The 66,829-nt window shown below is 33.4% G+C and overlaps 1 protein-coding gene and 1 long non-coding RNA gene across 8 annotated transcripts; both read right to left on the bottom strand.

Annotated features, from left to right (window-relative positions):
• Positions 1 to 24,165: 24,165 nt before the first annotated feature.
• On the bottom strand, positions 24,166 to 47,648 carry LOC128221970 (uncharacterized). Of its 7 annotated transcripts, XM_052930698.1 has the most exons (8): positions 47,587 to 47,642; positions 47,198 to 47,288; positions 35,868 to 35,969; positions 34,979 to 35,071; positions 33,466 to 33,529; positions 32,638 to 33,081; positions 30,556 to 30,721; positions 24,166 to 26,845 (listed from the first exon to the last, which is right to left on the bottom strand). In XM_052930698.1, the coding sequence occupies exons 3-8, from the start codon at positions 35,943 to 35,945 to the stop codon at positions 25,918 to 25,920; spliced, it is 1,773 nt and encodes a 590-aa protein (XP_052786658.1). In that variant the 5' UTR covers positions 35,946 to 35,969; positions 47,198 to 47,288; positions 47,587 to 47,642; the 3' UTR covers positions 24,166 to 25,917. The 7 variants fall into 7 exon arrangements, with proteins under 7 accessions (XP_052786658.1, XP_052786656.1, XP_052786657.1 ...); XM_052930696.1 differs by having other exon boundaries at positions 47,198 to 47,648; XM_052930697.1 differs by lacking the exons at positions 47,198 to 47,288; positions 47,587 to 47,642 and adding an exon at positions 46,996 to 47,179.
• Positions 47,649 to 53,688: 6,040 nt separating this feature from the next.
• LOC128222000 (uncharacterized) lies at positions 53,689 to 57,097 on the bottom strand. Its single transcript, XR_008259043.1, has 4 exons — positions 57,025 to 57,097; positions 56,664 to 56,726; positions 56,295 to 56,379; positions 53,689 to 53,868 (listed from the first exon to the last, which is right to left on the bottom strand). It is a non-coding gene; the product is annotated as an uncharacterized LOC128222000 (long non-coding RNA).
• Positions 57,098 to 66,829: the final 9,732 nt, after the last annotated feature.

Genomic DNA, 66,829 nt, shown 5'->3' with positions numbered 1-66,829 from the left:
ACTGGAGAAAGTGGTACAAAGTCGGCAAAGTAATTTAATTAGGTAATGGAGTTTAAAACAATGATGATGAAATTATACTCGTGATGTTTGAATTCTATATCAATATTTCACAGAAGGATTTATTTTTAATTAAAATAGAGACTTCAACAAAGTGTCTCCCAATCATGTAGTTGGTCACTTGACAACGATGACAATTGTTTTCCTTGGCTTACATCTTGCTTTGTCCAGTCAAAGAGGACTTTTGACATTTATAGCGAGTCTTTTGTCCAATGTTTTGAATATCTTGGCCAGATAGCTTTGCAGGTTTGTTGCGATACATCTATCTGGATTGATATAAGCACCGTGTATACATACTTGCGTTTCTTACAAGAATGCCATATATTTTAGTAATTAAACATGTACTTTCTGTACAGTCTACATGTTTCAGACAGATCAGGAACCAGTGTTTTGTAAATACAATTTATTATTGTAAGCTGTGAAATAATTATATGCTTGGTATAATCAAAACATGAAGAAATATTGTAAATAAAAAGTAAAGTATTTTTAAATAGGAAATCGCCTATCGGCCTTAATTCAACAAGTACCACGCCAAGTCGTTAAGATTGACGTTAAACAGCTTAACAGACATCAAGTGAAAATTATGTTCCCCGTCGGATGAAAATATGTTATAATCGCTGTTAACTGGAAGATGATGTGTAACATATTTGTTAGGACCCCGCCTCCTAATCATTAAGGCTTTATATTGCAGTCAAACCTGGTTGAACGGTCACCTCCTTTAAATGGCCACCTGCCTTAACGGGCCACTCCAAATCCCCCCGTACGTTTTTACTATATATTGTACGTGCATTAAGCGGCCAACTGTCTAACGCGGCCACGGCCACTAGTTTTTGTCCCCATGAAACCATTTTACGTGTTTTTGCTATTCCCAAACATGTCAGTTTCAACGGCTAATATTGTTGAAATGAATCTTGTTGAGGTCCACTGGGCCGGGTACTGATGTTTTAATTGGTGTTGTAACGTTCTATTCCATTCGGAGCAAATGCCACTAGAGAATAATATGTTTACTTACTGTGTAACCTAATACAACGAAAAACAACAGCAACGATCACATCAAATTAATAGATCTGAACGTATATTTGAACAGATAATTAGTGTCCGGAAATACGTTCCAGATAACGGACATGTCATATTTATTATAAAATAAGATAAATATTGGATTGTTATCGAAATAAGTAGAAGGTTAGTTGAGATTAAAATCTACCAAAAAAATATGCAAAAAATTGTGACTTCCTTAAATGAGGACGTTTTAGTAAACGAGGTCTTTAAATTACTCTTTTACTTGTTTATGTACTTTTACATATACATATTAAAACTAAAACACATGTTTAGTGATAACAACTGTGACAAGAAGAAAAGATGTGTTTTATTACGGATTTAATGCCGACAATTCTAGTTCTAATTGTCATACAACTTGTTCCGTCCATTGGTTTAGCTGTTCATTCATATTCATTAGTGATTGTCATATTTAAGTATTCATCTGACGTCGCATTAACGCGATTTTTATGTTAATTTCATATTCGTTTGTAATTTCCATATTTTGAGATACCATTGATTTCACGTTTATGCTTACGTTTTTCGCTTTCCATGTCATATATTTTGTGCTATCTGTATAATAAGATTGCCTTGAATTTGCATTAATGTTATTTCGCACTAAAGGTCATATTCGTTTGAGATTTCCGTATTTTAAGATTTCCGTGATTTCGCAAATTTGTGTGATTTCACTTGCTTGACAAGTCAATAACTGTTGATGAGATTGCTTCCACTTAAAGAAAGATATTTGCATTTTTGTGACCAGGCAGTGAATGTAACTAATAATTTTCACGATTTTAAAGAATGTCCTTTTTTTTGGAAAATGTCATCAAAATGCCGCCACTCATTGTTGATTGGAAAATGTGAATAATGTTGATGTAAAAAAGTATTCAAATTGACTGGTGACTCCTCCAGCAATATGCACGGAATTTCAACAGTTATCTGAAATAGTTTAAAATTGAATAGCAGGATACTATGTAAATATCTTTTATACATCATCTAGCTAAAATAGGTATATGCGGTATATATACCATATATACCATATACACCGTTTATAAAATAAATAACTTAAAGAGTATAATTTCTCCCCTTACGAAATCCTTGCTAATGGATTTACGTGCAATATATTTCATTGTATAATGAATAATTTAACATTTAATGAAAGGAAATTTGAAATGTCGAATGCGCAAACAAAACTTTTGTGGATTGACTTTGTATCCAAGTTTTAAAGTTAAGAGTGTTTCATGAAACATGAAATTTAAATCATTTTTACTCCAGAGATCAGTTTCATTCGCTTGTATATATATATTTTTTTATAAAACATCACATCTTGTTTTCAAGATATACTTTTTCTCCTTCAAAAGCATGAACGAAATAATTTAAAAAAAGTATTTTCTTAATAGACACCAAGCAATTCCTTTGTAACTGCATATTTTAAAGAATTAATATTATTTAAATTTCTCTATAATTGTAACTTGATTTTTTGTTAATTCCATTTCTTATATTTGTTCATCTAGATGTGTATCATATCAAACGTGGACCGATTAAAACACAGTCATAACAGTAAGTAATTCAGGGTAGCCGATTAGTCGGATTTCAGGAAATAATATTGAAATTAAAGTATTTACACAAATAAAAACCATTGCCGATTAAAGAGATTATTTAAGGTAATTTGAGATTTAAGCACCATTAGATCAGTTGAACACAAAATTTGATTTGGAACTTAACAAGTCCATCATTTAATTATTTATTTTTTATGCTGACTTTGCAGTTTTCTTATGCTTTTGCTTGAGTATTTTAGTTTGTGTATTTTTGAATTAGAAACTATTTGTATACAACTATGACACTTGTTAACATACTGTTTTTTTTTTGTTTCAACCTATTATCTAGTCCATATATTTTTAACAATTGACAATGAAAATAAGTAGATGTAGTTTTTAAACTCATTCAAGATGAGCATACCCTTTTATTGATTTATAGAACTCCCATCTGCCAGATGGCCTTCCAGTTATGGATATATTGTTTATCAATACCATACTATAATATGAATTATTAAGCAAGTTATTAAGTATCTGGTTTGTTGTAAACAATTCACACTCTGTTTAGTATATCTATATTATATAAACATTAATATATGTACCTTTTTAGTTTTAATAGACATGGCATGATGCCTCTCACTTACGAAAATAACGAACTGTGTGTAAAACAACACCTAGCCACCATCCCTTATTTAGGTATAAGTTAATCTTGGAGTGTTATGTTTTTATATGTGTATATAACTTGCTTTTAGTATTCCCTGCCGAAAAGCAAAGGCACATGAAAGCGTTTATGTGTGTGCCTGTGTGTGTGAGAGAGAGTGTATATGAGTATATGAGCGTCTTTGTGTGTCTATGTGTGTGTATGTATGTGTTTGTTTGCTCCGGCAATCTTATCCGGAGCATAAATCGAAAGGTATCTGAGGTATTGACTTCAAACTTCATTAACGTTGTTATTAATTAATATTTGCATTCATTCGTATTATTTCCCGGAATTTAGGGAGGTATTTAATTTTAATTTCTTATACATATATAATGTATATATGAAATGTGCAATGCACACGAATGGTAACTGTGTGTACAGTATTTCTTTATGTATTTTCGTTGTAAATGTTCATACTTACTTTTTGTCAAAGCATAACTTTAAAAGTCTTTGAGGTATTGTCTTCAAACTTCATATATAGATAAATTTTATTGAGGAAAAGTGCATTACAGAAGAAGCGTAACTCTGACTACAGTCCTTTTCTGAGTTATTGTCGATTGTTTAATTGTAATATTTAGTCGTAAGGTGAAGTCGAAACTGTTCTTAATTCAGCGAAGACTTTTGAAGTCCGTGACTGCTGTTGTGTTTAACCACGTTTAATTTTATTTCGCACTACGTAAAATTCCAAATGACATTGAGTAGTTTGGATGATTTTATTTAGCCTATTCCGAAACACGCGATTGCGAATGACTTACAACGTGTTTCAATTTTGTGATTCTAACATTGGAAAAAAAGTTATTTTCACTATATAAATTAAATGGGCGTAAGACGGAACATATTTCCAACATTATTGTTTTCACTTGTTAGTAACAAGACTGATAATAAAGAGTATAACATACATGTTATTTATTTTCAAATTACATGGAATTACACACAGGAGAAATGTCATACACTAGTGTGGTCTGTGGAGCCTTTTTCGCTCCAAAATATTGTTTAAAGCGTCACATGAATACATACAGGAGAGAAGCCATACAAATGTGGGATACATCTGGCTGATTATACTCATAGAACTGGGTTACAACGTAATACGGCCATACACACAAGGCAGACGTCATTCAAGTGTGACATATATAATGCTGCTTTCATTAGGAAAATAAATTTACTGACACATAAACGAATACACACAAGCGAAAAGCCATACAAGTGTGAGATATGTAATGCTGTCTTTACTTTAAGAAATATTGTACGTACACATATACTAATACACACTGGAGTGAAGCTGTACAAGTTTGAGACATGCGATGCTGATTTCTATACGAAAGGTAATTTACAAATACATATACGAATTCAAACTGGTGAGAAGCCTTATAGGCGTGAAGTATGTGATGCTGATTTTTCTCAGAAAAGTAGTTTAAAATCACATATAAGAAAACACACAGGAGAGAAACCGTACAATTGTTAAGTTTGTGATGCTGGTTTTTCACAAAAATGTCATTTAAAATCCCATATAAGAATACACTCAGGAGAAAGGCCGTACAAGTGTAAGACATGTGATGCTGATTTCGTTGTGAAAAGCAGTCTACAAACACATACAGTTATTCAAACAGGAGAGAAGGCGTTCAAATGTGAGACATGCGATGCTCAATTCTCTATGAAAAGCAGTTTTAAGGCGCATATACAAATACACAGAGGATAGAAGCTGTACAAGTGTGAGATATGCGATGCTCAATTCTCTATGAAAAACAGTTTTAAGGCACATATACAAATACACACAGGAGAGAAGCTGTACAAGTGTGAGAGATGTGATGCTGACTTTCTCGGAAACATTGTTTACAGACACATGTAAGATTGCACACAGTAGATAAGCCATACACGTGTGATACTTGTGGGGCTGACTTAAAGATATATCTAACTCTAAACGCCACATGAGACAATACAGTGGAGAGAAGCCGCACAGGTGTGACATGTAATAGCATAAACATCAAAGAATACACACACTGTCTCTCAGAAAAGTAGTTTACATAAGCATAGAAGAATACACACAGGAGAGAAACCATACAAGTGTATGATATGTAATGATTCTTTCTCTTATAAAAGTAGTTTACATGTACACGTAAGAATACACACAGGGGATAGGCAATACAATGGTGCGATATGTGATGTTGCTTTCTCTCTCAAAAGTGATTAACGGAGGTATATACGAATACACACAGGATAAAAGCCATTTATGTGTTAAGTGTATTTTCTACTACTACTGCTGCTGCTGTTACTATGCTTCTACTACTACCAGTACCACTACCACTATCACTACTGCTGCTACTACTACTACTAATAATAATAATTAATTCAATTTTAAGCAAAGAAAATTATCATCGGATATAATCTTCAACATTAACTCGTACATAAGAAGATCATTTATAACAATTACTTAAGTGTACTGATTTAATACACATATAATATTTAGGTACAGAATATTTTAGAATTTAACAAACTTGCCAAATATTTTGTTACTTAAGTACTAAAACAATTAATTTACCTACGTTTTTAAATGGAAAATGTAAACAAATAAGTTTTTCAAAGAAATAGCATGTAGGATATGACGGCGTGTACAATTTCGAGTTTCTTCATTTGAAAAAGTGTTCAGCATTTGTCGTTTTCTAACGTACTGTTTCATAGTCAACTTGCAAGTGTTTTCTGTAAATTGGGTATTGTTAAAATATAGAAAAACAGTCTTTGGAACTTTAAGGCAAGTACGAGAGACATTCACTATATATTAAACATAGCAAAAAAAAAATATTTGATGCCATAGGTGAGCTTGACGCCGCCATCCCGCCGGAACAAAGGCTTACGTCATTTTAATAGTCTTGTTAAAAATATAAATGTGCCGGTCAAAAGCAATAGAAAAGTAAAAAAAAAGTTACAAAGGTCAATGAAGGTTCATAATTTGTATTTAGGGTTTATATGGAGTTATTGATTGATGCCTACTGTGTAAAGTATGAAGGCCATTGAATAAACAGTGTTTTTAAAACTTTAGTTGCCCAAACACTTAAAATAAAAGCATTACGTCGATCAAGGGTCAAATTTTGTATTTAGGATATTATGCAAATAGGTAACTTTATTGTGTAAAGGCTGTTAACAACTGTGTGAAGTCTTAAGTCAATTGAACGAAGGCTATAGACGTAATTAGTAAAATCCTTAGTGAGCCCATAAACTTTAACCTAAGTTCCTTAGTCAATTTGTGGCCATACGTTTTATATAGGATAATTAGGTATAGGTATGTAACATAAAAGTATGTAACCTTATTGTGTGATGGTCCTCAACAGCTGTGTGAATTATAACTTTAAATGAATAAAAGGTATTTAAGCTATATTGGAAAATGTCAACTTACCCTTGAACTTTAACCAGACACCGACGCAGACTCCAACGATGAGTAGTAATGCCTCCTTATCAAACGAATAGTCGAGCCGAAATCAAATAATGTGCAACTTAATCTTTGTACTTCTATTTAATAATAATGGCTGCGGTTGATTTAAATTGAATTTGTCTGACCATCATCATGCTAAATAATTGCGTTCATGATAACAGTTATGCATATGTGTATGTAAATTATAACCTACATTTCAGACAACGAAATCGACCGTAGGACTTCAATAAGTACCATGCTTAGTCGTAAAGAATTAAAGTTAAACAACTTAACTGAAACGACGTCATAATTTGGTTCTGCCTATTTGATATCGTGACTGTTGTTTTCAGAATATGTTGAAAAGAGTGACGTCAACTGGCAAGGGTTTTTATTGTTATTGTATCGTGTTATGCCATTCGAAACTCATGTCACTTTTATAAACTATTAGCTTACTTAGTTACTGGAAACAATGAAAAACAACAGCAACAATCATTGCAATCTCAGAGATCTGAACTTATAATTGAGAAGATAATTATTCTCCGGTAATACGCTTCAGGTAACGAGACATGTCATTTTAATTTTTAAATAAGATTAATATTAGACAATAATCAAAATTAGTTAATTGAGATTAAAATCTACAAAATAATCGATGAAAAGAAAATGACTTCCTGAAATGAGATCTGAATTTCGAAATTACCACTGGAATTGTTTCCGTTGTTTTTCATATAAATATTGAAATTATAACATTTTGTTTTCAAAACAATTTAGCGCCGTTAACGGTGATAAGACAGAAAATATGTGTTTTTATTAAGGACTGTCGACTTGACGAACAAGTGATTTTTAAGGATATTTTGTCTTTAACTACGTAAGTTCCTATTGTTATACCAGTTCATCTCTCCAATTATTCCACTGTTCATATAACATTTGTTTACGATTTCCATATTTCAAGATTCCCGTGATTCGCATTAGCGTGATTCCGCTGTTCATATCACACTGTATGTGATTTCAATATTGCAAGATTCCCCTGATTTCCTATTAAAGGAAGTTCGCTGGGCATGTCATATTTGTTTTTACTTCCATATTTAAAGATTCCTCTAACTGCGCATTTATATTATTTCTCTGTACATTTCATATTCGTTTTGATTTCGAATGTGCTCGATTTCTCTCTTCATGTCGTATTCGTTTGTAAATTGCGCATTCTCAGATTCCCCTGATTCCGCTATTATATGATTACGCCGTTGATGGTATAAACGTATATGAAAAAAATATAATAGTTCCAGGTCAACACAAATTTGACATCAAGCCAATAACATTTATGTCTTGTGGTGATAGCTTCCACATCTAAATCTATATTTGCATTTGTGTGACAGGGCAGTGAATTTAAATCACTATTTTCCATTACTTTATATAAGTCTGATCAGCAAGGATGTCATCAAGATGCCACAAAAATGAGTGAGTGAGTGAGTGAGTGAGTGAGTGAGTGAGTGAGTGAGTGAGTGAGTGAGTGAGTGAGTGAGTGAGTGAGTGAGTGAGTGAGTGAGTGAGTGAGTGAGTGAGTGAGTGAGTGAGTGAGTGAGTGAGTGAGTGAGTGAGTGAGTGAGTGAGTGAGTGAGTGAGTGAGTGAGTGAGTGAGTGAGTGAGTGAGTGAGTGATTTAATTAATTAATGAACGAACGGACGAACGAACAAACCAATGAACGAAAAAACGAAAGAAGGAACAGAAGAACGAACGAACGAACATGCATGTTGTGATGCATTTCTTACGAACGAAATTTGTGTAAGAAAACCACAAATCTACCTTACCTCATTTCTGTATTTTAAGTTATTCAGGGAAGAACATGTTTTTGCATGTGTATATGACTTGCATACACACATATTGTGGCCCTTAACAGGTTTTTTTTATTTGAATGTTCGACTACTGGGCTTGTCCCTGTATTTTTTATTGTATAATTGCTTTTATTATCCTATGCCGAAAGGCGAAGGGGATATAGTAATTGTAGGCGTAGTTGCGAGTGTATCTGCGTGTGTGCGCTCGGGCACTCATGTCAGGAGCATGACTTGAAATGTATTTGAGGTATTTACTTTAGATAACACAGATGATAATCATTGAGGAGATGGAATGCACTGGAACCAGACATCTGGTGCAGTATCTTTTCAGTTATTGTTCATACTTATTTGTTGCTTGGAGCATTACTTGAAAGGTCTTTGAGTATTGTCTTCAACCTTTATAAAAAGATATACATATGTCAAAAAGGAGAAATGGAGTGCGCACGAAAGATTACTCTAGCTGCTGTATGCTTATAGATACATATATAGCCCTTTGCTAATTTTAATAATTATTTGTTGTCCGGCACATCAGTTAAAACGTCTTTGATGTATTTATCCCAAACTTTTTTAACAGATAAATCTCATTTAGGAGAAGTGCAGTGCGCAATAGCCAAAACATCTGCTGTTATTTCAGTTTTTGTCCTTTGCTAAGTATCATACATGTATTTTGTCCATAGCATAACTTAGTGTATTGACTTCCAACTTTATGTACATATATTGTCGCTGTAAGTATATTAATATAAACTCGTCCTCATCTCAGTGGTTCCTAACTTAGAAGAACAAATTAGAAGCGCATAAAGTCATCCAAACCATGTCATTACGAAATTTTGTTTGCTCGAAATCAAATTGAAAGCGGTTGAACATAACAGCCGTCACAGACTGCCATATATCCCGTCAGATTAAGAAAAATTCAAATCCGCTTACGACAGAGAATAACATTTGAACAATGGACAAAAATATATATGCAACATATTTTGATCAGTTTGATGTGCCGCCTACTGCCATTCAGGAAGTTGTTGCTATTGCCGGTTAGCATGCGATCTCTTCAGTCCACGCTTAAAACCCGTCCCTGAGGCAAACTTCTTACATATTCATTTCTGTGTCTTTCGCGTGTGCTAAGTTTTGATTTACTTCTGAGCATTAAAACTTTCTGATCAAAGCTTTCAACACTGAACTTCAGAATTAGTAATGTGTCTGTCATCTTAGCCTGTGGTCGAACTGCGGGAGTCACAGTGACCGTATGTTACAAAGTATAACATATTTGTATTTTATTTCCAGATTAACATGGATTCGCACACAGGACAGAAGCCTTACTCATGTGTGGTCTGTGCAGCTAGTTTCGCACAGAAACCTAATTTAAAGCGTCACATGAAAATACATACAGGCGAGAAGCCATACAGATGCGACGTATGTGATTCTGCTTTCTCTGAAAAAACTTCCTTACAAGCACATATTAGTAAATACGCTGGCGAGACACCGTACAAGTGTGAAATATGTGATGCTGCTTTCTTTCTCAGAAGCTCATTATATCAACATCGACGAATACACACAGGGCAAAAGCCGTACAGGTGTGAGACATGTAATGCCTCTTTCTCTGCGAAACGGCATTTACAGAGGCATATAAGAATACACACAGGAGAAAAGCCGTACAGGTGTGAGACATGTGATGCTGCTTTCGCCGGAATAGGGGGTTTACAGAGGCATATAATAATGCACACAGGGGAAAGACATGTGATGCTGCTTTTCCTCAGAAAGGTTCTTTGCAAGCGCATATAAGAATACACAGAGGAGAGAAGCCGTACAAGTGTGAGATATGTGATGCAGCTTTCTCACAGAAAGGGAATTTACAGAACCATTTAAAGATTCACACAGAAGAGAAGCCGTTCAAGTGTGAGACATGTAATTCTACTTTCTCTCAAGAACGTTATTTACAATCACACATAAAAATACACACCGGACAGAAGCCTTATAAGTGTATGACATGTGATGCTACATTTGCTCTGATAAAGTATTTACAGAGACATCTAAAAACACACACAGGAGAGAAACCATACAAGTGTGACACATGTGATGCTGCTTTCTCTGAGAAACATACTTTAAATAAACATGTACGAATACACACAGGAGTGAAGCCATACAATTGTGAGGTATGTTATGCTGCGTTCTCTAGAAAATTTGTTTTACAAATGCATAGAAGAACACACACGGGAGAAAAGCCATACAAATGTGAGATATGCGATGCAGCTTTCGCACGGAAAAGTTATTTAGTGATACATATTAGAATACACACAGGAGATAAGCCGTACACTTGTGAAAATTGTTGGGCTGACTTTAAAGACGTATCTAGTCTGAAACGTCATATGAGGAAACACACTGGGAAGAAGCCAGACGCGTCTGAAGCAGTAATTGGACTTCACTTAACCTGAAAAATACCCTGCGACATCCATTGCTTAACATTATTTAGAGATCTCAGTTCAGGTATTATCCATGTAATACTGACTTTAATAAAAGCTTAATACATATGTTAGTATATATAGTTTCCGCGAGTATTTACATGTCTCAGCGATTATCGGTTTTGCGGCCAGGGCCGATTATCGAATATCGTTTTGCGGCCCGCCTGTGAGATGTTCGCACGTGAATTAAACTTTCACTTTCAATTACACTTGGGACCGGCGAACTCATGGAGTGCAGTAGTAACTGCTAATCACAAATAACTGATCTGTTCAAATAGAATAACCATCAAAAATTTAAAGGGAGGCAAACGTGAAGGCACTTTAGGAAAGTATGCTTGTTAGTGTTAACCAGTGTAGACTAATAGGGTGGTGTTTTTTATTCAGCATCAAGAATATTTGTTAACATGTTCTACTTGTTGCCAGGTCACTTTCATTAAACTGAAGTTCGTGATTCAAGACATGAAAAGAAAGAGTATCAGTAATTCGTACAGAACAAATTCGGATAGACTGAAATTTTCCAGCTTACAGTAAACTTGTTATTGTTCATAAAGGAATGAAATTGATGAAAAAAAACACGTGAGCATTACAATTGTGTTTGCTTTTTTCGACTAGCCTTACTCTACATTATTTGATTTGAAAACTTAGCAAAAAGATAGCAAATTTGTACTTTCAAAATTCTGCAAATACGGACAAATGAGTAGTTCGGAAATGCCGAAAATACAGATACAAATACTTCGGAGAAGTATAAAAAATATACAGGTTAAACATTTCATGCATGATTTTCATTTACGACAGCATTTAAATATGTGTATATTAACTTGATGATGTTTACTTTGTTCTTTAAAATAATCCTATTTTTTAGGCACCGAATGCTTGTTTTCGGATGTCGTTTATGTCCACTTTTCATACAAAAAATTGTATAATAATTAATTGTATTTTCTTTTATACTTTGTCCACATCGGATAATATAGCACCCAACATTGCTCTGTCAAAAATTCATGTATCTATGTTCAGTAATTCCGACAATATTTTAAGAAAACTTCAAAATTGATCCGGAATTAGGCAACTGCCCAGTAGCAGATATTCGACATCCAGCAATGTTATTTAAATCTTTACGGCTATGTTCCGTACGTATCCTAGTTTTTTTTTATATCATCAAGCATACCAGTTTCATAAGACGTTACTGAAAAGAAATGAATTTAATTGTGTCTGTGGTTTATTTTGATATATGTATCGAATTAATAAGTTATGTACATGTTTTGGCATACCTGTATGCTAGCCGTAGTAAAACTGCCATGTTTAGGTGTTAGAACGCGTCGGTATGAACACAAACTTTATAGTGCAATTTTAAAAAAACAAAAACATTTATTTCCCAGAGCTAAATTCTCATTCTATGCTAAGGTATTTCCCTTTTCCAGACATTAGAATGCCGGAGATATAATTTATAATTAGGAATTGCACTTTAAAGACATAGACCACCTGGATTTATGAGGGGTAAGGATGCAGTCATTTAGGTAGTTTAAAAAAACACACTTATCTTCAAAAAAGTCATGTCGGGTGTTTATGAATCCATGAAGCAGTTCAGCAAAAACATATTCAATCTGTTTTCAATTCCCTTTGCCCAACTCCATGAAGTCATGACATTCCTTTCAATTATTCTAAGTATTGAGAATGAGCGGTTGATGCTTTGGTATTTATCATGCTACATGTAAAACATAGTCATATTTTTCATGCCCTATATCCACATGATAAAGCCATGAAAACAATATGGCAGATTTTTAGGTAAATCCTGACTATCTGCTATTACATGTATGTCGAGTTATAACTGATTGAGTTCATATGCGTATATTCTCTCATTGAACTGGATTTTTCAATAATAAAGCCATTCAAAACGTGGGTGTTTTGCTTTAAATGCGTATATACGTATATTTATACATACTATGATAGCATGGTAGGTAGAGGAAGTAACAGCTTCAATTAGTTTCTCAAACATAGCTAATAAAGTGTTAAATGCGTAATGTTTGTATGTTATTGGTGTCTATTAGCCTGCAATGGTGGACTTTACCGATACATTATTTCACCTTGCAAAAGCTGTTCTTGCCTTTATTAGATAAACACAATATTTCATATGTATATTCAAGCTATTGGTTTGTCATGCTTAGACCCTTAATTATGTTGAGTTATATTGATGATGATAATGATGATGATGATGATGATGATGATGATGGTGTTGGTGCTGGTGGTGATGGTGGTGGTGGTGGTGATGATGATGATGATAATGATGATGATGATGATGATGATGATGAGTTTTTCATTTCACTTATATTTTTGTCACAATATTGTTTGCAATTAGGGTAGTAAGTGTAATTAGGTTGTAATTAGTGTCATATCAAATGATGATGCAAAGGTATTTCGATATCTAGGTGAGAAAAAATGTCAAAGAGCAGAACTTGAGATATCAAACTTGTAGGTGTGAAAACACGACACTGAGCAATTATTGAATACTAATCAATTTGCAATGTTCTCAGCGTTTTAAGTTAATTATCAGGGAATTCATAATAGGCATGATATAAAGCATTTTGTGTGTTTATATTTTACATTCAACGGACAATATATAACGAACTTAACTATAAGGGATGTAACTGGGCATTCAGAGTTAAACAGATTCTCTATGAACACGGACTTGGCTATTTCTGGGAGAACCAGTTTAATATGTTTATCGATTTTAGTGTTATAAAACAGCGTATACTAGATAATTATCACCAAAGCTGGTATTCATTAATAATTAACTCAGGACGTGTTTAATCATATTGTCTTTTCAAACATACATTTCGGATAGAAAATTACCTTTATGATGTAAAAGATTCAAAACTTGGAAAGTCAATGTCAAAATTTAGAGTTTCATCACATGATCTACAAATTGAACGTGGTAGATACGTTAATACACCTAGATCTCAAAGATTATGCATCTACTGCAACCAAAGAATGATTGAAAATCAAAGGCTCTGAAAACCCACTATTTTATACAGTATTATGGACGATAAGTGTTTTATTATTTTATTTCCGAGTGCATGGATCTATCCGGGATTTAACTGCTTGTTGTTACTTTATCTTTAAATTTTATTGGTTTTCACTAACTCTGAAATTATTATTCTATTATTTTAAAGTTATTTCAATTTTTTTATATTATATTAATTTTCTACATATGTACTATGCATAAACACTTTGTTTTAATTGACTAGCGTTAATATTGTTATAAGCATTTTAGTTTGTCTATTGTTTTATATTACATTGTAAAGCACTTTTGAACATACTTTATGTATGAAAAGAGTGCTATAGAAATATGGTATATAATAATAATAATTGAAAATGAGTATCACTTTTTACTAATATGTCCGAAATACGCAGACTTAAGAGCCAAATATATTAATAGATATTACTACACGTGGCCAACAAAGCAAAAGTTTTTTAATTTTCAAACAAATCTCTAATTAACCTATCAAAATTTATTTACTATGCAAACATCTTAAGAAACTAATAAGTATGTTGTTGTTTGTATCCATAAACAAATGTTTTGCTCTTCTGTTAAAACAATTTGTGTCTAAATCCATGCCTTGCACATGTATGTATTTTGTATTTGCTATAAACATGTCTGATATGTTTAATGCAATAAAATGTTGAATTGAATTGAATATCAATTAGAGATAGGCGGAGGATTTGTTCGAGGTATGAGCATAATTGTTCGTTTAACCACGAGTGTTATATACAACAACTACATTTAAGTAATGTGTCAGTTGTCGGTGTAAAAATGAAAAATAATGAAATTCGACAATTTTACACTGTTTCACAAAGAGTGTTTCATTCTGATAGTTCCTGCTTTTAAATTATTGCTATGAAAATGATTAGTTATTTGAAGTTTTTCTCCGTTTTTGATTGAATTGTGTTTGTTGTTTTTCAGTGATGTTAGCGTGTATATATGTAAATTAAAATAATGTCCATTACTCACAAATACATTTACATGAATGTTAAGATCAATGGTGTTTGTGAAAAAATATACCATTGTAATTTACTTCAATATTCAATGGATAACCACACAGGAAATAATGTATTCACGTCTTAAGTCTGTGGGCTGATCTGTCCCGAACATTTGATTTAAAACGTCACATGAAAAAACATACAGAAGATAAGCCATACAAGTGTGAGATATATAATGCTGCTTTCTTTCAGAAAGGTGGTTTAAAGAGACATGCAAGAATACACTCAGGAGAGAAGACATACAAGTGTGAGATATATGATTCTGCTTTCTCACATAAAAGTATGTTAAAGAAACGAAACATTTAAGTATACACACATGAGAGAAGCCATACAATTGTGAGATAAGCGATGCTGCTTTCTCTCAGAAAGTTTTTTTCACAGGCACATTTAAGAATACACATGGGAAAGAAGCCATACAAGTGTACGATATTAGAGGCTGCTTTCGCTCAATACAGTCACATGACTTGGCCTGTGAACACACGCACAGGGGAGAAACCATTTAAGTGAGAGGTTTGTAATATTGCTTTCTATCGGAAACTTGATTTGCAGAGACATATGACAATACACACAGGCGAGAAGCCATTCAAGTGCGATAAAAATTGGGCTATTTTTTTTAAAGGATCTAAGTTAAAATGTCGCATGAGAGTACATGTCCTGCTGCTTTTGCTTGGAAAAGTAGCCAATGGAGTCATATGAGAGGTCTAACATGTGTGAGACTTGCAGTGATGCATTCCCTAGCTAATAATTTTTACAACCTCATATAAGTGCATACAGAGAATATTTACTTATGTAACACGTGTGCTGAAGCATCCCCTCAAAAAGACTATTGTCTTACAGTAAACTCCGGATATAACGAACTCCTCGGGACCTTTCTGATGTGGTCGTTATATATGGAGTTCATTTTATCTGTATAACGAACTATGCTCTTATTTTCGGAGTGTGTATAACGAACTTTATTATATAACAAACAAGGATTGTAAGCACACGTCGCATAACCACACCTCATTGCTTATTTTGTTCCTCAAATTAATTTCATGTATTAAACTTGGCAATTATAGTTCGTCTTTTTTATGTATTAACATTTGTATGATTTTGTTGTAACCACCTTTTAGAACGTTTTAAGAAGCAGTTACTGCAAAATATTGTATTAAGAATCAGTATGCATCACATAGTATTGATTACAAAATGTGTCAATGACCGCTGTGATATAAATGCATTTAGCGCTTTGTTTAAACATCGATTTATTAACGAGTGTGTGCTAAACATTTTTGAACACCAGTGCGATGGTTCTATGCATACTGTTATATTTTTCATTATCAAATCTCTGATTAAGGAGAATAGTGTTAAAGGATAAATTGCTTTCCCTAACCTCTTAAGCATAATCATGAGATAGGATGTCATTGTTTTGTGCACGAATGAACAAACACTAGCACGATTATCGCCAATATTTTAACAAAACTATTCATTTAAGTATACGATTTGGCAATTTGTGTCAATAAATGATAAAACCAACATTAAGCATTCCCATCCAAATTTGTCGGAAATCGTTTTTCAAAATAGTCACAATGAAAGAAACAAATGCAATAATATGTCGTTGTCTGTATTCAATTATTTAATACTAAATTTGGTAACGTAAATCTGTGAAATATCGAAACAGCAAAATCACAAAATATTTTTACAGTCAAATGTTGGCATCACTTTTCTCTATAAACATTTATTTAGCTTTGCTGCACATTTTTTCTTTGAGGCCCGAAAAAAGTCGTTCCATATATCTGAAGTTTCGTTGTATCTGAATTACGTCATATGCGTATTTTTTACATTGAAAACTGAAGGACAAAGACTGGGACAAAATTATTTGTTCGTGGTATCCCGATGTTCGTTATATCCGGTTTCGTTAGATCCGGGGTTTAATGAATTCGTATTGCGGGAAAGGATAGGATATTTGGGAACCGGGAGGATTCACATAAGAAAATTCATAGGGGAAGTTCTTATTAGTGGTTTCCTGACGGGAATCTACAAGATGTAGTTTGTCCTGTCTACTCGGATATTATACATACGGCAGACACTCCCTACACGCTGTAGTTTATTCTACCTACTCGGATATTATACATGATGCAGACATTCGCTACAAACTGTAGTTTGTCCTGTTTAATCGGATATTATTCATGATGCAAACATTCTCACATGTGACCTTCAATTAACCAGGAAACAAACCTGCCAGGCGGAGGCCCCAATTCGCCGCGTGAGCTGCTCAATCGTGCCGTCGGGACAGTCTCCACCATAATAACGGAACAAAGAGGGCACGACAGCAGAGAAGAAGGCCACCCAAAACATCTTATTCCTCTTCACCTTTCGGTCTCCAAGATAAAGAGGCTAATCGAGATTTAGTTTTGAATTTTACTCACCATTCGTGTGGCTGTGTATAGTACAAGTGCTACTTATTCACAACATTCGTGCAATTCCAAAGAACAGTTTAAGCACCGGATCATTACTGAACATTACATACTACAAACACTAGTTCTTAATTGTATTTATCTTGCTATTATATTTCATATTCACACTTAACGTATTTTTTACCTCAAATTTCAAATTTATCAAGGTATTTGGTATGGACAAGCCGATCATTTAGTAACACGCTCTGAGTTTGATGCAAATGTTACTTGTATATCAAACTTCCGTTTCTGGAATACCGACGATTTTGAAATGCGTGACTGTATATATTGCATATTCTTAACAAGAAGTAACACAATGGTTATTGAATCTGCATTTTACAAAGTTTTGGTAAATGTTCTTTAATAACTTTGCCTTGCAAATAACCTGTCTGAACTAAGAAACTTAAGCCATCAACTCAATGCATAACAATAATGGCCGTTCATCTTTCGGAACTCCTCGGCCATTTTTTTAAAAAACAACCTCGGAAATACATTGTTTCGTTTCCCGTCTTATATATATAATATAATATAATTTAATATATAATGGATAAAATCATTGTGTCCTTATTACCAGCATACCTTTCTTTACGGAGTCGCTTTTTACAAGTAACTAATATATAATATATATCCACCTAATATTTTTTCGTTGTTTAAACATGCATGCAACTGCTCAGATGTATCCAAAATCGTATGTGCGGTTTAGACTAATTATAAGTTATTGCTATATCATACGCATTCCAAATGTATGGTTATTAAATCAGTCTGCCAAACGAAGGAAGGACTTCACGGAATTATCGATTTTTTTATTTTTTATTTACTGAGACATCTTACTTCGTCCCATCCTCAAAGCACATAGGTTTTGATTAAAATGCCGTATAAAAAGATCCCAAACAAACCCTTCCAATGGTTTATATCTAAAAGTACACGTCTCAATTATCAGGAGATCACTTTACAGAAACTTTGTTCCGTATAACAAGTGCAGGCCCCGAACCAACAGACTGAAGACATTCCAGCGGTTAAAGTTATGCCAGTGGTCGAAGTAATGCCAGCAGGATAACCAGTCGAACGTGGGCCAAGGATACCATTGGACCAACCGTCTAGCAGTACACCGTTTTAGTGCCTTCGCAGCTTTAAATCCGTCACTGTAGAAGTTGAACGTAAGCTTTTTCATGTTTTTGACATACTATTCGGGCATTGAAATGATAATAATGCAATAGCTATTTCATTTCCATGAGGGTATTTGACTTTTGTTTAGGAACCCAGTAGCCAGTATATCCGAGCATATCCTTGGCTTACAGCTTTAGTCAAGATGTGGAATAAATGGAAGTTACATAAATGAATACAAATGCATAAGTTCGTTTTTAAATTTGGACATTTTCATTACACCGTCAACTCACAAATGGGCATTTACTAGGATTATGAGTCTGAAACTGGAATTCATAATACACTGCATATGTTCAGACCATACACTATCAGATAACTGTAAAATTAAATACATGAAAAAAATATTGTTTCTTGACAGATTCCTTTTTTATGCAAAAACATTAGAAACATACCTTTTGTGTATTTGGTTGTCGGACACGCTGTCAAGCCGCGATCTTTTTCTGGAAGGCTCTGTGACAGCTCACAACTTTGGCGGCCGTCTTGAAGAGAAGTGTAATCTTACGGCAATGCTGGTAGAGGATCAGGGTTTTCCGTTGTAGGTTGGCCATCAACAAAGTGCTGAGGTATAATAAAGATATAAACTAAGGAGAAAGAAGTGCTGACCAAAATATTTCGCAGAACAAATTAGGTCACACCAATTTCTTGAACTGGTAATGTTAATAACAGATACGAACTCCTTCAGTCACTGTCATATCTTTAGTAAAAAAGGTGACCAGTATCATAAATGAGTTATGTTTAGCATATTGGTTAACTGTCATTGTACACTTTCTTAAATTAAAGTCAATGCATGCATTCTTATGAGTGTGTCGAAGCCCGATCAACGCAAAAAGGTTTACGCATGTCAACTTGTTTGTTTTACTTCCGTGTTCAAAGTTTACAGAACAGTAACAAAACAACATTAATCAAAATACATTTGAACACACGTAAACGTGCTTAGCTTTCCCGTGATGTTTCATTTTTTTCCAAATGCAGCTGATCATTGGGCCGCCCACATGTTCGAAGCCATCTAATACACTTTTCAAAGTTTCTGCCTGGTTATGGATATGAATAGAACTTAATATTGTTCTCAGGTCTTTCGAGGTATCTGCTGTCTGTGTTGCAGTTACCATAACTGCACCTTTTCACCATTTTTGCAGCGGAAATAACATTGACGGATATTGACGGATGTAACTTGTTTGTCGGACAAAATGGCGGATAGTAACAAAGCCGATGCGGGCTTATCAGCGCGGCTATCTGATTGGTCAATTGACCAGTCAATCAAACTCCAGGCGTAAGGTCAATTGTGACAAACGCTACATGGTTCCTAACTTTTGTAACTTGGCTGTGCTTAACCCTTGTGAATGAATGAAGCTTGGTTGCTCGTAAGGTTTATTTCTGGATTCATTTAAATTAAATTTTGAAGTATTTAAAACGTTTCTTTAACATTTTCCTTTTTCAGGTGTTAGCGAGATGGAAGTCAAAGTTAGGAGTATAGGGAGCAGACTGCTAAATCCACCAATGCAGTTAAGGATGCACCGAAATAACTTTGTAGCATATCAGAACCACATTGAGATAGACTGTTTGATGCATAATGTCCTTTTGTTGGGGAGTTACACGAGAAGTTTGTTATGGGTTTTTTTACCACTTCGGTGACTTCTTCAGCTTTCTCCGGGGATGCAGAGGTTGTCCCCCAGCTTGGCCATAGAATTTTGTTCAACAATTTCTATCAGACAGTTGGACGGATTATATGCCATGCCATATGTCGTGAATGTAGGATGTTTTCCACTGCGAATATTCAGAGCTTCATTTCTGTATATGACCAGTGGGAGAGTTTCCCAAGACTATGTACATCCAGTTTTTTAAGGCTTATGTGTGCCAGATGGAGAGACATTGTCCAGAGCTATCTGAATGGACGAAATCTCTCTGCTCTTTAACCTGTCTAAGTAGGCACGGATGCATGCGCACTCCATCTTCACGAAATAGACTTAATTCATCATCAAAGACATTGTCGTTACTTCTTTGACATACAGACCAATGTGTTTATACTTACAGATGGCCGACGGACTTTGTGCGTTCTCTCATTGGAAAGGTATGACAGCAGAGGTTCTTGATTAGCTGGTGATTTAATCGGTGCCTTTGCCATAGTTAAAAATTTGATTCAATATAAAAATATTTGGCAGTGGAAAGTCGGTCATAGAAAATAAAATATAAATGAAACCTACTTACAGGATAAAGCTTGTATCATAAACAGAATGTTCATAGCTTAGCGTGCTTATCATTTACATTTTGGTTATTTCTTTTGTACAATTATTCGGCTTGTTTATAAATAGAAATACATATTCATTGGTCAAATCTGTTTGAGTGAAAACCTTGTTAGTTTTAATTATATGTGTGTTGCATTTGTTTATTTTCCTTTACGTCACATAAGCCAAATAATAGGTTATAAAGTTCACAAAACATTTACAGGTTTGGCTTCTATATGAGTTCGATGAGTTTGCTATTCAATTTCATGCTAACATTTCATTCAAGTAATATAATTAGAACTGTGAAACAATAAACCAAAATTACTTGAAAAGCAACGGGAGATGTATTACTGAAAGTCCCGGTACCAGTCGGTTTATGCAAGGAATGTGATTGGTTAAAAAATGTATGAAAATGAAGTTAAATATTGTGCCAAAAGTCATAAGAACCATGGGACATAATAAGTGGGTGTTTTCTGGTATTTATTGATATTTAAAAATATTACATTAATTAAGTATATTTTTGCTAAATCATGTGAAAAGAACTAAAAGAAAACATGTAATATTCATGCGTTTTCACTTTATATTGCATTATCTTACAATATTAGAATTTGATTTATGTAAAGACGCCTTAAAATATCGCCTAAAATAGCAACGTTAGAACATGTTTAATGGTAAATTGTGAATTGTTAAAATAAGAAACAAAACTTGTATTGAGTCATGCATGAAGGAGGGTCATACACTAATGTAAGCCACTTTTTTATTTCCGGTATGAAAACGTTTGGAGATCACATCGTGAAATTTGATATAGCGTAGTGTGCGCCGTTTCTTTTCATTCGTAAGTGTTTCGATTAAAAACTGTAAACAGACGTTTACTAGGACTAAAATTTGAACGTTTTTAACTGAATAATTTCATATTGGTCCTTTTGAAGTGGCGTACTCTTTTGGGCTCATAGCTTATTGAAGTGGCGTGCTCTGTTGGGTTCAGGGATATTCTCGAACGTATGTAGTCCATAAAATGTAAAAAGCACACTGTGAATACGAACTTGTTTTGAATAATTAATGTGTCTTGGTATTACGTCTATGTTTATATTAATTATAATATAGGTAGAATCTGCGGCCTTAATTTTGATTTTCTCATATCGAGTAGTTTGGATTATTACATAAAAAGTAACCATGTAGCGTTTGTTTTGTCCGGCGTCACACGTTCGCTTCAGGTCAACTTTTGAACGACATGGTGCATAGTTTTGGAAACTTGGAATTCACAACTTCAAAGCGTTGTGTATATGGGCTTTCAGTTTATATCCGACTGCACACATCGATTGACGATACAATGAACATTTTGTAACATGTTTTCTTTGTTAGAATTTATAATGTTTCCCACGTCATTGGCTGTTTTATGTATTGACCCCGCCGTAACGCCATCACGACTTAAACTATGTTTACGTGTTTTAAATGCCTTTAGATAGAAGTGAATGTAATGCCCTATCAAAATCAGATGAAAAGAAACAGTAAGATGCAAGGAAGGCCGGGCGATATACTCTTTGTGAATAAACCTCTTAGTTCTTAAAAGTGCTCGATGTAGAGCACCGATACACGAGATACAACATTCGTGGTTGCTGGTAACATCTTTCGGAAAGACGCGGCCGGAAAGACGTGCAAAGAAAATCCCTTTATACAAACTGTTTGCTACCTAATATCGGACTTTTACCTTTAATATTCTAGAAACTGCCAAAAATGTACCCATAAAGCGGAACAATTAACACTATGTAAACAATTTCCGTTGACAATAAAAATAGTGTGAGGCGGTTCCAATTGGGATGTTTAATTTGTATTTATAAGGAAACTATCTAAGCATAGATTAAAACTTTCTGGTAGAGAACATTATTGATTTTCAGTGTCATATTTTGATATTGTTCGTGGAATATATATTTAGAGATAATTATGAGATAGTGGTACAAGTAAAGTAGTTGGTACACTTACGTTGTTGAGATATAAATGTTGTTCAGGTTGTCAAGTTGTGGTCGGAATACACGTTTTATATTCAAGGGAAGTAACCGTTGCGATGAGTTTCAAACACACAGCTAAAAAGTGTTGTCTGTTTCACGTATCCATAAAATTGTTGTCTGTTACCGTGCAATGGTGGACTGTGCCCAATATATTATTTCTTCAACTAAGAGGCCGTTCGAGTCATTTTATCAGTAAGTTGATACCGTTTTGTGTAACTACAATGTTAGGATAATTTTGATAGGTGTTTGTGTTGTTTGTCTGTTTCTGTTGTTTGTGTTGTGTTGTTTGTACGTGTATGTCTCACGTTCAGTGTCGTATTGCCATCTCTTTGTAAGACGCGGCCTGAAGGCCTCGTCTATAGAGCTACATGTTTGAAAATTGGAATGGGAAGGAGCCTATGGTTAAAATTATTTGTATGAGAAAAATATAACAACTCTCAATCAACAATCAAGATATGTGTTTATGTGTGTAAAATCTTAACCGAATGCAAATATTAAATCATATTAAGCTTGTCTGTATTTTGAAACCAAAAACTGAGATAGTACGAAAGCTTTGGCTTGGCTGTCGGTGGACGTCATCGTCGTGTAAGATGGAGACTTGTTCAAATTTATATTGATACCCACTTACCAGAGACAACACGTTAAGCAATAATACTAACTCGGACATAATATTTGAAGAGTAATCTCCTTTTTCGATCGATAACATACGATCGAGGTTGTTCGCTCCGCAGCGCTCTTGTAATTATGATAAAAGTCTACTATTGCCATATTGGTGAAGGTTTGAAGATCGTCTTAACTGTGTAACTGTGTTTATAATTAATACACAATGAAAAATCAAAATAACTATCAAACTATCGGCATGGGAAGAGGTTGGTGTTTCCTGTTTGGCACGGTGTGTGGAAACTAAACCTTCAGGGGTTTTAACCAGTTTGTGGTGCCCAATCTTACAATTAATAAACAAATATTAAAAAAAAACATCATTGGTAAATGCTTTGGTTGCCGCTTTGTCAAAGTCAGTGAATACTAAGCAAGAATTCGATGCGGGTAAAAATCGGTTTTTGGGCGCCTTGCCTCATATGGATACAAATAAAACTACAGATAAGTCGGCTATAATTCATCCATCATATGGTCGTGTCATTTAGAAAGAAGTCGCCAGATATTATCAATGTAGTACAGCAATTAATTAAAACAAAGATTCGTCAATGCGTATACAGGTCTTGGCATCTTGTATATGAGCTATTAATGCGTTTGCGTAAAATAAGTTCTAAGAAACTGTTCGATAATACCGACGAACACCTTTCTTACGGGTATAGTTTATTTTTTTATTGAAAAAGTCAGGAACTACAAATCATACATGAACATGCAAACTATTGTAGTATACACTAATAGCAAATAAGAGTAAGCGCCTTTTATGTCGGTGGTATAAATATGCACAGATCGTTTTTGCTATTCCTTTACTTTTCATAAATTACTAATACTAAAACAAAGAATACACAATGTCACTTATTGCTTAAATATTGATACATGAACAATACGATGGAAACCGCAGTGCAATCCCAAGCCAAGAAGCATAACTATGAACGAAAACACCATTAGAGGCACTAGGTTTAAGGCCTAGCACGTGAAACACGCAACCTCATAATACACTACAGACAGTAAGCTGAACATATTTCACTGGGGATGTCGGGAGGTAAACAAGATCAAGGACAAACACACATCGTTACACTTCAACACAGACAGTAAGCGAAACATAGTTCACTTGGGAGGGTGGGAGGTAACCTAGCTCAAGGACAAACACACATCGTTACACTTCAACACAGACAGTAGGCGAAACATAGTTCACTTGGGAGGGTGGGAGGTAACCTAGCTCAAGGACAAACACACATCGTTACATTTCAACACAGACAGTAGGCGAAACATAGTTCACTTGGGAGGGTGGGGGGTAGCCTTGTTAATTGTTACACAACCTAACACTGTTTAAGTACCAAGTCTCCAACTTGTCCCAACACCACTCAATTATTACAACATTGTTTAAGTACCAAGTCTCAGACTTGTCCCAACACCCGTCATTTATGATAACTTACAAGTTATATCAGAGCCAGTATTAAATTAAAGGCAATAAAGTGTAAATAAAACAAATAATAATAATAATAATAATAATAATAATAATAATAATAATAATAATAATAAAGACAACGACTATAAATGAATTAATCCGCCCTTAGAATCAGTTCTTACGCCTGCAATTCAAGAGATCAAAGTAAGAAGAAGGAAAACGATACAAGTAATAACATATCGTCACCTTAGTGCAAGAACGCAATATCTGCTTCTATTTCTTTATGCAGTTATTGAGTTATTGCACTAAGGTGACGATAGGTTGTTACATGTCGAACTGGCTATTTGTTAAACAAAAATAAACCAACCGCCCTTTATGTATGACGCATGGATGATACTCAGAATAACGGTTTCAATGATAACACATTAACAAGAAGACCGTAGGTTGACGCAAACCTTAATATCAGGCAAATATTAAGGAGGAAACAAAAAAACATTGACGTCAGTTGTATTGGTATTGCCACACAGGTGAACGTTGCTTCTGGTAACATACGTAATACGTATCCTGAACGGTTATTGAGTTGCAGCCAGAATAAAAGTTTCACCACGTTGACGTAGATTTCTTTGAACTTGAAAAGCTAAACATTCAAATATCAAACAAATCAATCCATATGATATTTGTCTACTCAACGTGATTACAACTAAGTTTTTTGTCAACCCATTCGTCTCTTCGACAGCTCAGCGGTCATAACAGTTATTTACTTCACATTTTCGTCAGATATTATAAATACAATATTTTTTAATATTATATACATATGTTCAGTCAATCAATGCAAACTATTATTTAACAAATCGAAAATATATGGATATCAAATTTGAAGAAAGAATCCTCAAAACAGTCTATTACAAGACAAAGTAAGCATTTGTAATTCTAAAAACATTTAAAAAATATCGCGACTGTTAAGTAATTCGATAAAATGTGTAACGTTTTGAATTAGAGAAATAAATGTCCCCGTATTTCTTCCAATTGCTGAATATCATTCTGTGGTGATGTAATCAAATTTGTCATAGCTATCGGCGGTGTCCTATTCATGGGTACTTGACAGTACTGCGTAAGGCGCGAGTCACACCCATCAGTTCCGAGGAAACTAGTAATGGCTCCGCCATTCTCGGGGGAAAGGCATGCGGCGACCCTCAGACTCACTGTGACGTTCAGTAAGAAACCGCAAATCGCTACAACGTTGCTGCAAACCCAAAGGGGAATCTCAGGAAATGGCAGCAAGTCGTTTCCAACACCAGTGAAGTACGGTATGACCAAGCCATCGGCAGGGCTCTGAAGAAGGGCGATGAGTTGTAACAAAGCCTGATGGGCGCCTTCCCCGTGCACAACGGGTGAGAAAATCACGTTTGGCGTTAAATCCATTCTTTCCGGTAGGACATTGAAGGCACCTGGTAACCCGGGTATAACGGGACCAGAATATTTCAAGTTGGTGATACGTATCGTGTTTGTAGCGATACCGTAAACGACATTTGCATCTACCGCGCAACCCCAGGGCGAAAAACACGTGACCGATTTCAGTACATTTGTAAGATAGTATATCTGACTCGGAACAAGAGCATGCAGATTTATTCGTCCATGTGCAATTAATGTGATCTCCACGTGTTGCTCTTTTTTGTGCCTCAGATGTTCTTCTATTAATCTTCCAAAAATTCGGAATACTTGCGCAATTTGAAACGCGTACCTGTTCAGGTTAATGTTCAGTGACAGAAACGCACCCTGCCATTCGTTACTCGAATGCATGTAAATATGATCGAGTATACCTTTTGCATCGTCATCAGAAGCACATTTTTGTACCGCGACCTTTTCCAATTCTTTTCGAAATTTCTTTCGCAGATACCTCTCGTATTCTTCAGTTTCCTCCCTGAAAACAACAATAATTAAAGTGGATATGTGAAAGCAGCGAAGTTTATTGAAAATGTGACTATTGTTAAACGAAAATGAAAATGAGTAATGTAGAGATCGTGTATTATTAGTTAATATGTCCTCTTTTCTTAAACTGAATATGATCCCTTATGTAAGATTGAATACGATACCTCGTATAATATTTAATACGGTCTCTGGTGTAATACTGTATTTGGTATAGTGTTTAATATTCAAAATAGTATTGTATGTAATACTGAAAACAGTTTCTATGTAATATTGAAAAAGGTCTCCTGCGTCAAATTGATTTCAATTACCTTGTGTCATTTTAAAAATGATCCATTGTGTAAAACTGGATACGGCCGCTTGTGCAATATCAAATGCGGTCGCTTGTGCAATAACAAATGCGGTCGCTTGTGCAATATCAAATGCGGTCGCTTGTGCAATATTTAATGCGGTCGCTTGTGCGATATCAAATGCTTGTGCATTTTTTAATATGGTTTTGTGTAATATTAGATACGGTCCCTTGTGTAATTCTGAAAATAGTCCCGTTAAGACTTAACAAGAAGTCGCTCAAATGCAATGGACGTAAACGAAAGTGTGACAAGGACTCGAATGACGAGGCCATACAAAGTAATCCCTTTGTTTCTGCAATGCTTCGCAAGCGACACAAAAAGTAGGTGTTATCGCCTTAAAGCACTCGGGGTGTGGCTGTTCCAGAATAACTATTATTCCAAACAAAATAATATGTAAATTGATAGTAATGTGACGCACTCTGAGATTTTGGGTCCAAATGAGGCAACCTCGTTTAGAGAAAATCAACTTCAAACCTGACGTCACACACTTAAATTTTATTTCCAATAGACAAATATTTTTAAGCGTTTTCTATCTTTTGCTAAACTGTCCATTTGTTTATTTTTTACAAAGAGTTGTATTTGACCTTTATGGTTTTAACAAATTAATTCCCATTTACTTTTCGTTGTTGTGATGGCCCTTTGTTAAAGATTGCTCATGACTTCAACTCCTCGCAAGATAAACATTTAGGTCAAAAGGCTTACGCGTGATTATTGACTTTAAACACGAGAATCTGGCGGTATGTATAGTATAAAACGAAGGTCAGTTCATGGTTTTCATATTTATTCATTTAAACCATTACGAAAATAATCATATTATTGACCACTGGTTGTTATACATTGCTAAAAATGCAAAATAAATTTGTACCGGAAGCAAAATGGCGGAAAATGAAAAATGTCAATATTGATGTCATTAGTTATTTTTTAGTTCAATCATGCAGAGTATCGGTTTGTTAATTTAAAAAACATGTGCAGCCAACGAAAGTTACTAAGTACTAATAGATACAAGTTATCTGAAGCTGATACGGCTTATGAACTTGTTTTTGAAATGTTGACATTGTGGACCTTTCTGACACAGAAGGCAATACAATTCAGTCACAACCGGCATTTTTCAGATTTACACATAAATTATATTGATATGATTGTTTTGTCATTTTTGTTTTTAACCTAAAATAAATGAATGTAGGTCAAATGGTGATCATCTTATGCAGAGATATGTAATGGAAGAAGTGGCAGACACTGTCCAAAAGTCATCCTATGGTACAATATCCCCCAGCTTATTGACCCAGCGGTGACCCAGGCAATTCGATGGACTTCTTAAAGAACATGTTGAAGCCAAAATCAGGACTGACCAAGTTCCATCACTTTAGATAAATACACCTAAATGATCTTAATTGTGGACGATATAAAATCATAGTCATGGAGTTCTTTAGCTTAAAAAGTATATAAATATAGAATGATTTTTATCATTTAGGTAATAAATGATAAATGTTATTAGATATTCTTATTAGATTTATATTAGAGGCACAGTGTTTGTGCGGGAATATGTTGACAATCCAGATGTTGCCCTGCCTGCAGTGGAGAAATGCCAGAGAAAATTGAAATCAAGGCCTTTGATGCCAAAAGGTATTTGCACCTGTTAGAGGAGATCACTCCTCTGTGCAATAACAGTCCATCATGTTCCAAGCCAACAGTTTCCAAATCATCTATCTAAAATAGTGTACTAACATAGTTACACATCTTTTGCACTGATAAACCAATTAAGTCATTAATGCGGCACATGTAGCTGTTTTAATACGTGTGATTATATGTAGAAAAATATTTTTAAAAATGGCAAAATGAATCAAGGTTATTTCTAGAAATTGTTCAAAAATGGCAGAATTTGTCAACTGAAAAAGAAAATATCTTGGTTGTTTTGGGCTTGTTTTTGTTGACTTTAAGATAATTAAGAACAAAGGGTAGGTCAAATGGTAAGAGAATTGTTCCAAGTAAATTTTGCCAATTTTTATTGCCTGATACTATGCGTGATATGTATGATTTCATGTTATGATATTTGTATTGCAAAGGTGTTTTTTTTGTGAAGTTGACATATATGAACTAGTCATAATTAGGCATTAAGTTAACATGAGCACATTCATGTTGTAAACAAGTCCTTGTTTTTATTTGTTTGTTGTTCAAATGATTAATAAATTTTCAATAACTAATATTTCCATATTGATTTAAGTTGACACAATGCAATTAAGTTTACTTAATGTCAGAAGCAACATATTCATAAGAACTGAAAAATATTTTTTTTATTACTTGTGTACAAATGTTTAAGAAATCAAACTCAATCATTTATGTATAATTTAATTACTCAAGACATTTTTTTATAAGTCTGTAAATGCTTGTGAGTAAAAAATAAATACTTACCATTAGAAACTTAAAAGAGATGATAAAGTATATACTTAGCTATTGCTTTTATATTGATTTTAATAGTATTGATTTTATCACATTTGGCAAAGTCATATAATCATTCAAAATATTTCAAAATAATAACCAACCTTTTTTGAGTGTTATGAAAATGGGGCGGGGGGAGGGTGTAGATCACACATTTCCAGATGAGTTAGTTATAGCTTATTGATTTGGTATCATTTTTGTCTACATAATTATCTTAACTTCAGTGATAGAATGATAGTTGTCAACTTATTATTTTAAGTTAATTAAACTTCCATCTCATTGGAGTGAAAGTTTGCCGTTTACCAAAACAATTCCTAATTCTAAACTTGAATATGCAATGTTAAATGATTAATTTAATATTAGTACATTTTTAACATGTTTGAAATCTCCTTCATTCTGTTATTTACTATTATCTACTTGAGATGCTTAAAACACAGTTGTAACTCAAGGGACATGAACTTATGTGCATTTCGCCCTGTATATTATAAATAGTTTATGACTAAACACTGAATTTTCATGACACAATAACATTTTAAAAACACCACGTTATGATTTTGTTTTTAATTTAAGAAAAACCGTTGCCATATCAACCATATTTTTTATTGTCACCAGAGGGTTACAAGTGCTATTATTTTTTGTATAAAGTTTTAAATAGTGTATTTTAAGTGTAGCAGTAATTGATTAACATGTTAAAATATTTATGTTTTCTTTATATATATGTTGATAATCATTAAGAAGTAAACATTTTTGTTTTTATACCTGTTGTACGGAAACTTCGATTTCTGAAATGATTTGTGAAAGGAAAAGAATAGGCTTTGTGAATATGATCTTAACTCTATTTCGCCCAGATACCTCATTTTGGTACCAAAATCACATGGTGAGTCACAGTTATATACATAAAATTGAGTCTTCAATTTACCTTATTTGTTCAAGAACTGATTTCAGATCTTGTGCTTGCTTCTCCAGCTTAGTGGCGACTCCTCTAAGCGAGTCTGCCGCACCAGAGGGAGATCCATTTGACAGCTCGATTGAGCTTGATACGAGAAAATAGACGTCCAGGACTAGCATAGCACCAATAGCCATTCCTGAAGCACAAGTTTGGATCCTTTACAATTACAACAAGAGTTAATAAGACCTAACAAGGGTAATATGATGTATCAGTAAGCCTACAAGTTTACGATGTACAATTATATGCAATATAAATGCCTGGTGACCCAACTTTACTTATCACTGAAAACAGGTTTATGAGTGAAGAAAGAATATATAAAAAAATGCAGATGAAAATACGATTTTTTTCTGGCCACACAAATGCTTATTTGATACATTTGACTCCGATTTCAGTTGAAATACAGAACAAAAAAACAGACTACAATTACTTTCTTTTTACCGTATTTTCCATCATTTAATTCACATATAAGCAAACATCAATACACTTTCAAATTGAACCAAAATAAAATGGGGTTACTAGGCATACAATATAAACAGTATTAACATAAAACGCCACTGGCACGACTAAATAACAATCTTATTTGTACATCGGATTCCATATAGAGTGATTCCGCAAGCAATTTTCAAACCAAAATTCAACTTTATTTATATCGCTACACCCACAAGTAAGCTCTAGGTAACCTTCAATGGTTTCTAGTACGAGTACACGAATAGAGCTAACTACATATACAGGTAAGCGTCAAATAAACGGCGTCAACGTTTGGGTAGCTTCATCTACAAGTAAGCGTAAACTAAATTAAAAAGACTTGCATGTAAAGGTAGCTATAGGTAAGCGTAATTTAAACGCAAACTTTTGCTTGTATATGTGGGTATAATTACTGGTCTGCGTTAAATAAACCTCGTCAACGTTCTTCAGTATAATTAGATACGCCGACATTTAAGCGTAAACTAACCTTCAACCTTGGCCTGTAAAAGCTACACCAGCAGATAAGTGTTAACTTTACGTCAGTATGTACTAGTATTGGTAGTAACAACTACAAGTAATCTTAAACTAAACTTCATCCTGTTCTTGTTTCACATACAAATAAGCGTAAACATAAATACAACATTAACTTTCGAACGGAAATATGAAAATCTGAGAACTGATGTTTTGATAGCAGTCTTATTTCACTGATTTGCAGATATTTACGCAAAAATTGGCTCATTCAAAGACAAAAAATATCAAAAATTGTCAAAACGGTAAAACTGTGAGAGTGCAGCTTTACAGTGATTCGCTCATGTTTTCGGACCAAAATAAATATTCCCAGTAATGAATCTGAACACTTATTTCATCATTATTTTACTCTATGATATCGGAATCGCAGAAAAAAATACATTAAAGCATAAAAAAGTATTTTGATTTTAGTGTGGTTTGAACCCACGCCGGTAAAGTCAAGAAAAAAATAGAAAACATACGTCTAATCCACACGGCCACCGAAACTTTAACATAGTAGTGGATATGTTGACATGTTGTGGATACATTGATAACATCACGTGATAATGTCAGTCAATCAATCACGCAACACCACAGCCGTAATTAATTTACAATCGCGTTATACACGCTAATGAAAACTGTGGTCTTCGAAGACGATATTTGAGCAAATATCAACATTTGCTGAAGGGTTTCAGCTTTTGGTAGTTTTTGTTTTAACATTCCTTATGATTTGCCACACTTTATTTCGTAATTAGAAAAAAGTGTATTTTACAAACCATGAGCGAGTCACTTTACCTAAACTTTAACCTGAACTTGTATGGGGATTTAAACATATACGTAAGCTTCAACTGAACTTAAACCGGTAATTGAATAGCCAGTGCGCTTAAACTAAACTTCATTTTGTGCTACAATTAAGCGTTAACCAAACCATTTATCCTTTAAACAGAAAAGGATATCAAAGAAATGAAACCAATTAGCCTTTATAAATACAAAATGTATCAAAACAACAGTCTCAATTTTATTTCAAGATCGTTGTGTCACGTGCTCCTTAGAACCTGAAATTGGATACTAAAATAATACCTGTCAACAAAGAGCCGAGCACTTTCGAAATTCCTGCCAGTGACACTTCTTCAAAAGCTGCCATACCCTTCCCAATAACTGATTGACCTCGGAAGGTCAAGTGCACCAAGGGAAGTAATCCGGCAGACACAAGCATTTTGAAAACCCTCTCGTCATTCATATGAACAAATCCTCTTCCGGGCACAGCAGACATTAACAACGCACCGAAAACCTCTTCTTTGGACAGACGTAAGAGATTGCTCAGCTCCTTGACCTTGGCGTCGACCTCCGCTTTCTTATCTTCGATCTTCTTGGTAAGTTTCTTGTCAGCTTCCAATACCTCTTGGGCAGATTCTAGTTTCCCTTTAGAAATGAAATGCTCGGCGATTTCTGCCCCAGCCGAAGTTGCGGTACCAGCGGCCGCTGCGGCCATTCCTCCGATAAAAAGGGGCGCCGCAAGACCGCCTGAAACATTTTAGCATTTAATTTATCATTATAATTTCATCTCCCGAATTACTTATTTAAATTAACACACTTAAGATATATTAAAAAGTCACATTTCTGAAAAACCGAACCAAATTGTTTTTGTAAAACTTGTTCTGGTTTTAAGGCAACTCACGGTATATTCTTGCACACTATGGAATGACCAAGACTTTTTGTAAGAAAATGCGAGTGTTCTCTAAGCGATCAGATCGCAGATATTTATCTAGTGAAATAGTCAATTATCAGGTTTTCGGTTTTTTAATAATATACTTCCGTCGCGTAAAGTTATCAAAACAAAACATATAAACACAAAAAGGTCACACATATTAAAAGTTATCAAGAGTAAGCCTTTCCGTTCATAGTTACCCGACAAAATTGTTCCTGCCACAGCGGCTATACCACCAAGAATGCCAACTGCACCACCAACCACCTAAAATATAAGCAAAACAGAATCACGTAAGACAACAATCATGGAGCACCTGTAATATAAGCAATACAGAACCACGTAAGACAACAATCATGAAGCATATGCAATATAAGCAATACAGAACCACGTAAGACAAAGAAAATGAATCATCTGTTATATTATCAATACAGAATCACGTTAGACAATAATAATGGATCACCTGTCATATAAGCAATACATAATGACGCAAGACAACAGTCATGAAACACCTGTAATATAAGTTATACATAATCACGCAATATAACAGTCATGAATGACCTGTTATATAAGCAATTCAGAATCAGGTAAGACAAGAATCATGAACCACCTGTAATATAAGCAACACAGAATCACGTAAGACAACATTCATCGATCACCTTTTATATAAGCAAAATATGATCAAGCAAGACAACATTCATGAATCGCCTATTATATAAGCAATACAGAATCACGCAAGACAACAATCATGAATCACCTGTACTATAAGCAATACAGAATCACGCAAGACAACAATCATGAATCACCTGTACTATAAGCAATACATAATCACGCAAGACAACAATCATGAATCACCTGTACTATAAGCAATACAGAATCACGCAAGACAACAATCATGAATCACCTGTACTATAAGCAATACAGAATCACGCAAGACAACAATCATGAATCACCTGTACTATAAGCAATACATAATCACGCAAGACAACAATCATAGATAATCCTATTATATAAGCAATACAGAATCACGTTAGACAAACATCATTAATCACCTGTTATATAAGCAATACACATTACGTAAGATAACAAACATGAATCACCTTTTACTAAGCCATGGCCATTAACTATGTACACATGTTACCAGTGAAAATATTTGCCTGTGTTCAATATTCAAATCAGTGTTACATTGTAACGGAACAGTTTAAGTCGGATTTATTACATTATAACTTAATATTATTCGTCAAATACGTAACCTTGCAACTAAACATTTTGAATACGGTATGTTTCCTTGGAACTCTACATATCGATTAATATACGTCAACTTGGATATCGAGAAAGAAACGTTTCCTTGTAACTGTATAGAATGAGGCAGATACGTAGCCTTGCAACTGATCAAATTGATTTACCATACCTTATATGGTAACTAAACATATCGAATAAGATAAGTTACTTTACAGCTATACATACTGAGTAAAAAGTAAACTTGCAACTGTATACTTTTGGAAAGATACGTACAGATTGGTTTTGATACGTTATCTTGCACACATATACACAGGTTTAAATATGTTACCTTCATTAAAAAGATTCATATTTGGGTAGAAGACGCTACTTTTGTTTTACATATTGTCTTCAGTTATAAGAGCATGTTAAATCTGCGCCACCTTGTCATAAGATACGTTACCTTGCAGATGTATATTCAGTAGTAAGATACGTTACCTTGGAGATGTTTACATCTTGTTTCACGTTTTGCAGTTCTGAAGCAATCTCTCTAATTCTTGCAACAGTTGCCACTCGTTTTGGTTCCCATTCCTTTAAATGAAAAGAGCGCAGTTAATATCCATAAAATAATGGAAACTACAGGACAAAGTAGCCTTAAATTGAATCAAGAGTCTGTTTGAAAGCATAAAATCACAAAATGAGAGGCACACAATGTCACATGACAAGATACATGTTATACATTATCAAAATATCGTAATGAAAGTATTCGGGTAATCGCCTAGACACGGTGTTTACAAACTAAAATAATGGTTAGGAGACGAATCTTAGGAGAAACGTTTCCTTCCCTTCATGTCTTAAGAATTATTGTACGAGAATATCATTTGTGATTTTATTTAAAATGAAAAGAATATCGTAAGATACAGAATTTAAATAACACGCTGGATAACTTTAACAAATTAATTCAAGTGTTGTAAATTCAAATAAGTATTGTCTCAAATGATTGGTGAACTGTTTTGATGCTTTTGGTACTGTTGTTTCTGGCAGTTTTTGTTTTGAACTTAACTACATGATTGTTTCTAAATTCATTTTAATGTCGAATTATATGTTTGACTGTCAAACCGTCGATTCATTTAAAAGAGACATGAGCTGCTATGCTATGCAAGGGCGGCTCCAGTAGTTTTTTTTAAGATGGGCGCAATTTAATACGTGTGTCCCAGTTCTACGCCGGAACCCATAAAAAATAGGCAGTTAACGCGGAGTGGAGTTTGAAAATCTCTCACAAAACAAATGGTTTATTTTGTTATATTATATTCATATTTTGGGAGATAGGAGAGATAGGAGGCGCCGTGTGCCCCTTGAATCCGATATTGAGTTCGTTGTTACCTACATTCAGGAGTTCGACATATTCCTTCGTCAGTTTCTGGGCCTGTTCAATCACATTCTGATGTTTTGTACTGTCCGTCATATTTACTCGCTGACGCGTTATACACTAAAAAGAAAGGCAAACTAGAGCCATTAGATGATATGAAAGCATATGTGATATACGTAAAAAAATGTTTATTAAATAATAATATAATTATGATAATAACTTTATTTCATGAAGATAACACATTAAGTGACATAAGTATCTTGTTTACAATGTGGTCTTCAATGGATACTACAGAACATTTATCATTAAAACAAGAACAAGCAAGACGACATTCAAACACAACATTTACAATGTTCAAAATTAAGAAAGACAAAAATAAATCGCATTTAAACAAACAATTTTAGTAGACAATCATTCACTCAAGTCATTGTTTTGTTATAAGGTGTTTTTTGAATTGTGCTTTGAATGCAAATAAAGATGATGTTTCTCGAATAAAGAGCTGTATAGAATTCCATACAGATTTAGCAAAATAAGTAAATTATTTCTTGCCACCAATTAGTCTTGTTGCAAAGGGAACTCAAATCATTATGAGTGGCAGACCGCAATGAGTATTTTGTGTTATTGGTAAATGAAATAACTTCACTTAAGTGTTCAAGCATGAGACAATGCAAAAACTTGTAGATAATAAGTCCAACATTAAATTTACATCTATTATCAAACGATTACCAGCCTAATTCCTTGAACAATAGACTGGATGACGTTTTAACAGGTTTTTGTAAAATTATTTTTGCAGATTTATTCTGAATTATAGATATTTTGCATGTGTGTGAATTTATGCATCTGCTCTATATAGAACAACAATAGCCCAGTGTAGATAACATATACGCATTGTAAAATAGTTTTTGTATGTCATAACTCAAGAGGTAATTAATTCGTTTTAGAAGTGCTATTTTAGAATTCAATGTTCTACAAACATTGAAACTTGCTCTTTCCAATTCAATTTGTTATCAATAATTACTCCAGGAATTGTATAGTTTGTAACTTGTTCAATAGTCTTCATAGCTTCGTTGCCACTAGTTCCACAGTTCAAATAGCGTCAACATATTGTTTTATCTGTACCTATATGCTCTTTTTCTGGTTGATAATTTAGGTAAAATGAGTTTAACATGATAAGGCATTAATTTATTTTGCTACAACCTATAATGTAAACCTATATATATATATATATATATATATATATATATATATATATATATATATATATATACAACATACTTGGTTGTCAGTGGAGGTTATTTGGTATTTAAATGACAATTATGTGTTTTTAGGGTTCACATGTGGTCCCTATCGCCATCAACCAATCTTTTAATTTCACAAATTTTAAAAACGCATTTTTATCATGTCAAGGATTTGGTAGAATTAGTCCAAGAGTGTCGAGTTTTGTACAGCATACAATATTTGTTTTTAATATATTCAGAATTTAAATTTTACTCAGTTCCATCAAAAAAATGTTCAAAGTTCTAACGTGCAAAAACACTTTATTGCAAGGAAGACAATTCGGGAACAATGAGCCGCACAGTTGTGGTTCTTGTAATGTGAATTAGTAAAAAATGTATTGCCATTTATTATTTCCATTCACTTTTTCAATATATTGTGCTCAATGACCAAGGAAGACAATTCGTTAAAAATGGATCAGAAAGTTATGGTTCCAGTGTAACCCACAAGTTCACATTGCCATAAATATGTTGATGCTTAAGTTTCATACAATGCCTTTGAAAATTTTTAGTTCTGTTAATTTGCTGGTTTTTCATACGTCTACAAAAAAAACCCCATATGTATCAATATTTAAGTTCGAGATACATTACTTGTCATAAAAAGAAAATGGTATTGTTACTGTGATCAAACTAATTAAGTTTGAAGTTGATATGTACAACGGTTTTATGGTCAGTTGTTCAGCTGTTTCTTATCCAATCTAGGTGTACGGTAAAAATACAATGGGAATAATCCTTTTACATCCCATAAATTTGGTTTTGATAAGTTTCGCAATCGACCATTCAAGTTTTACAGAGAACATTACAAATATAGACGAACAGACAGACGGACAGACAATGTGATTACAATAAGTCATGCGCAAAATTTGGCAGGATCTTAAAAATCGTTCTCATGCAAATGTTTGCCAATCCTTTCCATGTAAGGATTTATACCAGACAACAAACAGTGTTAACAAAACCTGACTATCTTGCATTTCCGTAAGATTTTGTGGGAAGTGCACATTTTTTTTTTTGGCAAAATAACAAGTTCTTTCCAAGAAAAGAATGTGCATTTCATTGGTATTTTAAATCCATGAGGAGTTCATGAATACAAAACAAGAGTGCACAGAACAGTAAATGTGTCACAACATTATGAAACCAAATATATAACAAACAATAATTGATTAAACAAAATAACCAATATTAATTAAAAAATAACCTCCTTAAATCATAATTTCTGTTTCATGTTTTAATTTAGACTTCAAACATGCGAAAATTGAATTTATCATTATTATAACATTTAATCTGCAGACACCAAATTTTCGAAGGTGCTTAAGCGTAAGAAGCTTAAGATGCTTATTTCTTTAATCTAAATTTCTTACTTAGTCTTGATTTTACCAACTCAAAAATAGTTTGTTGTGATTATCATTGAGATGATTTCCTTTTAAAATCCAAAAACTCTGAGGAATGCAAATATTACTTATCCCACTAAATCCGCATAAGAGTTTCTTAATTCGTTGGTATCTAGATCAACATCCCTCAGACTTTCGTATCAGAAGATAAACTTCCATCCAATGTATAATTCTTTAGATGCAAGCACATTTGTACCATCATGTTAATTATTAACAAAGCCACTTACCTTCAAGCCGATGTAATGTTACAGCTCTTTGTGTTTAAATGAATCAAGTAAATAAGGATCGCAGTACAAAACTTTTGAGTTTCGGTTTACTCATTCATCACTTACAGTTTTTGCAGAAAGCCAGAATGATTCATTTCTTGCACTTTTCCATTATTCTTACTTTCGGTTTCTAAATAATATGAATATTTTAGATAAACTGTACTTTTAATAGTAAGTAGTCAGCAGATTTGAAAGTTTAAGGTATCACCTCAAAACATAATCGAAACGTAGGCAGTTTTCCTGGAATAGGCACTCTAAGATTTCAAAATAAATTATCAATGAGTATATATATACACATTAGTAGTACCAGAAAGAGAGACACACAGGAATCATTGTGCAACTTGCAGACGTTTGTATTATTCCATTGATATTGACAATGTACATGAATGTAGTCGTTTATATAAATTAATCGATATGAATCTCTGCAGTAAACAATTGCAATACAAAGCGAGTAAATGTGCCAAATATATAACTTCTGTAAATTTTATATCAATACTCATATAATCGCAATGTATTCTCTGTATACTTATATAATTGAATTTATCCGTACCATTTTAATCTGATACAATTCAGTTATTTTACAAAATCATTTATTGTAGATATGCTTCGATCAAAAGCAAACCAACAGTAAGCTAAAATTACTCCTGTTATCAGGGACTAAAGATGTGAGGAGTAACTGGGGTCGAACTCGGTAAACGTGCGTTGACCTTTTAACAACAAGGCTCGATATAACTGACGGAGCTATATTATTTACTCTTCTGAGATTTTCAACAGCCATAGTCCACATTCTACGAATATGTAAGGTAGGCATACTTGCCTTATCAAGTATACAGTAAAAGAGGAAAAGTAGTCTAAGAGCTCTCTCTCTCTCTCTCTCTTGACTGAGTATTTCGCAGAACAAATATGTAAGGTATGTAGATTTGCCTTATGAAGTAATGCAGTTAAGAGAAAGAGAAGTCTAAGAGCTCTCTCTTGAATCGTCCCCATTGACTGAGTATTTCTAAGAACAAATATGTAAGGTATATAGATTTGCCTTATCAAGTAATGCAGGTCCCTATTGAATTTTCATCATTGACTGAGTATTTCTCAGAACAAAAAAGTAATTCAGGCAGATTTTGCTTATCAGGTATTAACACGACAGTAAACAAAACGTTTACATTTAGATGATGTATGTCGAAAAACATTCTAAATATAAACTTTGCAAATTTTTGGCTACTTCATGGAGCGGATCCAAGGGGTGTTGGAAAGAGGTGCGTCACTTTTAGGGGCAATTATTGACGTGCGCCCCTAGTCCCGAAGCGAAGAAAATTAGGATTTAAATAATATGGTTATTGGTGTTTGCAGGTACACACACAAACACACATTTAGGATATTTCATAAACATGGATAAGTTAAATTTACGGGGGGGGGGGGGGGGAGGGAAAGGCCGTCGCCTCCCACATAATCCACTTCAGAATTTACAAATTTATGGCTAACTCGATCGCCATACTTAAGACTTTCGCATCAGACTTCTGACTGCCAATTCCAATTCATAATACGATAGCACATTGACATCATGTAAAATGTAAAAAAAGCCACCTACCTTCACCCAGATGTAATGTTACAGCTTTTTGTATGAACAAAAATCAAGTAGATAAAGAACGCAGAACAACAATTTCAGGTTTCGGTTTACACATTTACCACATATAGTTTTCCCTGAATGCCAAACTGATTCATTTTCTGCACTTTTCCACAATTCTTACTTTCGTTTTCTTAATATTAAAATGAATATTTTAGGTAGACCGTACTTTGAATAGTAAGTAGACAGCAGATTTCCTGGAATAGGCATTACAATATTATATACGCAATAGTAGTACCAGTAAGAGCGATAACACAGAAATCATCGTGCAATTTGCAAAAGTGTTTTATCATTTAGGTAAAATGAGTTTAACATGATAAGGCATTTTATTTTTTTGCTTCAACCTATATTGTACGCCTTTTAATATTTATATACAAAATATGTGATTGTCAGGGGAGGTAATTTGGTATTTAAGTGACAATAATGTGTTCTTATGGTTCACATGTGGTCCCTATCGCCATCAACCAATCTTATAATTTCACAAATTTTAAATACGCGTTTTTATCGTATCAAGGATTTGGTAGAATTAGTCCAAGAATACAATATAACATTGCCATCTATTCAGAATTTAAATTTTAGACAGTTCCATCCAAAAACTGTTCAAAGTTCTAACGTGCAAAAACACTTTATTGCAAGGAAGACAATTTGGGAACCATGAGCCTCACAGTTATGGTTCTTGTAATGTGAATTAGTCAAAAATGTATTGCCATTTATTATTTCCATTCACTTTTTCAATATATTGTGCTAAATGATTAAGGAAGGCAATATATTATTAACAGCATCCGGATTAAGTTTGCAAATCCGGAATTTTTGCAAACTTATTTTTTTTATTTTTCACCCAATGTTTTTTATTTTTGTATTTTTAAAATTTGTTAGGTAATACTAATAAGCGATATTTTTTGTTTCCTGAAATTTAATTTAGAAATATGTTTTTTTGGCATTTAAAGTCAACTTTTCCAATGGGAGTCCCATTGGAAAATGGCCTTCCCATTGGAAAATGGCTTTTTCAAGCTTTTCCAATTAGAAAACTGGCTCTATTAAAATTGTGTGAAAAGTTTGAACATAATTTTTAAAATTGAAATTGACTGTTTAATTAAGAATATTTTACACTCACTACATGAAAAATAACATATTCATTAAAAATGAAGAACCGATAGATTCATTTAAGGCATTTGTTTGCAAATCCTTCCCATGAGTGAATCTTTCCAATTGGAGGATTCCCACATTCAAAGTGGGAAAGTATGAACATTGGAAAATTCCAATTGGAATATTTGGTTAATGGGAAAATTCCAATTGGAGAATAAAGTTCAGTTTCAAAATGGGAACTTTCCAATTGGAAGGACAGGTAAGATTTTGTAATGGGAACATGTAGGAAATGGGAATAAAGAAAAAAAATAGTGTCATATTAAAGCATAAATTAGCAAAATGACACTTCTTACAATGTCCTTACCTGTCAACTGTCGACTTATCCATATTCCTCATCGCTGTTATACTATACAATGGTTAGCATGACGTCTAACCATCGTATTGCTTCATTAACCCTGTATCAGATACTAGTACAATTTTTTATCCGATTGTTTCAGCTTCCCTTGTTTTAGGTGCGGGGGATAGCAGAGACTTTGTCTGAAATAGCTCATTTTGAACTAGTTTAATACTCTTTAGTCAACTATATTAAATTATTAAATACGTAAATCCTTACACAATTTTAGTGGGAATTGAACCTCCAATTGGATTAAGCCCATTGCTAATGTTACCAATTGGAAGATTCCAATGGGACAATGTTCCAATTGGAGTTTTCCAATTTCCTGACTTTTCCCATATTGAATTGTGGGAAATATCCAATTGGAAAAAATGGTCGACGGGATTTGTTTTTACAAAAAATGATAAAAAGTACTATAAACGCACTTTTTCTAGATAACATTTTAACCATTAATGATAATGATTGTTACTAATCACTAATTCCTTTTTTGAAAATGTGGGAGAATTTTCCAACAAAAAATGTTGGGCTGATTTTCCAATTGGAAAAACCATTTTTCCAATGGGAAGGCCATTTTCCAATGGGAATCCCATTGGAAAAAATACTTTAAATGCAGAAAAAACATATTTCTAAAATAAATTTCAGGAAACAAAAAATATCTCTTATTAGTATTACCTAACACATTTTAAAAATACAAAAATAAAAAAACATTGGGTGAAAAACAAAGAAAATAAGTTTGCGAAAAAAAATGGGTCAGAAAGATATGGTTCTAGTGTAACACACAAGCTTTGACATAAATATGTTGATGCTTAAGTTCCATACAATGCCTTTGAAAATTTATAGTTCTGTTAATTTGCTGATTTTTCATACGTTTACAAAAGGCCCTACATCTGACAATATTTAAGTTCGAGTTACATAACTTGTCATAAAAAAGTGTATTGTTACTGTGAGCAAATTAAGTTTTAGGTTGATATGTATAACGGTTTTATGGTCAGTTGTTCAGCTGTTTCTTATCCAATCTAGGTGAATGCTACAACGGTTAACGGTAAAAATACAATGGGAATAATCCTTTTAAATCCCATAAACTTTGTTTTGATAAGTTTAGGAGTCGACCATTCAAGTTTTACAGAGAACATTACAAAAGTAGACGAACAGACAGACGGACAGACAATGTGATTACAAAACGTCATGCGCAAAATTTGGCAGGATCTTAAAAATCGTTCTCATGCAAATGTTTGCCAATCCTTTCCATGTAAGGATTTATGGAAGAATGAGAATGTGCATTTCATTGGTATTTTAAATCCATGAGGAGTTCATGAATACAAAACAAGAGTGCACAGAACAGTGAATGTGTCACAACATTATGAAACCACATATATAGCAAGCAATAATTGATTAAACAAAATAACCAATATGAATTAAAAATAAGATCCTTAAATCATAATTTCTGTTTCATGTTTTATTCTGTTTCATGTTTTAATTTAGACTTCAAACATGCAAAAATTGAATTTATCATTATTATAACATTTAATCTGCAGACACCAATTTCTCGAAAGTCCTTAAGCGTAAGAAGCTTAAGCAGCTTATTTCATTAACCTTAATTTCTTACTTAGTCTTGATTTTACCGATTCAAAAAATAGTTTGATGTGATTATCATTGAGATGATTTCCTTTTAAAATCCAAAAAATCTGAAGAATGCAAATATTACTTATCCCACTAAATCCGCATAAGAGTTTTTTAATTCGTTGGTATCTCGATCAACATCCCTCAGACTTTCGTATTAGAAGATAATCCTCCATCCAATGTATAATTCTATAGATGCAAGCACATTGGTACCATCATGTTAATTATTAACAAAGCCACTTACCTTCACGCCGATGTAATGTTACAGCTCTTTGTGTTTAAATGAATCAAGTAAATAAGGATCGCAGTACAAAACTTTTGAGTTTCGGTTTACTCATTTATCACCAAAGGCTTATAGTTTTCGCAGAAAGCCAGAATGATGCATTTCTTGCCTTTTTCCACTATTCTTACTTTCTTTTTCGAAATAATATGAATATTTTAGATAAACTGTACTTTTAATAGTAAGTAGTCAGCAGATTTGAAAGTTTAAGGTATCACCTCAAAAAATCGAAACGTAAGCAGTTTTCCTGGAATAGGCACTCTAAGATTTCAAAATAAATTATCAAATGAGTATATATATACACATTAGTAGTACCAGAAAGAGAGACGACAGAGGAATCATTGTGCAACTTGCAGACGTTTGTATTATTCCATTGATATTGACAATGTACATGAATGTAGTCGTTTAAAGATAAACTAAACTATAAATTAATCGATATGAATCTCTGCAGTAAACAATTGCAATACAAAGCGAGTAAATGTGCCAAATATATAACTTCTGTAAATTTTATATCAATACTCATATAATCGCAATGTATTCTCTGTATTCTTATATAATTGAATTTATCCGTACCATTTTAATCTGATACAGTTCAGTTATTTCAACAAGTCATTTATCGTAGATATACTTCGATCAAAAGCAACCCATCAGTGAACTAAGATTACTTCTGTTATCAGGGACTCAAGATGTGAGAAGTAATTGTAGTCGAACTCGGTAAATGTGCGTTGACCCTTTTAACAAAAAGGTTCGATATAACTATCGGAGCTATATTATTAACTCTTTTGAGATTTAAAAGCCATAGTCCACATTCTACGAATATGTACGGTATGCATATTTGTCTTATCAAGTAATACAGTTAAGAGAAAGAGAAGTGTAAGAGCTCTCTCTTGAATCGTCCCCATTGACTGAGTATTTCTTAGAACAAAAATGTAAGGTAACTATATAGATTTGCCTTATGAAGTAATGCAGTTCCCTAAATTGAATCTTCATCATTGACTGAGTATTTCTCAGAACAAAAAAGTAATTCAGGCAGATTTTGCGTATCAAGTATTAACACGACAGTAAACAAAACGTTTACATTAAGATGATGTATGTAGAATAACTCTCTAATTACAAACTTTGCAAATTTTCGGCTACTTTATGGAGCGGATCCAAGGGGTGTTGGAAAGAGGTGCGTCACTTTTGGGTGCAATTATTGACGTGCGCCCCTATCCCCGAAGCAAAGAAACTTAGGATTTGAATAATATGGTTAGGGGTGTTTGCAGCTACACACACAAACGAAACTTTAGGATATTTCATAAAAAAATTAACATGTAGAATTTTAATTTATTGAGGGGGGGAGGGGTGTTGGAGAGGAAGAAGCCGTCGCCACCCACTAAATTCGCTTAAGAATTTACAAATTTCCTGGAACAGGCCATACAATATTATAAACGCATTAGTAGTACCAGTAAGAGCGATAACACAGAAATCATCGTGCAATTTGCTGAAGTTTTTTTTTTGGTTGATCATTTAGGTAAAATGAGTTTAACATGATAAGGCATTTTATTTTTTTGCTTCAACCTATATTGTACGCCTTTTAATATTTATATACAAAATACTTGGTTGTCAGGGGAGGTAATTTGGTATCAAAGTGACAGTAATATGTTCTTAGGGTTCACATGTCGTCCCTATCGCCATGAACCAATCTTATAATTTCACAAATTTTACATACGCGTTTTTATCATATCAAGGATTTGGTAAAATTGGTCCAAGAGTGTCGACTTTTTTACAGCATACATTATAACATTGCCATCTATTCAGAATTTAAATTTTAGACAGTTCCATTCAAAAACTGTCCAAAGTTCTAACGTGCAAAAACTCTTTATTGCAAGGAAGACAATTTGGGAATAATGAGCCTCACAGTTATGGTTCTTGTAATTTGAATTAGTAAAAAATGTATTGCCATTTATTATTTCCATTCAATTTTTCAATATATTGTGCTTAATGACCAAGGATGGCACTTTAGTAAAAAATGGGTCAGAAAGTTATGGTTCTAGTGTAACACACAAGTACACATTGCCATAAATATGTTGATGCTTAAGTTTCATACAATGCCTTTGAAAATTTGTAGTTCTGTTAATTTGCAGATTTTTCATACGTTTACAATAAGCCCTACATCTGACAATATTTAAGTTCGAGTGACATTACTTGTCATAAAAAGAAAATGGTATAGTTACTGTGAGTAAATTAATTAAGTTTGAGGTTGATATGTATAACGGTTTTATGGTCAGTTGTTCAGCTTTTTCTTATCCAATGTAGGTGTATACTACAACGGTTAACGGTAAAAATACAACGGGAATAATCCTTTTAAATTACATAAACTTGGTTTTGATAAGTTTAGCAATCGACTATTCAAGTTTTACAGAGAACATCAGAAATGTAGACGAACAGACGGACGGACAGACAATGTGATTACAATAGGTCATGCGCAGAATTTGGCAGGATCATAAAAATCGTTCTCATGCAAATGTTTGCCAATCCTTTCCATTTAAGAATTCATACGAGACAACAAACATTGTTAACAAAACCTGACTCTCCTGCATTTCCGTAAGATTTTGTGGGAAGTGCACATGTTTTTGGCAAAATAACAAGTTCTTTCCAAGAAAAGAATGTGCATTTCATTGGTATTTTAAATCCACGAGGAGTTCATGAATACAAAACAAGAGTGCACAGAACAGTAAATGTGTCACAACATTATGAAACCAAATATATAGCAAGCAATGATTGATTAAACAAAATAACCCATATGAATTAAAAATAACCTCCTTAAATTATACTTTCTGTTTCATGTTTTAATTTAGACTTCAAACATGCAAAAATTGAATTTATCATTATTATAACATTTAATCTGCAGACACCAATTTTTCGAAGGTGCTTAAGCGTAAGAAGCTTAAGCAGCTTATTTCATTTAGCTAAATTTCTTACTTAGTCTTGATTTTACCAACTCAAAAATAGTTTGTTGTGATTATCATTGAGATGATTTCCTTTTAAAATCCAAAACTCTGAAGAATGCAAATATTACTTATCCCACTAAATCCGCATAAGAGTTTTTTAATTCGTTGGTATCTCGATCAACATCCCTCAGACTTTCGTATCAGACGATAAACCTCCATTCAATGTATAATTCTATAGATGCAAGCACATTGGTACCATCATGTTAATTATTAACAAAGCCACTTACCTTCACGCCGATGTAATGTTACAGCTCTTTGTGTTTAAATGAATCAAGTAAATAAGGAACGCAGTACAAAACTTTCAAGTTTCGGTTTACACATTTACCACTTATAGTATTTGCAGAAAGCCAGAATGACTCATTTCTTGCACTTTTCCACAATTCTTACTTTCGTTTTCGAAATGATATGAATATTTTAGATAAACTGTACCTTTAATAGTAAGTAGACAGCAGATTTGAAAGTTTAAGGTATCACCTCAAAACATAATCGAAACGTAGGCAGTTTTCCTGGAATAGGCACTCTAAGATTTCAAAATAAATGATCAAATGAGTATATATATACACATTAGTAGTACCAGAAAGAGAGACGACAGAGGAATCATTGTGCAACTTGCAGACGTTTGTATTATTCCATTGATATTGACAATGTACATGAATGTAGCCGTTTATATAAATTTATCGATATGAATCTCTGCAGTAAACAATTGCCATACAAAGCTTGTAAATGTGGCAAATATACAACTTCTGCAAATTTTATATCAGTATTCTCATAATCGCAATGTATTCTCTGTATACTTATATAATTTAATTAATCGGTACCAATTTAATCTGATACAATTCAGTTATTTTACAAAATGATCAAGTTTCGGTTTCACCACATATAGTTTTCCCTGAATGCCAAACTGACTCATTTTCTGCACTTTTCCACAATTCTTACTTTCGTTTTCTAAATATAAATATGACTAGTTAGTAGACAGCTGATTACGCATTAGTAGTACCAGTAAGAGCGATAACACAGAAATCATCGTGCAACTTGCAGAAGTTTGTTTTCGCCCTTTGATAATGACAATGTACATGGAGGTAGCCGTTTATAACTATTAATCTATATAAAGTCTGACGTCAACAATGGCCAAAAATAGCGTATCCGTATATAAACGTGCCAAAAATACAACTTCTGTAAATTGATATAAATACTATTTTAATCGCAGTCTATTCTTTGTAATTAAATACACCGCATTTTATTCTAATAAATTTCAGTTATTTTACAAAAACGCTTACCGTGACATCTGAAAAACAAGTTTCGATAAAATAGATGGAGCTAACAAATAACTCTTCTGAAACTTTCTTAAGCTATTGTCCGAATTCTAGGAATATCTAAGGTAGGCATATTTGCCTTATCAAGTAATATAGTCAATGAGGACTAGTAGTCTAAGAGCTCTCTCTTGAATCTTCGCCATTGACTGAGTATTTCTCAAAATAACAAATAAGTAATACAGGAACACTGAGATAAATGGTTTAATATACGGGAGTGTTCTGAAACCCGTACATCCAACGTGTACGGTAAGTGTACGGGATATTGAATATAAGGGTGTGTTCGGACCCTTATATTCATAAAACTCGCACATCTTGAGAGACGTGATTCGATGTATGGGCCTGTACTAACCCGTACATCCGTGTTATAAAAAAAAAAATGAATTCTGTTATCAATTAAGGTCTTTGGGTGTTTAATTTGATAGCATATATGATATGAACGACATTTATACCTATAGAAAAACAGAAAGGTGTCAGTAAGAATCGCCTTTGTAGCAAATCAATTGCTTTAATGGGTTTCGACAGCTTTCGATGAAATTAAATAGAGGTCTGAATCACCGTACATCTCCGTATATCTTGAGTGTACGGGCAAGTTCGGTCTCCGTACATGTTGAAAATACGGGAAAATATGTTCTTCCGTACACTTTGAAAGTACCTGATTATACACGATGAATATACGAGCGTGTACAATTCCCGTATATTATGGATGTACGGAAATAGACCAGTTCTCGTACACGCTGAGTGTACGGAAAAGTAAAAATTCCCCTACACTATGGATATTTGGAAATGTACTCTTTCCCGTACACCCATGTTATAAAATAGTTTTGAATTTTGTAATCTGAAGACGAATTAACGGCTTTTCTTCACGATATCAACAAAGTCCACCAAAATATTAAATTTACAAATAATGTCTCTAAAACATGTGTTTCATTCTTGGATGTCCATATCGAAAAAGACTTAAAGGGTGGTTTGGAAACAAGCGTTTTTGAAAAATCAACAAATTGCCACCAATACATAGCATACTCTTCGTGTCATCCAAAAAAGTGCAAGGTCGGCATCCCCTACAGCCAGGCTAAACGCTATAGAAGAATAACATCAAGTGATGACCGTTTCCAGGATATGTGATAAACTAAAAACCTATTTTGAAGAACGAAGCTATCCAATTTCTGTTATAGATGAAGCTGTTTCGAAAACATTTTCCATCAGTGCAGAGGACGCCTTGCAGCCAAATGTTAAATCATCGGAAAAAGACATTATTCCTTTTGTGTGTACTTTTAATCCATCATAACCAAACATTGGTAAAATTATAAACCAATATTGGGGACTACTCAGATATTCAAAAAGGAAAACTGTCCAAGATCTCATTAACTATAAACCAATTGTTGCATATAAGCGGCCTAAAATATTCAAGATATACTTGTGAATTCTAAACTTAAAAATGTTGTCACTGATGGGTTCGTTACTAAATGTAATAGATCCAGATGTTCACATTATTATACTATTTTTGAAAATGACAAATTTTCAAGTACATATTTTTGCAATTTTTGCAAAGATAAATCATGAATTGTCCTATTCTTCTACAGGTGTTATATATGTTATCACTTGCAAAAATGTAAAAAGCAATATGTTGGTCAGAAACAACAAAAATGTAGTCAGAGAATGAACAGTCATAAGTTTGATATAAAGCATTTTCCAGATTCATATACAAATGTGTCTGAACATTTTAATGCTCCTGACCATAGTATCAATGATTTTTCTTTTATGCCAATTGATAAAATTGAGAACAATTGGAAACGATTATTAAAGGAGAGTAAATGGATGCACATTCTTGGCACAGTCATTCCTAATGGTATAAATTCAAAAATATTATTTTAATTCTTCCTAATGGTATGAATTAATAAATATTATTTTAATTCTTCTTGCAGAATTAAAAAAACACTAAAAAAAATCACAAAATTAATCTGGTTTATAACCGTTTTTAACCTTTTTAATGTTGCATAGTTTATACTGGTTTATTGATGTTTGTTTATGCATTTATATTGCATTTTACCAGTATAATTGTATCTCTATAGATCCTATAAGACATTATTTTGCGCAGAAATGTATGCTATATTTTGACGTTATCAACGTTGACGTTATTTGATGTTGATGTCATATCCTGTTCATTAAATACATACAACCTGATGAAGGCCGAATGGCCGAAACGTTGTTTCATAAATAAATAATTTGTGTTGAAGGTGGACTTCTTTAATTATCACCGTAATCAAGTTAGGTAATTTGGTGTTTTATTTGAGAGCATATATGATATGAACAACATTTATACCATTGACTTGTATACATTTCTCCGTGTTACGTAGGGAAACAGCATTGTGTTAGTAAGGGTCACGTTTTGTAGGAAATGTAATGCTTTTTGGGTTTTAACAGCCTTTGATGAAATTAAAGCGACAGGTTTATGATTAAAACATAATAAGATTCGACTTTGCTGGTAGAGTTGATTTACGGCTAGTATTTAAAATGTTTTGATGAATGTACGGCACCTTACATCTCCGTATATCTTGAGCGGTCGAACATGTATGGTCTCCGTACATGTTGAATGTACGGTAATTTATGCTCTTCCATACACTTTGAGAGTACGGGATTATACCATTCCCGTACACGATGAATATACGGGCGTGTACAATTCCCGTATATTATGGATGTACGGAAATAAACAAGTTCCCGTTCACGCTGAGTGTACGGAAAAGTAACAATCCGGTACACCATGGATATACGGAAATGTACTCTTTCCCGTACACCCATGCTTTAAAATAGTTTTGAATTTTTCTCGGGTAATTTTATAGCCTTTCCAATTAGTGCATGTTGCGCGGAGATCATTTGTTATCATAACCACATGGCCAGTGGGTCATAAATCGACGAAACACAAATAAATGAATATATAACCAAATAGGATTTGTCTTTCTAGTACCTTTTATAGGCCTTAAAATCAACAAATCAGTGTTGAATAATCACATTAAAAATCAGCTTCAAATTTTATTTTCTTAGCAATTTGGAAATTTTATTTGTTTGAGCGCTCGAACATTGAAAAACCTGATCTCATATGATGGGACAGAACAGGCCAAATTGTTCGAGCGCTCAAACAAAATTATGCAGATTGCTCATATGCGAGTGGTTGGTTTAAGCGATTACACAATTTGATAGTGGTGGCAATTTGTTTGAGCGCTCAAACATTTTTCTCCAAAAACAGTTTGTTTTGGGCTCCCTTATACATTTTCAAATTCAAAGTATTTTGTTTGAGCGCTCAAACATTTTCCAGTAATAGCATTGTGTTTGAGCACCCCAACACATTTCATTTCAGGCATTTTGTTTGAGCGCTCAAACATTTTACCAGTGTGTACAATCTGTTTGTGCAAACATTTTTTCAGTCAAGGCATTTTGTTTGAGCGCTCAAACAATATGTCAGTGAAGCAAATCAGTTAGAAATTCTCTATAAAGTTAAGATTAATAATAATAATAATAATAATAATAAAAGCTTTATTTACTGAAGGTTACACATTTTATGAGAACATAATCATGTAAAGAAGCACCGCAAGGAAAAAGGAATAAAGGCCATCAGATAACAATTATATAATAAATTATCTCTTACATAAACATAAACAACTCAAGCTCCATCTGTCACAAAATATGACTGTCTTCATTTCACAATAACCAGTTTAGTAATAAATGGTTGTCTGTTTAGCTAAATTTAGAGAGCAGACTGCAAACTCTCTAAAGTGACTGATGCGACAAGGCTTATTGTCAAACCCGATCAAGATATTCTGCCCATACACATTCTGACTAAATTTGGTAATGATTGGAGATGGGGTGTTAAGTTATTGACAGACAATTTCTATTTCAGTAAATTTATATAATCAAAGCATGATAATTGTGTGACTCAAGGGATAGGGCTGGTTAATAAACTTTGTCCAAAAAATTATTCCTGTACACATTTTGAACAAATGTGGTAAAGATTGGACAAAGCTTCTACAGTAAATGATCTGACAAGACCAATTTTAGGCAATTACTTTTTTTAAATGAAATTGAATCTTGAATGACTCAAAAAATGCTGCTTGATATAAACCTTGTCCCATATAATAATATTATGCCCATACACATCTGATCAAATTTGGTGTTGATTGTACAAAGATTTCTAAAAAAAATTATCATGTAATTTGATGTAATTTCTTTAACTAAAGGTTGTTTTCTCTTGAGCAACTGAAGCGAAATGGCTGTTTATCAAATAAGTTTGAGATATTATGAGCTGACACATTCTGACCAAATTTGGAGAAGATTGGACAAAGGCCTCTTAAAAATTGATAAAAAAAAAATATAATTTGGAGGCCGCCCGCCGGACAGCCGATATATCGTTTGTAAAACTATAACCTGATCTGCTCTAAAAGTGGTCATATTCAAACGGCAAAAGAATTATCTTTAGCATGATTATAACTTAACAAATACAAGGTTAACTAAATATGTATTATACAAAAAAAATCATATGTTATCAATACAACATCAATTTCATGACATAGTTTTCTTTTATAACAGCTCAGTTATATGTCATAACATAAATCAAGAATAGCTCAATTTAACAAATTACAATTACTTTGCCCTATTTCATTAATCTACAGTATGTACATATGTCATAAGTGCATCAATAAAATAAACTTTGGCAACTAAAGGTTGATGATCTTATTGAAGCAAAATATCTTATATATTCTGCAGCATTGATTCAAACAAATATCAAAATCATTATCTTTAATATAAGACTGCAGCAGCTAATTGTATAAAACTTGGATAAGTTGTTCACTGGTTTCTTTAGGCTACTGTGCAAATCTAAATAATTCCATTGGTAAATAATAATTATCTGAAAAATATTGACCAATCAATAAACATTTTGGGCAATTTTAACCATAGCAAAGACTTAACCACTTTTTTACAATTAGCTGCAGAATTAAACAAGAGCACCGCCTGTGGGTGCTATACGTTCATCTGATTTTATGCTTTTACGATTTATTTATATATCATATTGTACATTTGATAGTGAAATGGTATTCCAAAGTTTGAAAGTGATAGCTTTGATAGTTTGCATGTAAGTGACCCAAGCACAAAACATAAAAAATAGACTTGCTAATAATTACAAATCCAAAAATACTAAAATATCCCCCATCCTCCCCATACCCTTCCAAATGTGTGACTCAAAAACCTGTTTAATATATTGAAGGCATTATCCATTTATTGTCTAGAAAAAAAATGAAATAAATTCAACAAAAATTAAAGAAGCTATGTCCAATTCTCAAAATCAACCGAAATCCATCAAAATTTATGTTTTTCCCCCCCAAAAAGGTAAGACTCAGCATCTTTAGGGTACAATGTGAAGAAAGGTATTAGATGAACAAGTCGCAAAAGTTTCAAAGTGATAGCTTTGATAGATTCCAACAGTGTTAGTGTCCAAAACGCAAAACTTAACCAACAACGACAATAACTCGTCATTTTTTTTAAAAATCAGATGAGCTCATAAATATATAAATTTAACAGATATAATTTCTATATTCTGTTTACTTGCCACCTAAAAGAAAAACAACATTTTATACAGATAGGCACAATGTGAAGAAAGAACCATATATATGTACATTGTATATACTCCATACAATAATACAAATCTAATGATGTCTGACTGTGCCTCTCAATTTTTCTTCAGTGAAGCCTTCCCCACTCTACACTTGTGTTTGTCCGTCAAATACCTAATGTAATACTCTGAAGAAGAAGAAAGGTTCATGTTATAAGCTTTAACTTATGATTCCCCACAATTTAAAGTTTATATTTAAAGCTGCACTCTCACAGATTGAACGTTTTGACAACTTTTTTTATTTTTGTCTTGGAACGAGCCAATTTTTGCGAATATCCATGGAAACCAGTTATATAAAACTGCTGACAAAAAATAAGAACGCAGATTTTTTATATATATAAGATAAAAAATTGATGTTTTATGCATTTTTCTTAACTCGTTAGTAAGGGTTTAAGCCATAAACCATTAATTTTGGAACGGAAATAGGAAAATATACGACCTGATTTTTTGTCCAAGACAAAAAATAAATAAGTTGTAAAAATGGTATATTTGAGAGAGTGCAGCTTTAAAACAAACCCAAAAATCAAATATCAAGCAAGAGGGCCATTATGGCTCTGATTTGCTTAACTGCATTATGACAGATATTTGAATGAACTGATATGTTTCGCATATGACAATACATAAGAATGGTTTGTTGATGTCAAAATGAGTTGAAAAGCCCTCTTACAGTACAGTTAAACAATATGTACACAATCACAAATGTAATGGATGTAGGTAAGACACATCTTAAGAACTAAACATAAAATTAATACTGGATACCAAGGCTCTGTGCCATATGGGATTTGATGATTTTACTAAATAATCGTATAGAAAATCAGGAATCCCAGGGGTGATGCCAGCTTTGACCCAAGGGTCATTTTTTGAATAATTTTGGTGAAGAATCACTTTACAAGTCTACATACTTAAACAAAGCTGTCACATGAGAGCCGAATACCCCTGGATACAGTAATGACAAACTATAACAAGAGCCGTCGTAAGACAGCGCGTTCGACTACGCCGCTTTGACTTAGAATACAATAACAATGTAATAATACCAAGTTTGGTCTCTTTATGTCAAACCTAAATAAAATTATTCGATACATAAGGTGCTTTGATGCTGCCCTCCCACCAGCCCGCCCAAACAATGACGAAAGTCATTCAAATAACTTGATTTCCCATTATGAAAATGTGGTTAAGAATATACAAATATGCCTTTCAAATGAAATTGGAAAAAAAAATATTCAAGGGCCATAATTTGTATTTAGGCTTAAAAAGGAGTTATGTTTCTTGTTGTAAGATGGTCGTAAATAATTTTGAATTTTATTAAGTGCATCTAATGAACAGTATAGAAGTGATGGTCCTGAACAATTGTGTGAAGTATTTAGTCAATTGAATGAAGGGTATAGAAGTTATTAAACAATATCCCAACCTGCCCTAAAACTTAAACCTAAGTTCCATAGACAATCAGGGGCCATAATTTGTATTAAAGATAATATGGAGTTATCTAACTTCATTATGTGATGGCTCTGAACATCTGTGTGAAGTATTAAGTCAATTGAATGAATGGTATTGGAGTTTTAAGTGAAAATCCCAACTTGCCCTAAAACTTTAACCTGCCCTAAAACTTTAACCTAAGTCAATCAGGGGCCATAACTTGTATTTAGGATAATATGGAATTATGTAACCTCATTGTGTGATGGTCCTGAACAACTGTGTGAAGTATTTTATAAGTCAATTGAACAAAGGATAAAGAAATTATTAAAAAATATTCCAACTTGCCCTAAAACTTTAACCTAAGTTCCATAGTCAATCAGAGGCCATAATCTGTGTAAAGAATAATATGGAGTTATCTAACCTCATCATGTGATTGCCCTGAACAACTGCATTAAGTATTAAGTCAATTGAATGTAGGGTATTGGACTTATAAGTGAAAATCCCAACTTGCCCTAAAACTTTAAGCGGACGCCGACGCCGGGGCGAGTAGTATAGCCTATCTATTCTTCAAATAGTCAAGCTAAAAAGGTAACAAAGGGCAATTACTCTGTGGTCAGCTAAAAAAGAGTTATGGTTTTTAATCATGTTAGGGAAAACGCCGTATATTTTCTGTTGAATTCAATATAAACAGATACATGAATGGACCTTCATTATTGGGCGTGCATTATCAGAATTATGTCATAACATTTATTCATTTGACATGTTTCTAGACAACCATATGAATGTGTATTTAAGGTAGAGCATAATGTCATTGTAATGTTGGAATGAAACTTTTAAAAGAAATCCAGTTAATAAAATTTTAAAATTCGTCCTAGGGTTATGTCAATGTAATTTGAAATTTCAATTTTATGTTCCTTTTCGCATTGAACACACTTTAAGCTGTGACGGTATGGGATACATGTTGGGGTCAAGCTATATTGCAGCAAATTTATGCCAGACGATCTTTATGAACTCTAAACCCAGCAACATGTGTATTGTGTTTGGGATATTTCTACTTACCCCAAAGTTCTTGTGTGAAAATTTCTTTTCTATTTAGATCTGATACTGTTTTTGAACTAAATGAAAAAACACAAAACAATACCTTTTTTTATGATGACAGCATCATACCAAATGGTCTGCCTGTCTTCCTTCCACTTCACCCACACCTCCACTCCATCACTGAAGTCCTGCAAAATGATAACAAACAAGTTACATATTAAAATAAAATACTTTTTAAACTATCATCATCATCAAAGTCCTGAACCTTTTTTGCTTCTTTCAAGAATTAATTATAACATATGCTTCTTTCAAGAATTAATTATAACATATACTAAGTATCTGAACATAACCTGTACTACACCACTTAATTTCATTTGTCCGAACTTAAATTGATTACGTCATACTCATAACATCACAATCAATTACATTTACTCAACAAATTTCAAAGGAACTGAAAGTAATCATAACTTACTTCTCTCATTAAGTGTTCCTCTTTGAATCGACCAAAGGCTCCCTTCAGCTCATCATAAGTTTTCTGGAAGCAAACACAATCTTTTACAGATATATTTAACTAAATGATGTCAAAATGACCACTACTCTACATATCCACATATTGTCAATGCTTCATGTGTTCCCAGTTTCAAGTCAATATTTGTATCACAATATACAAACTGAATTCAAAGTTTTACATGCCAGAGAAATAAACAACTAGGCTATGACATTAACATGACCTCTGCTATGAAAACCAGAAAAGGCAATCAGAAGCAACCTTCAAGAATTGAAATTATAACATTTTTATAGGTTATATTGGAAATATGTTATGTTATAATTACCCTAAACTCTTTGAACTCAAGTGATGTTGAGGATTCCTCAGTACTTGCAATTACCTCTAACTGCAATGACTCTGTCATCTTCAGTCTGAAAGAAGACATTAAGACAACCTTAGTTTCTATGTCATAAAAGTCATAAAATCATTAATGATATTTTTCCTATTTTCCTAAGCATTGACAGATTTTAAATTATACTTGTACACAGAAACACAGAAAAGTATAAATTATGGCTAAATCATTCAATAAACTAACTTTTATTTACTTATGTTAAAGCATATTTCCCCTTTAAAGTCTGCACAAAAAAGAAGTAAGAATCTTAGTTCGAATTCACAATTAAGGTAAATTACTAAAAAATAAAGACTTTTATATTTAAGTACATCTCTTATTTTAAAAAATATACTGATGTTATATGTGCCTGTCAAAAAGCAATCAAAAAATCAAAGTAAAAAGTAAACAAGAACCGCCATGTGACAAAACCGGTTTTTAATGATTGGCAGAAGAGATTCAGTTAAAATTTAACTGCTTTCTTCTAATTCTATGAGTGACCTTGATCTTAGAGGCCCGTAACACAATCCCATGGATGAATAGTCCTCCATAAACTCTTCCTACATATCAAGCTTGCTCACAGTATGTCAACCATAACTAAAGTTATTCAGTAACTAGCCATAATATATTTTTAGCATCAGTGACCTTGACCCTTAGGAGCTAAAAATGGCAATCCCATGAAAGGTCTCCATAAACTTGTCCTATATTCCAAGTTAAGTCACACTATCAGGGCTTCCTTTAAATGAAGCTTGGAAGTATATTACTCCCTAGAATTTGGTTAACAAATTCCAAAATTGATTCCTTGGAAGTACAAAAACTTAAGTTTGAATAAAACTCCAAAGTTGAAAGCTTTAAAGTTCAAAATATCAAAACCTGGTGTCAATATTACATTTATGGTCACAATTTCAATGAATCTTAAAGTAAAATGAATTATTATAATAATATATTAGATTTTTTAAATACTAGTTGAAAAATAATGGAAAGATTTAAACTTCCAAATTTCAGTGAAAAACTTCCAATATTAATGTTCAGGAAGTTCATACTTCCAGTTTCAAATTCTTAATGAAAGCCCTGCACTTTGTCAACCTTACTAATGTTATTCAGTACTAACCATTTTTTCATTTGTTTTTAGCTACCGTGACCTACCGAGGATATTTTTCAGCGAGTGAACACCATATTCCAAGAACAGATATAACATTAAAATGAATTGCCGTTTTTCAGAAAAGATGCAAACCTAACAACATTAATTTTCAGAAATGACTTTGTTGAAATTGTGTCCTAATATTTCAAAACAGTGAATATTTCAACTTGAGTTATTTGAACTGTTTGAAAGAGTAAAATATCACTTTTATTTCATTCATAAACAACTAAAATCCACCAGAAAGCCTATGATTAAAAATAAAAGCATCTAACTAAAAATATTAGTTTTAGTTTAAAAACTGTGCCATGATCTATCTGCCTTTCATACCAAAGAATCGACGTCTAGATTAGGCTAGGCTTATCAGTTGCCGGTTGCTATCCGGCATGACCTCCGCAATCGGAACATATCAACAGTTTTGAGTAGTGAAAACCTTTATATGCCCCTTCATACCAAAGAATCAGCGTACAGATTAGGCGAGGCTTATCAGTTGCCTGTTGCTATCTGGCATTACCTCCGCCAATCGGAACATATCAAAAATATTGAGTGGTGTAAAAAATGCTGCTCAAATTATGCACTTTTATTTTTGTATATGTTTGATAAAAGTTACTTTAAAGTAGACTTTTTCAACCCTCGAAATGTATGAATTGTTAATGTAACCGTAATAATAAATATTATATGATGTTTGTATATATTTCCCGATTGTCTTTAAAGTGACTAGAATATATCATTATGAGTAATCACTATAGGTGTATACTATTGATGATATCTTGTGATTTATTTTTATTAAAGGAGATTTGTCTCCTTCTTGTGCATAAAGTTTTAAATGTGAAGCATATATATATATATATATATATATATATATATATATATATATATATATATATATATATATATATATATATATATATATATATATATATATGCATAAATTGCTTTTATTGTGTTTGGGCATACTTATAGGGAAATAGACAATTGATTTGAATTACATTTTTTAAAGTAAGATAAAATATCTAATATCACATAACGGTAACTAAGGGTAACAAAATGTATATGTATTTTATAAGTATCTATAAGACAAAATCATCTTTGTAAATGACGCAAATCAAAGTATAAACTTGTGATAATGACTATAATATTTTCCTACTATTTTGCTGCTTGTTAGAACAGTTTTGCATTAAATCTATTATGAATATCAATATTAACTAGAACTGTAAGCCATAGGCTAACGAATACCCCCCACTCCTCCATGTCTAGGTTGTTTGCCCTGGAGTTAGGCCGGACAAAGCTAATTTTGCCTACAAGGGGAGATAACTCCAGTCAGGGTCATGTGACCTGTACCAAATTCACAGAGGCGAAAGTTTACAACATGGCCATTAATTTCTGAAAGTTTGATAAAGATTTGTTGAATAATAACAAAGATGAATCCCGGACAGGGCTTATTTTGCCTACTTTAACACATCAAGGGGAGATAACTCCAGTCAGGGTCATGTGACCTGTACCAAATTCACAGAGGCGAAAGTTTACAACATGGCCATTAATTTCTGAAAGTTTGATAAAGATTTGTTGAATAATAACAAAGATGAATCCCGGACAGGGCTTATTTTGCCTACTTTAACACATTAAGGGGAGATAACTCTGGTCAGTGTCATGTGACCCGTACCAATTTCACAGAGGCGCAAGTTTACATCATGGCCATTAATATCTGAAAGTTTGAAAAAGATTTGTTCAATAACGACAAAGATGAATCCCGGACAAAAAAAAAACGGACGGACAGACGGACAGACAGACGGACAGACGGACAACCCAATTCCAGTATACCCCCCCAAACTTTGTTTTGGGGGGTATAATAATTCATTTAACTTGTATAAAACAGGTGATTCTTAATGGAGAAATTTTTGTTTCCTTAAATTTGAGTTTTCAAATAGAGACTGCCTTTATTCTGTATCAAAGATGTGTTTTATTGATAAAAAAGTATTTCTACCTGAATCATACCTTTCATTCAAATAATAATGATAAACTAATTTAATTTTATGCTTTCTTTTATTGCTATATGCAAATAAAGATCCCTATTTTTTTCCAAACATAATCATGAATAATTTTGTTGACATTAAAAAGTCACTTAAAATTGTATGAAGATTTTTATAGTGATCACTTAAAATTCAGGGGTAAAACAGATGTTAAAATAAAGTTAAATATCAACATTATGAATAGAAGAAATCAATTTATATAATTGTTACTTACAACTTTACAAAGTTAATAGTAAGTATTAAGAATGAAATATTTTTTTGACTTTTGTTGATTTGTTTAAAATATGTGTGATCGGATGCCCATTATTAAGGTCAACCAGTATACGTAAGAGAATTGGTCATAAATGAAGGTTTATTAATATAGTAGTGATATGATTATAGTTTGTTTCCTATATGTCTGTATCGCAAATTGTTTAAATTTGTTTCCATCCCTGTTGTGTGATACCGACAAATTTTATACTCTGTTTGTATACAGACGATTCAAGGCAATTAAGAATAATCTTATACCAGAGTACAAGTTTTAATTTGCAACCAAACATGATCAAATTCAAAGAAATAATGTTAACGACTGGTATCAATATAATAAATAACACATGTTAACTCAATCAGAGTTATCATGACAACAAACCCGTTTGATTCAGATATTGATAAAAAACCATTTAGTCTATTTAAAGAATATCGTGGTCCTAGCGTGAAACAGTTTTAACTGACATTTTGAAAATGGTTAAAGATAGCATAAACAATTATTTAATTTCTCAGTTCAAATCAATTGCACTTTTTGTTTTTAATTTGTGTACTTCTTTTGAATAATATTTTTTAATAATACCAGTTGCATTCACTATCAAAGTGAGGTATTTGTAAAACAGTAAGTTACTAAACTAATCCCCTGCTGTGCATCTCCTGTTTATTGCACTGGTGTCACAGTAGAGGCCAATTTCTTGCGTATTTGTTTATTGGCTCAGGGCCATTTTAGGGTTGACACTTTTCAGTAGATTATCTCCTTGTCTCACTAATACATACACAATATGCATATCAAATGAATTGATAGCTCTATAACATATATATTTAAATCCACTTTAAATGCATGGTCACTATCTTTATTATCAAAATTAATTGTGAAGCATCATGTTTAAATCATATAAATCGGCTTTTATTGAAAACATTAATCTTATTCTTAGGCAAAGTAATAATAATATAATTATTATTTTAAAAAAACAACAACACCAACTAAAAGAGAAGTTGTATTGTCCATTTCTATACATAAAACCTTTAGAACTGCAACAAATTAAATTGTCTTGAAAACATTTTTCTTATCACATATTTTGTTACGCAAATGCATTACAGTATGACATGACAGTGTATAATGTCTTCGGGCTTGCTCAAATTCTTAATTTTATATAGCATTGGGCTTGTTCAAAAATTTAATGCCAAGTTGTAGCATATAAATTCGGGCTTGTTCATCCGTAAGTCTAATTTTAATGATTGTAAGGGGATGAATAATGATACATGTATATGAAACAATTCTGTTAATAAACATTTCCCCGGTATAACCCCGGACCTGGGGGACCGTGCTTACAATTGACTGGTGAATAATAAAAACTGTTGTTACCTGTATATTCTGATATAATATGTATGCCGTCTTCGTTTTCGTCTCAATTAGCCGCAATAACTTCCGGTAGGACTCGTTCACCAGTAAATGTCAACAAATAAACACTCACAGGTACATTTGTTTTAGGGACATCACATCGCAGAGTTATCAATTGGAAAACTGTTCTGTATTTATGACGAAGGCACTTAATTCTTCAGCGATGATTTGTCTATGCTCTTCCCATGGATCATCTTGTCCAGAAGTGAGGAGAAGGTGTTCTTTGACCTCTTGTTGCTGTATTCCAGTTATGTTGTAGAGGTTAGAGAACATTTTTTCCCCTTTCAGCACAGAAGAGATTGCAGTCAATCAGGTAATGAGAAATGGTTTCAGGTTCTCCACATAAACACCAGGGTGATTCTTTGACTCCAATTCTGTGGAGGTGATCATTAAATTTGCAGTGCCCCCTCTGAAGCTCTTGTAGAAGAATGTGTTGGTTTTATTTTGTCCGCCATCTTAATCTCGTGATATTTGGACATGACGTCACAAAATTACGTCACTACAATATATAATTATACATGTATATTTATGTTGACAATAGTCAACTGTGTTTAAGATTGCTTTTCGGGAGTATTCCCGATTAGAAAAAAAGCATTCGCGGCGTTGATTGGTGTATTAATGTTTAACATAGTCATATTGGCTCAAAGCAAAATATCCACATTTCAATTTAAAAGAAAACAAAGTTTAACTCGTTTACTTACTTGAACGGTTCCAGTGTTGCTTGCTTCGGCTATTCTGACCTATCCAACATTGGTATCTCAATAACAAGACGGAACTTATTTCAGTGTGTCTGTGTTTTTGTAATGCACTTAATTGCGCAACCAATCCTCTTTATATTTCCTCATTTCCTAGTCTTATTCTCCTCAATAAATACTTAAATGTATGGTACTCCATTAAAACACGCATGAAGTCAGCAATCGAAGGTTCAAGATGGAAAAGTCCATTACATCACTATTTAGGGGAGGTTAGACAACTTCTTATTAAAGCCAGGCATTTTGCAAAACGTTTTTTACACGTTTCAAATAATTCAGATATAGTCTTAAAATGACTTGTTCTTCACAATAATTTGTTTTGCTACATTTGTTCAACGAGAGCAAGGTTGTCCACAGCTTTACAAAGTGGACTCGCCCAAATGTCGGGCTGTTTCAGCTGTGATTTTCAGTATCGTGAAAATGGGTCGCCAATTAGTGGAGCGCGCCTGATAACAATCTGTTGATTTTTTTTTTAAAAATCGCTCGTATTATAAAAAGACGACCAGATTGTGGCCATACTTTGGAAGATAATAGTGTACGTGTAGAAGCAACCTGCAACGATGATACTTCTTATGCTTGCAGCCTTTTAGGTAAGTTCATTGCATGCTATACGTGTATATATTTTAATATTTTCTCTTCTTTTTGTAATACGTTGAGACTGTCACCATGACATGAAGTTGTCCGAAATTGGGAAAGTATCGCTAAATTGAGCTCATTTTTTTAACGTTCCGTTAAAAATATCCTCAATTTAGCGATCCCTTCACATTTTTGTTAATTTTGCTTTAAAATTTGAACTGCTTATTCATATAATGGTCCATCGGAAGAATGGCATAACTACATATTTACATTTTTAATCCAAACTCGAATGCTAAGACCAAGTGTAAGTAAAACTTTTTAAGCAAAATTGGATCAAATGTAAGACTTGCAGTTTCTTTTTCAACAGCAATTCAGAAAGAAATGAGAACATTTTATTAAATTGAATAAAAAAGGCATGAACGAAGTACATATGTCTTGTTTGGTATCATTTTTTTGCTAAAAGAATGCTCACCCCTTATTTTCAGTGTTAAAGTAAATTTATTAAATTTACACAATAATAAGCAATAAAATAGAGTTTTTCTCACAAATTTATTTGATATAAACAAGCTCCGCCTTCATAATTAGTTAAGCTCCACCCTCTATCAGATTCCCTCTTCTGATTGGCTAAAGGAATCAGATGTAGAAGATGATAATGCTTAATTGACATTAGGGCTCTTTGTTAATCTGATCTTGAAGTTTTGTGGGGATGAGAAGTTTTATGACTGTAGTAAATAAATAGCTGGAATACCCCGATTAGTGCTTTTAATTTGAATATGATAAGATTCAATGTCTTTTCCCTTAAATTCTTGTTTTCTTTTAATACAGAATGATAATTTTAACAAATTTAAAACATAGTTATATAGTACACAGTAAAATGCATTATGCCACTCCCAAGTGCAAATATTTAAAAACTATTCAGTAATGTGCTGTATTATTCCAAACTTTAAAAGCTGCACTCTGACAGATTTACCATTTTTACAACTTTTTTTATTTTTTTGTCTTGGAAAGAGCAATTTTTTTGCGTAAATATCTGCAGACCAATTCTTATAATAGTTCCTGATTGACCAGGCACTTTTGAGGATATGAAATGTTTTAAATATTTTATATATAAATATTAATTTGAAATTGGGCTTACAGATGTAGATTTTTTTTTTACCCTGGATGGGTCGAAACAAGACTATAACTGGAATTAAATGGTAATTCTTGAACTGATCTGTATTATGGTTAAATTTAACCTACAGCGGAAAGGCAGAAATATGTTGCCCGCTCAATAACTGTATAGGCAAAATATCTTGGACATGTTAGATAACTAAATCACTCTAGCCACTTGAGGGTTATTGCCCTATGAAAATTACCTCACACTGGTCTTGCATGATCAATTACTATTATTGATGCACTCTCACAGATATACCATTTTTACAACTTTTTTATTTTGTCTTGAAAAGAGCAAACTTTTGCGAACTTATCTTGAAACCAATAATAAAGATTGCTGAAATCAATTCAGATTGAAGATTTTCATATTTTTGGTCGGAAATCAATGTTTTATGCTAAAGTGTTACTAACGGTTTAAGAAAAATGCATAAAACATCAATTTTTTAAATTAAATAATTTTACAAATCTGCGATCTGATTTTTGTCAGCAGTCTTTTGATCAATGTATCCGTTTCCATGGATTTTTGCAAAAATTGGCTCGTTCCAAGACAAAAAATAAAAAAGCTGTCACAACGTTCAATCTTTGGGCTTTAATTATAAAAAAATCTTAAAATCAGCCTTGTCAGATCAATTACTTCAGAGGGTTTTTTCCAATCATAACCAAATTTAATTAGAATGTGTATGAGCAGAATATCTTGGTCAGAGTCAATAACGAGCCATGTCACCTCAGTCATACTAGATTTTTGTCCCTTGAATTGGCAAAAATTGCCAACTACTCATCACCAAACTAGGTGTCCTTAATTTAGGTTGGTCACTTTTTGGGGACAGTTGGTGCCCTTCTTAAAGAAATTATTACCCCAAATCTCTTGTATAACACTATGTGTGTTCACGTCTTCTAATCTTTAGCTGGATTGGATAAAAATCAAAATCAAATCACTTCCATCTCATGTCAATTATGGCATTTTAGGTTTTAAGCAAGGTTTCAAAAATTGCAGGGTGCTTCAGGGCACATAATAATTAGTAGCAGGCTGTGTTGAACTGGAACATTATGAATTTGATTTGATTTACAGATGTAGATGAACTTATGTCTGAGGATGACCCCCTAGGTGTATCGAACACAGATGAAGTTAAACAGTTTCGGATGGCTGTAGATGACTCCTACAAGTATCGTAACCGGTGAAGTTGAACACTTACTGATGCCTGTGGATGACCCCTACAAGTATCGTAAACGGTGAAGTTGAACACTAACTGATGCCTGTGGATGACCCCTACAAGTATCGTAACCGGTGAAGTTGAACACTTACTGATGCCTGTGGATGACCCCTACAAGTATCGTAACCGGTGAAGTTGAACACTTACTGATGCCTGTGGATGACCCCTACAAGTATCGTAACCGGTGAAGTTGAACACTTACTGATGCCTGTGGATGACCCATACAAGTATCGTAACCGGTGAAGTTGAACACTTAATGATGCCTGTGGATGACCCATACAAGTATCGTAACCGGTGAAGTTGAACACTAACTGATGCCTGTGGATGACCCCTACAAGTATCGTAACCGGTGAAGTTGAACACTTACTGATGCCTGTGGATGACCCCTACAAGTATCGTAACCGGTGAAGTTGAACACTTACTGATGCCTGTGGATGACCCCTAGGAGTATCGTAACCGATGAAGTTGAACACTTAATGATGCCTGTGGATGACCCCCTAGGAGTTTTGTACCTGGTGAGATTGAACAGTTTCGGATGCCTGTGGATGACCCATACAGGTATCCTAACCGATGAACTTGAACATTTACTGATGCCTGTGGATGACCGACTAGGAGTATTGTAACGGATTAAGTTGAACACTTACTGATGCCTGTGGATACCCTCTGGGAGTATCTTAACCAATAAGTTGAACAGTTTGGGATACCTGTGGGTAATTCCCTAGGAGTATTTTACCCAATTAAGTTGAATACCTACTGATGCCTGTGGATGACCCCCTAGGAGTATCGTACCTGGTGAAGTCAAATACCTACTGATACCTGTGGATGACCCCCTAGGAGTATTGTTTGCAAGCACCACTATTGGTAAATATTTATTACCTTATAGTAAAAAAAACAGAGTAAAATTCAGTGAATATATAGGTTGCAAAACACTAGCTGTACTTTAACTAAAGGTACCCTTATGAGTTAAAGTAGAAGTTGGCCCGTAAAGTCATAAATTTGCAAAACTCTATTTACATAGATCTTTAACGGTTGGCTCTTTGACTGTTGGCCACTCCATTGCATTGTTGTACAATTGCTTGACGATAACACTTAAACCGTTCCAGTTGCTCACATCTTGTAAGAGACAATATGAATGTAGCAAAAGGTTTTAACTCTGTATTAAATAAATGTTGAGTAATGCCCCTTGTTCAACTAAACAGAAAGTCAACCACAACAAATGAGTGCTGACATTCCTCCGTGGCACACTTGTTTGGGTCTAT

The sequence above is a fragment of the Mya arenaria genome, chromosome 16 (assembly GCF_026914265.1).
Source record: "Mya arenaria isolate MELC-2E11 chromosome 16, ASM2691426v1".
Classification (NCBI taxonomy): Eukaryota; Metazoa; Mollusca; class Bivalvia; order Myida; family Myidae; genus Mya; species Mya arenaria.
The sequence above is the reverse complement of the archived record's forward strand: the minus strand, read 5'-3'. Positions and strand labels throughout refer to the sequence as shown.

What these genes read in the sequence shown, in the direction of transcription:
- LOC128221970 (XM_052930694.1), bottom strand. Translation starts at nt 44,168, where the DNA reads ATGTACATTGTCAATATCAATGGAATAATACAAACGTCTGCAAGTTGC. An exon ending in CTCTGTCGTCTCTCTTTCTG is followed by an intron (nt 35,970 to 44,090) that starts GTACTACTAATG and finishes CTTTCTTTTTAG; the next exon opens with TGTATAACGCGTCAGCGAGT. An exon ending in AAGATGTAAACATCTCCAAG is followed by an intron (nt 33,530 to 34,978) that starts GTAACGTATCTT and finishes CTTATATTTTAG; the next exon opens with GTGGTTGGTGGTGCAGTTGG.